Genomic DNA, 72,089 nt, shown 5'->3' with positions numbered 1-72,089 from the left:
ACTTCTCTGTAACCCCAATGTCTTTTTTTTCTTCTTTGTCATAATTTTTCTTATCTTTCTCTCATTGTCATTCAACTTTGTTCTTCCAATTTGCTACTTTGCGTTCTGGCTTCACCCAGCGAGAGCAAGAGGGGTGGGGGAGAGAGAGGGGGCAGAGGCAGAGAGAGAGAGAGAGAGAGAGGAAACATTTTAATGGATGACTGAACTTCAATTTGAACTCATAGAGCGGCTTTCATTTACTCTGTGGATATGGGAAAATAGTAGAGGAAAGCGCTTTATACATTTGACAACAGTTTCACCCTTTGAAGTTATCCATTACTTCAGAGGAGATCTCAACACTCTGTTACAAGGCGACTGTTACTTACTCCACCCAATTTGTTTGGTAATGTCAAATCAGGCAAACATGTTTACCGCTTTAGATTGATGATATAACAGAGAGCACTGTCACGACGCAGGCTGTTACTAATCAATGTGAATACACGATTAAACCTGACCCGTTTTTGAATACAGGTTCTTTTGTTGTTGGGGGGTTTAGGACAATTTATGAGAGCACACAGAGAACACAAAACACTTAGCCCTGTGTTCCTCAACTATTTATCATCCAACTATTGTGTATAAGCACTGACTCTTTCCCAATCCTCTCTTTTCAGTATTGCTCCTCTATGGCATCGCTAAAATGGAGATTTACGAGGTTTAGAAAAGTGGGAAAAATGTCTTTATACGGGGAGAGGGCCCATGTAACCAGCAGTGCAGCAGAGTGAAGGAAAAGCATGCGCTGACTCGACAGAGGGATTCAAATGTTAATGCATACAGGATGTGATTCCCATTTTAAGACTTACGAAATATGCATAGATTACTGTATACGGTATACAGCAAGCAAATGGCTGCCATCAGATATTTTTATGGCCTGTTAACATTCTGAATGCAGTAAGTAGGTATGGTTTTACCTTTATCCAACCCCCACTCCCCCACTTACTTTAAAAAAATACACACGGTAGGTAGCGCAATCACAATTTTGTGAATACATATTAAATTACAAGTGATCCACTCTCTAGCTTTCCCGCAGGAATGAATGAGGGGATTTTTCACCCTTGGGTAGTTCTGGAAATAGAAAAGTACTAGGGATGTGCATCTTTCCCTTTCAAGGTGATTTGACACGTATCTAGAAACATGGGTTCCGATACAATACAGGAACGATACGTTTTAGTTTGAAACGATTCGGTTTGATTAGAGAACGAGTTAATGCGATCCATTAACATTTGTTGCATAAACACATTTTCCATTCCAGAATAATGCTGCTGATGGAGCTCATGAGCTGGGCCTCTCTGAGATGGATCTGTCTGAGCTGAACTCTCTGTGTGTGTGGATGTGTAAATGATGTATGCCTATGGTGTATGCACTATGTGTGTCAGGATTTCCGTTAGCCAGTAATAGCTGGCTTTTGAACAATAAAAATATTGAAAAGCTGACAAATAAAATTGGCCCCAGCCAAATATACAAAATAAATCCCATTGAAAAAAAGCCTGTTCATTGATGGAAATTCCAGTGGATGGAAATACATTTGACCGGTCATGCTTATCGGTCTAAATGTACATTTGCATAATTTAGTGGAATTAAATTGGAGTGTGTGCACAGCATACAGATACAGAACCTTGAGCAGAAAATCTGTCAGACAACTCCTCAAACAGCTATTTTGTTGCTGCTGGAGTGAAACGTGCTTTTATAAGTCCAATCATTGCACAATAAATTCTAAATGCAATTGCGTGTTGAAGGGCACGATTAAAAATAGTTACCATTTTTATTTCTCCACTGGTAATTGAAGCATGCTTCCCACACTGTAGCACATGCGCCGAGTAGCTTTTTTGTCTTGTACCAAACCAATAACAAAACGAACCAGGTGACTCAAATAATACAAGGTCCAACCAGAGTAACACAGTCAACACAGACTCAAATTGATCTGGTGTTTACCAACAGACCTGTTAGTCCACTAACTTACTAACTGGCATATCTGACCACAATGTGACATTGGTGGTTAGAAAGCTCACTAAAAAGAGATTGAAAAACCCTATTAATGTGCAACAGCATGATAAAAAAAAATTGCGAAAAGTGAGCAGCTATAAGTCAAAATTGACTGGTCTGATCTGTTAAGCAATGAAGACCCATGGTCTGCATACAGAACATTTCTGTCAGTTATTGACAAAGTGGATACCTCTTTTACTGAGAAGCCCCTGACTGCAGTGTGCAGATCGGAGCCGGGCTCAATGTGGGAGGAGTCAAAAGTCGGGCCGGGCTCAAAGCGGGCGGAGTCAAAAAACATTTAACCCGAACCCGTCCTGTCTCCTTCAAGGTCACCGAAGTTGAAGTAAACGTCGAAGGTATCAACGTCAACGAAAGCAAATTTTAATCGAACCTAACCAACATGGATACAAATATAAACAATGGAAGTGAGACTGTCATTATGCATAATGTACTTTGTAAGATTCATGTTATACCAGTGCAGTGGTGTATTTTCATATGACCAACTACTGCACTGATGTTAGCATAGCGTTAACTTGCACCCATTGTCACGCCCTGACCATAGTAAGCTGTTTATTCTCTGTGTTGGTTGGGGCATGATAGTGACAAGGGTGGGTCATCTAGGTTTTTTGTATGTCTATGTTGGCCTGATATGGTTCTCAATCAGAGACAGCTGTTTATCGTTGTCTCTGTTTGGGGATCAAATTTAGGTAGCCATTTCCTCAGTTGTGTTTGTGGGATCTTAGTAGTCCAGAGGCAACTCTGGACTACTGGCAGCTACGGGCTGAGGGGCAGCTCCAGGCTGGGTGGCAGCTCCGGACTGGAGTGCAGCTCATGACTGGAGGGCGGCTCATGACTGGAGGGCGGCTCATGACTGGAGGGCGGCTCATGACTGGAGGGCGGCTCATGACTGGAGGGCGGCTCATGACTGGAGGGCGGCTCATGAATGGAGGGCGGCTCATGACTGGAAGGCGGCTCATGACAAGCTGGCGGCTCATGACTGGCTGGCGGCTCATGACTGGCTGGCGGCTCATAACTGGCTGGCGGCTCATAACTGGCTGGCGGCTCATAACTGGCTGGCGGCTCTGGTGGATCCTGGCTGGCTGGCGGCTCTGGCGGATCCTGGCTGGCTGGCGGCTCTGGCGGATCCTGGCTGGTTGGCGGCTCTGGCGGATCCTGGCTGGCTGGCGGCTCTGGCGGATCCTGGCTGGCTGGCGGCTCTGGCGGCTCATGGCTGGCTGGCGGCTCATGGCTGGCTGGCGGCTCTGGCGGCTCATGGCTTGCCGGCGGCTCTGGCGGCTCATGGCTGGCCGGCGGCTCTGGCGGCTCATGGCTGGCCGGCGGCTCTGGCGGCTCATGGCTGGCCGGCGGCTCTGGCGGCTCATGGCTGGAGGGCGGCTCATGACTGGAGGGCGGCTCATGAATGGAGGGCGGCTCATGACTGGAAGGCGGCTCATGACAAGCTGGCGGCTCATGACAAGCTGGCGGCTCATGACTGGCTGGCGGCTCATGACTGGCTGGCGGCTCATAACTGGCTGGCGGCTCATAACTGGCTGGCGGCTCATAACTGGCTGGCGGCTCTGGTGGATCCTGGCTGGCTGGCGGCTCTGGCGGATCCTGGCTGGCTGGCGGCTCTGGCAGATTCTGGCTGGTTGGCGGCTCTGGCGGATCCTGGCTGGCTGGCGGCTCTGGCGGATCCTGGCTGGCTGGCGGCTCTGGCGGCTCATGGCTGGCTGGCGGCTCATGGCTGGCCGGCGGCTCTGGCGGCTCATGGCTGGCCGGCGGCTCTGGCGGCTCATGGCTGGCCGGCGGCTCTGGCGGCTCATGGCTGGCCGGCGGCTCTGGCGGCTCATGGCTGGCCGGCGGCTCTGGCGGCTCATGGCTGGCCGGCGGCTCTGGCGGCTCATGGCAGGCCGGCGGCTCTGGCTGCTCATGGCTGGCCGGCGGCTCTGGCTGCTCATGGCTGGCCGGCGGCTCTGGCTGCTCATGGCTGGCCAGCGGCTCTGGCTGCTCCTGTCTGGCCGGCGGCTCTGGCTGCTCCTGTCTGGCGGACGGCTCTGGCTGCTCCTGACTGGCGGACGGCTCTGGCTGCTCCTGTCTGTCTGGCGGAAGGCTCTGGCTGCTCCTGTCTGTCTGGCGGAAGGCTCTGGCGGCTCCTGTCTGGCGGACGGCTCTAGCGGCTCATGACAGACGGGCGGCTTTGAGGGCTCAGTACAGACGGAAGGCTTTGAGGGCTCAGTACAGACGGGCGGCTTTGCGGGCTCAGTACAGACAGGCAGTTCATGCGGCGCTTGGCAGACGGACAGTTCAGACGGCGTTGGGCAGACGGGCAGTTCAGGCGCCGTTGGGCAGACGGGCAGTTCAAGCGCCGTTGGGCAGACGGGCAGTTCAAGCGCCGTTGGGCAGACGGGCAATTTCAGGCGCCGTTGGGCAGACGGGCAGTTCAGGCGCCGTTGGGCAGACGGGCAGTTCAGGCGCCGTTGGGCAGACGGCAGACTCTGGCCGGCTGAGGCGCACTGTAGGCCTGGTGCGAGGTGTCGGCACTGGTGGTAATGGGCTGGAGACACACACCACAGGGCTAGTGCGTGGAGCAGGAACAGGGCACACTGGTTTCTCAAAGCGCACTATAGGCCAGGTACATGATGCCAGAACTGGTGGTACCGGACTGTTTATGATTATTTATTCATTAGACTAGATCACTGTCCAAGATGGCGCCCGACATTTTCTGGCCAGTTTGGCTACTATTCTCATTGTATAACCACGTTTTTTTGTGGCTAAATATGCACATTTTCGAACAAACTCTATATGTATGTTGTAATATGATGTTACAGGAGTGTCATCTGAAGAATTCTGAGAAGGTTAGTGAAAAAATGTATATATTTTGGTGGTGATAATGCTATCGCTCTTTTTGCCTTGAATCAATGCTGGGGTAATGTTTGCACATGTGGTATGCTAATATAACGATTTATTGTGTTTTCGCTGTAAGACACTTAGAAAATCTGAAACATTGTCTGGATTCACAGGATCTGTGTCTTTCAATTACTGTACACTGTGTATTTTTACGAAATGTTTTATGATAAGTAATTAGGTAATACACGTTGCTCTCTGTATTTATTCTAGTCGAGTTGTGATGGTGGGTGCAATTGTAAACTATGATTTCTACCTGAAATATGCACATTTTTCTAACAAAACCTATGCTATACAATAAATATGTTATCAGACTGTCATCTGATGAGTTTTTTTCTTGGTTAGTGGCTATCAATATCTTTATTTAGTCGAATTGGTGATAGCTACTAGTGGAGAGAAAAAATGGTGGACAAGAAAAATGGTGTCTTTTGCTAACGTGGTTAGCTAATAGATTTACATATTGTGTCTTCCCTGTAAAACATTTTAAAAATCAGAAATGATTGCTGGATTCACAAGAAGTGGGTCTTTCATCTGGTGTCCTGGACTTGTGATTGAATGATATTTAGATGCTAGTATTTACTTGTGACGCTATGCTAGCTATGCTGGTCAGCTTTTTTACTGGTGGGGGTGGTGGGGGGTGCTCCCGGATCCGGGTTTCTGAGGCGGTAGAAGTTAACCCGCTGCTTGATCCTTCGTTGGTGGGTGGTTCTGTAACGCTCGACTTGTGGTGAATGAGTGGACCAAGGTGCAGCAGGGGATGAATACATAATGACTTTAACCTGTTTGGGCTGCAAGGGGCAGTATTGAGTAGCCAGATAAAATGTGCCCATTTCAAACGGCCTCGTACTCAATTCTTGATCGTACAATATGCATATTATTATTACTATTGGATAGAAAACACTCTCTAGTTTCTAAAACCGTTTGAATTATTTCTCTGAGTGAAACAGAACTCATTCTGCAGCACATTTCCTGACCAGGAAGTGGAAAGTCTGAAATCGATGCTCTGTTCTTCTTCCTGCCTATAAATGGGCACAAGACTTATTAGTATACATGCACGTCATACACCTTCCTCTGGGTGTCAAGAGGCTGTGAGAGAAGAAATGAGTTGATTATCTTGGTCTGAGATGGAACACATCATCTTGGAATGACGTGTCCACCATTTTCGGTACTCTGAAGAGCGCGAGCTGGACAGTCGGATTGCCTTTTGTTTAGCTGCCGTTATAGGCGACTACAATCTCCGGCTTTGATTTTATTTGATACATGTCACCATATCATCGTAAAGTATGTTTTTTCAATATGGTTTCATCAGATTATTGAAATTTTTTCGGGAGTTTTGCCGTGTTCCGTTCTCTTCCGTTTGTTGACATGGAGGGTTTTGTGCCACTAGACTAGCGCGCTTGCTAAATGAAGAGGGAAAGTTGCCGTTCTGAATCCAAACAGCGACTGTTCTGGACAAAGGACACCTTGTCAAACATTCTGATGGAAGATCAGCAAAAGTAAGAAACATTTTATGATGTTATTTCATATATCTGTCGTAGTCGCCGGCGCCAAAGTGTTTCTGGCTATTGTGCTAAGCTAATATAACGCTACATTTTGTTTTCGCTGTAAAACACTTAATAAATCGGAAATATTGTCTGGACTCACAAGATGCCTGTCTTTCATTTGCTGTACACTATGTATTTTTCAGAAATGTTTTATGATGAGTAATTAGGTATTTGACGTTGGTGTCTGTAAGTTTTATGGCTGCTTTCGGTGCAATTTCTGACTGTAGCTGCAATGTAAACTATGATTTATACCTGAAATATGTACATTTTTCTAACAAAACATATGCTATACAATAAATATGTTATCAGACTGTCATCTGATGAAAGTTGTTTCTTGGTTAGTGGCTATTTATATCTTTATTTGGTCGAATTTGTGATAGCTACTGATGGAGTAAAAAACTCTTGGAGTAAAAAAAGTGGTGTCTTTTGCTAACGTAGTTAGCTAATAGATTTACATATTGTGTCTTCCCTGTAAAACATTTTAAAAATCGGACATGTTGGCTGGATTCACAAGATGTGTACCTTTCATATGCTGTATTGGACTTGTATAATGTGTGAAAGTTAAATATTTAAAAAATATATATATTTCGAATTTTGCGCCCTGCACTTGAGCTGGCTGTTGTCATAAGTGTACCGGCGTCGGGCTGCAGCCATAAGAAGTTAATTAAACAAAGACGAAACACGAAGAACACTTGAAATGATACAAAATAACAAAACGAACGTAGACAGACCTGAACTATGACAACTTACATATAACACGAAGAACGCACGAACAGGAACAGACTACAACAACCAAATGTAACAAACGATCAGTCCCGTTTGGTGCACAGACACAAACACGGAAGACAACCACCCACAAACAAACAGTGAAACCAGCCTACCTTAATATGGTTCTCAATCAGAGGAAACGTCAAACACCTGCCTCTAATTGAGAACCACATCAGGCAACACATTAAACCCAACATAGAAACACAACACATAGAATGCCCACCCCAACTCACGCCCTGACCAACTAAACACATACAAAACAACAGAAAACAGGTCAGGAACGTGACATGAATAACACATATTTTGGTGCGAAAAGTGCAAATGAATCCCAGAACAGTAGTAAAGGACCTTGTGAAGATGATGGAGGAAACAGGTACAAAAGTATCTATAGCCACAGTCAAACAAGTCCTATGTTGACATAACCTGAGAGGCCGCTCAGCAAGGAAGAAGCCACTGCTCTAAAACCGTCATACAAAAGCCAGACTACGGTTTGCAAATGCACATGGGGACAAAGATTGTACTTTTTGGAGGAATGTCCTCTGTTCTGATGAAACAAAAATAGAGCTGTTTGGCCATAATGACCATCATTATGTTTGGAGGAAAAAGGGGGACGCTTGCAAGCTGAAGAACACCATCCCAACCCTGAAGCATGGGGGTGGCGGCATCATGTTGTGGGGTTGCTTTGCTGCAGGAGGGACTGGTGCACCTCACAAAATAGATGTTATCATGAGGCAGGAAAATTATGTTCATATATTGAAGCAACATCTCAAGACATCAGTCAGGAAGTTAAAGCTTGGTCGCAAATGGGTCTTCCAAATGGACAATGACCCCAAGCATACTTCCAAAGTTGTGGCAAAATGGCTTAAGGACAACACAGTCAAGGTATTGGAGTGGCCATCACAAAGCCCTGACCTCAATCCAGTAGAAAATTTGTGGGCAGAACCGAAAATGCATGTGCGAGCAAGGCGGCCTACCAACCTGACTCTGTCACACCAGCACTGTCAGGAGGAATGGACCAAAAGTCACCCAACATATTGTGAGAAGCTTATGGAAGGCTACCCAAAATGTTTGACCCAAGTTAAACAATTTGAAGACAATGCTGCCAAATACTAATTGAGTGTATGTAAACTTCTGACCCACTGGGAATGTGATGAAAGAAATAAAAGCTGAAATAAATCATTATCTCTTCTATTATTCTGACATTTCACATTCTTAAAATAAAGTGGTGATCCTAAATGACCTAAAACAGGTAATTTTTACTTGGATTAAATGTCAGGAATTGTGAAAAACTGAGTTTAAATGTATTTGGCTAAGTTGTATGTAAACTTCCGACTTCAAATGTACATGGTCTACACATACTGAGACAGAGGGGTGCTATTTTGCTCACTCAAATGCTTTAAATGAGATTGATGCGTCTTTCGTTTGATTTGCATCGAACTCAAATAAATGCTCAATATTTCAAAATGTTATTTGGACGGCAAGGAGGATAGGTACGGCAGGCCAGGCCCCCTAAGACCTTGCTCATAATGCCTATAAAACACATGTGTGTGTGGAGGAGGGATTAGTTGTATATCATGGAGCTGTGTGGCTTCTTTCAAGATTATTACAACATAATCATCCAAATATAGATTGTATTCATAAATTACACTACCATATCAATCAGTCAACCTTAAGCATGGGTAGCCATAAAAGCTGAAGCCTTGAATATATAGGTGTGAATGTTGTAGGGACATTTCCCGATACAGACTTGATCTCAGGGGTTTTCTCTCTGCTTTACAGGAGTTTACAGGAAATTGAGGAGGACATATTATAGTTAGACAGGAACTACAGACAGACAGCTAAGCCCGGTCCATCGTCACTCAACCCCATCGAATCCTACAGAAGTAGCCCAATATGATAAACCGTGGCATTGGGTGCCTCAAAAAAGTTTCATATTTTAATATAAATGTAATAAAATTATGATTTAAATATTAACTCCAAAAATGGAACTCATTATGAGGGGCCGCTGTGGCTCGTTGGTCTGCAAACGCTCATTCATACACCCCCACCCCTACATGATTCCATATGTGTTATTTCATAGTTTTGATGTCTTCACTATTATTCTACAATGTAGAAAATAGTACAAATAAAGAATAACACTTGAATGAGTAGGTGTGTCAACTTTTTACCGGTACTGTATATATTATTATTTTTCATTGGTTCCGGCATGTGACCCACCGGTTGCCCATCCCTGCCCTAAACCCACTCCAATGTGCATACCACCCCAACAGAACCATAGACGAATCAATCTCAATTGCACTCCACACCGCCCTCACCCACCTACATAACAGGAATACCTATGTGAGAATGCTGTTCATTGACTACAGCTCATCGGTCAACCCCATTGTCTCCTCCAAGTGTGTCACCTAGCTTAGGACCCTGGGACTGAACACCTCCCTCTGCAACCTGATCCTGGACTTCCTGATGGGCCGACCCCAGGTGAAGACGGTAGGGAAAATCACCTCCGCCACGTTGACTCTCAACATGGGAACCCCACAGGGATGTGTGCTTAGGAACCTCCTGTACTCTCTGTTCACCATCATCAAATTTGGTGACGACACAACGGCGGTAGGTCTGATCACCTGTGACAATGACACAGCCTACATGAAGGAGGTCAGTGATCTGGCAGTGTGGGACTGGAACAACAATCTCTCCCTCAACGTCAGTAAAACCAAGGAGCTGATCGAGAACTACAGGAAACGGGGGTGAACCACTCCACTACAACCCCACATTGATGGGACTGGAGTGGAGTGGGTTGAGAGCTTCAAGTGTTTCAGTGTCCAAATCACTAAGAGCTTAAAATGGTCCACACACACGTGCACAGTCGTGAAGAAAGAGCGACTGTGCTTCATCCCCCTCAGGAGGTTGAAAAGGTTTTAGCATGGGCCCTCAAATCCTCAAAAAGGTCTACAGTTGTACCATTAAGAGCATCTTGACTGGCTGCGTCACTGCTTGGTATGGCAATAGCATCGCTCTCAATCACATGGCGCTACAGAGGGTGGTGCGGACAACAAAAAATAATTCTTAAGTGGTTCTTCCTCAGCTTTTAAGGTTCCTTGGAGAACTCTTGCCAGATAAAGAACCTTTGAGTTAAGTATGGGGTTCTTGATGTGGCATTTACGTAGCATAGCGGTTAGAGGGTTGGGCCAGCAATCAAAAGGTTGATGGTTTGATTCCCCAAGCAGACTAGGTGAAAAATCTGCTGACGTGACTTTGAGCAAGGCATTTAACACTAATTGCTCCTGTAAAACACTCTAGATGAGAGCGTCTGCTAAATTACTTAAATGTACCGTAAAAGGTTCTTGGAAGCCTGTGGATGTGTCCAATTCATGGTTGGGTTCAATTTAAGTGTAAAAGAAAATCATCCCTGAAATGGAATTTAATTATAATTTAGACTGTCAGAATTTGAATTGAAGAAGAACCATCATTGGCGTGGATTTGGAATTTAATTTTAATTGGAAATTAAAAACATCCTTGGAATGGAATTAGAATTGAGTCAATATCATGTTTTTTTATGAAATTGGATGATAATTGGATAAAACCAGATTGAAGGGATTATTAAGGGAATAGATTGGCATTATCCTATATGCCATTTTAATACACAAATGGTAACTGGCTATTCTCTTACCTAATTTGTTAAATTGGCCTGAGGTGGTGTATAAATTCAAAAGATAATTTGTCTGTACTAATAAATTTACAGTCAAAAACAGACCTTCTGGTATTGAACACACATCACATTTGACATAGCTAGCACTAGTTATTGGATATGCACGTGAATGCAATCACTAACTCTCTTTCATTGACAAACAATGTCATGGGTGTTAAACTTCTCTGGGGCAGGTGGGACGCAAACGTCCCACCGGCCAATAGCCAGGGAAAATACAGCGCGCCATATTCAAATAGCATGATATAAAAATCTACCTTTCATTAAATCACACATGTAAGATACCAAATTAAAGCTACACTCGTTGTGAATCCAGCCAACATGTCAGATTTCAAAAAAGCTTTTCGGCGAAAGCATAAGATGCTATTATCTGATGATAGCACAAAAGTAAACAAAGAGAGAAGCATATTTCATCACTGCAAGCACGACACAAAACGCAGAAATAAAATATAAATCATGCCTTACCTTTGACGAGCTTCTTTTGTTGGCACTCCAATATGTTCCATAAACATCACAAATGGTCCTTTTGTTCGATTAATTCCGTCTATATATCCAAAATGTCAATTTATTTGGACCGTTTCATCCAGAAAAACACAGCTTCCAACTTTCGCCAAGTCACTACAAAATACATCAAAAGTTACATGTAAACTTTACCAAAACATTTCAAACTACTTCGGTAATACAACGTTAGGTATTTTTAAACGTTAATAATCGATCAAATTGAAGACGGGATGATCTGTGTTCAATACAAAAAGAAAACAAACTGACGCAACTTTTTTCGTAAAGTGACTCTCTCAAAATATTTACTTCATGTGACCCTCATTTACGATAGCCCTACTTCTTCACTATACAAAGGAATAACCTCAACCGATTTCCAAGGACTGGTGACATCTAGTGGAAGCGGTACGAACTGCAAGCAAGTCCATTAGAAATCTGGTCTCTCTAAAAAACTAATTGAAAAGACACTGACATAAAAAAAATACAAATTCTGAATGGTTTGTCCTCAGTGTTTTGCCTGCTACATAAGTTCTGTTATTCTCACAGACATGATTCAAACAGTTTTAGAAACTTCAGAGTGTTTTCTATCCAAATATACTAATAATATGCATATCTTATATTCTGGGGATGAGTAGCAAGCAGTTGAATTTTGGCATGCTATTTTTCCCGAAAGTGAAAATGCTGCCCCCTGCCCTCAAGAAGTTTTAATAGCAATGTTCATTCTAATGGCACACAGGGATCTATGCAAATTCAAGCGACGATCTGCATATATCCCAGGGTGCCTTTAGTGAATGCAGGAATTATCACCATGATTGTGTTTGCTAGTGACAGAGAACTCATTATTGCATTCAATACTTATTGATCCTGTAGCCTTCAACAATATAAATGTTTAGGGATCATAAAATCATTCAAATGTAATGTCCTGTGACAAAATCATATGGTCATGTACATCAACAGTTTAGTTTTCAGTTAACACATTGGTCTAAAACTACTGGTTTGCAGGCCACATCAGGCATGTCAATTATGGAAGTCACATTATGCTGGCTTGTGTAATGGTATAGATTTGTATTGGAATCCATCTAGAGTTAGGACAGCCAACAATTGGAAGGTTTAATCACCCACAATCTGCATTTAGAGTGACTGCCAAATTAGGGAGAATTAGGACAAAGGAAACTACATTAACCATTTAAATTGGAGAAACCCTCTCAGTAAAGGGGGCCATAAATCCAACTACTTGGAAGTTTAGAAATATGTATGTTATTTATCTTTGTACCGCACAAGATCAATCTGCATGTAAAAACACATCTATGAATATAAACAATTCTAAACATAAATCTGCAATAAAGGTTATTTTTTTAATTTTTTAAACAACAAACTATGCATTCAATAAAAAAACAGGCAACAATTATCTGTTCATCAATAAATTAGTGAGTCAGTCAGTCATGGTTGGTTTAGTGGAGTGGTTGATGGTGTGTTTCTGTCTTTGTGTTGGGGGATGGGAAGGGGTGGGGTCTAAGTTGCAACCTGTAATAAAACATGCTGCGAGATATGATCATGATTCGCATGGTTTTAAGTGTCTGAGTGTCTTACTTTGCACAAAGTCAAAATTAAGATCAAACTCAAGTTAATTTACAAGAGAGACTCCTGATTTAATAAACCTCTCATTGACTTTATGGAATTCCACTCTACCTTCAGTATTTTTGCTTTATTTAGACCAGAAATGTAACCTGGTCTCCAGATGGGGAAGCACATACTATGTGTTCAATTCCCATCAATGCCTATTTGCTTGATGCTGGGAGTGTTGCCCACAAGACCACGGCACTGGATGATCCGTTCATTTCTATCATGAATCTTGTTTCGAACTATGCATTTAAGCAATTTACAACGTGTGTAGATGTTACATAAAGGGTTTTGTTTGAATATTAAAAATGTGTAGCAAATGTGTTTTAGGTGTTTCTAAATCTCATAAAAAAGGTTTGGGGATTATTGTAATTGTTGTTAGAGAATGGAGCTTTGCTCCCCACAATGTGCGAACGTGCATAAAGATAGCCGAAAAATAGAGAGTTGACGTCACTGTTTTAGCACTTTCCACTGACTGTCGTATTTTTTTAATTGTTGGCGTCTTGAAGCTAAAATTGGGATCATGTATAATCTGCTAATGACCATAAAAAGTGAGGGGTGAGGGGATTGTCAAGTCTACAGAAAGGTACATGACTGCAAGTCATATCCTAAATTGATAGAATAATGTTTCTCTACTGTTTATCTGCATTATAGCCATCTACAAGGTACTATAATAAACAGGAAACATGGTGTTTAAGGATTACAGCATTTCACTGACTAGCTTTTGAAGTCTATTATCTATTTATTGAGCATGAAACAGTCTGTATGTCCAACACAATCTCGTTCACATACAATTGCAGAAACACACACACACACACACACACACACACACACACACACACACACACACACACACACACACACACACACACACACACACACACACACACACACACACACACACACACACACACACACACACACACACACACACACACACAATTCAATTTGCGACGATTGTACATCCGCTAAGAAAGTCTGCAAAAAATGTAAAACAACATCAATGGAGACGTCAACATACAAGTGTAAGTAAAAATGTTTTTGTTTGGTTGGTGATCTTTTGGTGATCTTTTGGAAATTGTAGAAATAAAACATTTCCCTTCTTCAGAGGTTCCAGCTAGGCAGGCTAACGTTAGTTAATTAATTTGCTAGCTATCATACAGTACGAATATATTAATAATTATATATTTAATATAAGTAATTGAATATAGCACATATAAAGCACCCACAAGCCACTGGTGGCTGAAAACACAATCATTGACGTAGATGAAGGAGTGACGAATTTCCGGCCAAGAGTGGTCCATTTAAAAAATAATTCCTTCCTCCCTCGCCCCTTGCCCTGCAAGTGCATACTCGTCAGACGTCATGATACGTCATCAGAAGTGTCCACTTAATTTGAGGGCTGAGGGGATAGGGTGTGTCTTTTAAGTGGACCGCAGGCAGTGAGTGCCTCTATTGAGGGAAGAGAGCCAGCAGGCAGGTGCATTATTTCCTCATCGTTAGTCATGGTTCACTGTGTACATTTTCTCCCCGATTCTCCTTCAACAGTTTGCCTTGTGCTAAGGACGCATTCAAAACGCAGTCGGAACTCGGAAAAGAACGAGCTCCGACTGGGAAAAATGTATTTGAACGTTAATGACTGAAATAAAGTATTGTTATTGTAATGTTCCTAATGCAACATGAGGAACCTTGTCAGGAGATGCAGACTTCTTTGTGTAATGGCAAAAAATCCTGTATGAGGTGTTAATGAGTAACATCATTGGTGCAAGCTATATGCACTTCCTAGTTTTAGAGATGCTACACTGAACAAAAATGTAAAAACAAGACGTAATAATTTCAAAGAGTTTGCTGAGTTACAGTTCATATAAGGAAATCAGATCCTAATCTTTGGATTTCACATGACTGGGAATACAGATATGCATCTGTTGGTCACAGAAACCTTAAAGGTCATGCACAGTAAAAAAAAATGTGATGATATTTGAAGAAAATCTGATCGAAGCATGAAAAAGGACTGTTGCTTCTACATAAAGTTTGATCATAAAGTTACTGGTCGCCTCCCCCATGTCAAACAATTAAGTGGACAAGGCGACGTCACCTTCACTCTCATTTTAAAACACCAATGGTAACATGATATTATTTTACCTAATTTAAATAAGTACCAACTTCGTACAAGGCATGTTTGCAGAGGGAGGTGGTTTATCTAGCTAGATAGCTAATCTAATGTTGCCAACATTTGACTGTAGGGTGTCAGCAAATATAATTAAAAGTTTACCCTATTAATCTATGGAAAAGATACTGATAATGTTCCCCTTTCATTTGTGGCTGGTATTACCTAGATACTGGCTATCTAGGTCTTCAGCCAGCATGGAACAAAAGTCAACAAATGTGTCAGTGTTAACCTGTTTGGGCTGCAGGGGCAGTATTGAGTAGCCAGATAAAATGTGCCCATTTCAAACGGCCTCGTACTCAATTCTTGCTCGTACAATATGCATATTATTATTACTATTGGATAGAAAACACTCTCTAGTTTCTTCATATTAGGCATCTTGTGATTCCAGACAATATTTCCGATTTATTAAGTGTTTTACAGCGGAAAAAAAATGTAGCGTTATATTAGCTTAGCACAATAGCCAGAAACACAAGCCATTTCCCAGCAGCAAAAGTTAGTGATCGTAACAAACCAGTAAAAAATATATAATTTTTGACTAACCTTGATATTCTTCATCAGATGACAGTCCTATAACATCAGGTTATACATACACTTATGTTTTGTTCGAAAATGTGCATATTTAGAGCTGAAATCAGTGGTTATACATTGTGCTAACGTAGCTACTATTTCCCACAACATCCGGATATTTTTCTGACACTTTTTCTGACACACATATTCTGACCAAATAGCTATTCATAAACATAACTAAAAAATACATGTTGTATAGGAAATGATAGATCCATTAGTTATTAATGAAATCGTCGTGTTAGAATTCTAAAAATAACTTCATTACGACATCCAGCTTCGGTATAGCTAGAGTACCCAAAAGCTGGGCGCTGACGACTAGTTCACATGTACGACAGATATATGAAATAGCATCATAAAATGTTTCCTACTTTTGCTGATCTTTCATCAGAATTTTGGACAAGGGGTCCTTTGTCAAGAACAATCGTTGTTTGGATTTAGAACGGCCTCTTTCCCTCTCGATTTAGCAAGCACACTAGCCAAGTGGCACGAATCTCTCCATCGTCAACAAACTCAGAGAACGGAACACGGCAAAACTCCCGAAAAAATGTCAATAATCTGATTAAACTATATTGAAAAAACATACTTTACGATGATATGGTCACATGTATCAAATAAAATCAAAGCCGGAGATATTAGTCGTCCATAACGGCAGCTAAACAGAAGGCAAATCCAGGTTCCTTCTCGCGCCTTCCTGAAAACAGGAAATGGGTGACACGTCATACAAAGAGCTTTTATTCCACTTCAGACCAAGATAAAAACTCAATTTCTTCTCTCACCGCCTCTTGACATCCAGGGGAAGGTGTATGAGGTGCATGTATACTAATACGTATCATGCCCATTTATAGGCAGGACCCAGAACAGAGCCTCGATTTCAGACTTTCCACTTCCTGGTCAGGAAGTTTGTGCCAAATGAGTTCTGTTTTACTCACAGATATAATTCAAACGGTTTTAGAAACTAGAGAGTGTTTTCTATCCAATAGTAATAATAATATGCATATTGTACGAGCAAGAATTGAGTACGAGGCCGTTTGAAATGGGCACCTTTTATCTGGCTACTCAATACTGCCCCTGCAGCCCAAACAGGTTAACCATAAATGGTTCTCGAAAAACGTTGTCCTTGTCAGCCAAATAGTTCATATTAGTGGGAATCTATTTACATGGAGAGAATTTATGGAAAGATACAACTTTGAGGTTTCAAGCAAGGAATATGACACTGCTTATTAAAGCTATAATTAGTGGGATAAAAACTTTACTTCAGAATAATGCATATTTTGGAATATCTCCGATTGTAAGCGATATCCAGGTGAATGGCATTGGTCTACTAGATACGAAATTCAACAATCGTTTATTAAGGGATATTTTCTACAGGAAGTCTATTCCCTCTGCAATATTTTGTTGGGCTTCATCGTTTGATGTAAACTGGCGCCATGCTTGGCTCAGTCCACACAAATGTATGATGAATAATAAAGTAAAGGAGATCTCCTTTAAGATTATCCATAGATTCTATCCGTGTAATAGCTTGATTTCTAAATATATACCTGATGTTACCAGTGAATGCAGTTTTTGTGAACTAGAAACTGAATCTATTGAACACTTATTCTGTCATTGTTTATATAGTGAAGTGTTCTGGACTGATGTAAAACTATATCTTGGCCTCAAATTGCATACAACCATTGAAATTTTCTAAGTTTGACATATTATTTTACTACACTGATTCCACAATTGAACGTGAGTATTTCATAAATCTCTTTATTTTATTAGGAAAACATGTTCATACACAAATCAAAATGTATCAAGAAAAAACCCCTTTCCTAATTTGTATATCTGATTTGGAAAACTATTTAGAGTCTTTAAAACGTATACAAAACAAAATGTCCAAAAAATGTATTCGCTATATGTCTGTATTTGATTTGATATAATGTGGATTAGTTTACTTTTTTTCTCATTTCTTTGTGGAATCCCTCTGGCTGTTCTGTTTATGTTTTGCATGTTACTGTTAATAAAAAAATACAAAATAAATAAAAAAAGGTTTAAGTCTGGGCTTTGGCTGGGCCACTCAAGGACCTTCAGAAACTTGTCCCGAAGCCACTCCTGCGTTGTCTTGGCTTTGTGCTTAGGGTTGTTGTCCAGATTGAGGTCCTGAGAGCTCTGAAGCAGTCCCTGCCGCTGAAAAACATCCCCACTGCATGATTCTGCCACCACCATGCTTCACCGTAGAGATGGTGCCAGGTTTCCTCCAGACGTGACGCTAACATTCAGGCCAAAGAGTTCAAGCCTGGTTTCATCAGACCAGAGAATCTTATTTTTCATGGTCTTTGAGTCTTTTGGTGCCTTTTACTGAAGAGGGGCTTCCGTCTGGCCACTCTACCATAAATACCTGATTGGTGGAGTGCTGCAGAGATGGTTCTCCTTCTGGAAGGTTCTCCCATCTCCACAAAGGAACTCTAGCACTCTGTCAGAGTGACCATCAGGTTCTTGGTCACCTCCCTAATCAAGGCGCTTTTCCCCTGGTTTCTCCCTTGGCTTGGTTTTTGCTCTGACATGCACTGTCAGCTGTGGGACCTTATATAGACAGGTGTGTGTCTTTCCAAATCATGTACAATCAATTGAATTTACCGCAGGTGGACATCTCAAGGATGATCAATGGCAACAGGATGAACCTGAGCTCAATTTCGAGTGTCATAGCAAAGGGTCTGAATACTTATGTAAATAAGGTATTTCTGTATAAAAAATATATACATTAGCAGAAAATAAACTGTTTCCACTTTGTCATTATGGGCTATTGTGTGTAGATTGCTGAGGATAAAAAAAAAATCTATTTTAGAATAAGGCTGAAACGTAACAAAATATGGAAAAAGTAATGTGGTCTGAATGCTTTCCCGAAGGCACTGTTTATGTAAAAAATACACACAAAATGTATTATGTTAAAATGCAATGGTTCGTGAAGGCACGTTGAAAACAAGTCCTCCATATGCTAATTAAGTATTGTACATGTTCCCTAATCTCTCCTTGACTTCAAAATACCTCTGTGACTTGTCTGCTACCATAATACCAACAGCCCATTCAAACGCCTCTACATCAGTCACTCTAAACATGTAATTTTCCCACAGTTCCACCGAAACCAACCTACTGCCACTACCCTGTTTCTCTCAGTTTCCCTCTCACTCGCACACACACGTACGCACACACATCCTCACCTGCAGCACGGCGCTCTGGTCAAAGTTATATGCGCTGGGTCGTCCCTCCAAAGTAGAGAAGGCCACGTTGCCCCCAGTCAAAGGGGAGATGTCACTGAACTCGTCGGTGCACAATGCCATCCTCTCGTCGTCCCCCGGGCGGATATATCCCTTGGCGTTCTTCCCGTAGGTCTTGCTACAGGAGGCGCTGTAGTACTGGTAAGGCATCCATGGTCCATCCTGATTTGTCCGCTTGTAGATGGCAAAGCTCTCCGGTCGGCTGGTGTAGAACTTGAGCCGCACGTAGGTGATCTCAAAGGCCTTACCTGCGGAGATACAGGAGTTAGTATACTACAGTGTGAAGGGATGCAGGGATTAGTAGGTGCACTACAGTATGTAAATACAAATGCATTTCAGCAGCAAACTTTCTGTCCCCCTCCATTTCTCCCCACAGAAACAGACTTGGTCTAATTGTTTGCCACACACATTGCTTGCTAGCCCTGCTGTCGTTAGTCCCATCAAGTATTGCATTTTATAACTTTATAACATGTAAAAGGACAAATGCCAGAGTCTGTTTATCATTATGATTTATGTAAGTTTCTTATTCTACTCTCCACTCCGCTGTAAACTCTGCACTCGCCTTTCAGTTCAAGATTTTAGGCACAGATTATGCACCTCTCATTTTTTGGTTTCTCTCGTTTTGGGAGTGTTTTTGATGTTTATTAGAAATGTTCATGTTTATTTTAATGAGGTCTTTTTTCAGTAACATGTGAAGTATTGGCCATTAGAATTTATCGTGTGCAATAGCAGGCCAATTGCCTCCAAGCTCATCATTAAGTTTGAGGCCCTGGGTCTCAACCACGCCCTGTGCAATTGGGTCCTGGACTTCCTGACGGGCCGCCCCCAGGTGGTGAAGGTAGGAAACAACATCTCCACTTCGTTGATCCTCAACACTGGGGCCTCACAAGGGTGCATGCTCAGCCCCCTCCTGTGCTCCCTGTTCACCCATTACTGCGCGGCAATGCACGCCTCGAACTCAATCGTCAAGTTTGCAGACGACACAACAGTAGTAGGCTTGATTACCAACAACGACGAGACGGCCTACAGGGAGGAGGTGAGGGCCCTCGGAATGTGGTGTCAGGAAAACAACCTCTCACTCAACGTCTACAAAACAAAGGAGATTATCGTGGACCTCAGGAAACAGCAGAGGGAGCACCCGCCCATCCACATCGACGGGACAGTAGTGGAGAAGGAGGAACGTTTTAAGTTCCTCGGCATACACATCACAGACAAACTGAAATGGTCCACCCACACAGACAATGTGGTGAAGAAGGCACAACAGCGCTTCTTCAACCTCAGGAGGCTGAAGAAATTTGGCTTGTCACCTAAAACCTTTCACAAACTTTTACAGACGCACAATTGAAAGCATCCTGTCGGGCTGTATCACCGCCTGGTACGACAACTGCACCGCCCACAACTGCAAGGCTCTCCAGAGGGTGAACAACGCATCCCCGGGGGCAAACTACCTGTCCTCCAGGACACCTACATCACCCGATGTCACAGGAAGATCATCAAGGACAACAACCACACCAGCCACTGCCTGTTCACCCCGCTACCATCCAGAAGGTGAGGTTAGTACAGGTGCATCAAAGCTGGGACTGAGAGACTTAAAAATAGCTTATATCTCAAGGCCATCAGACTGTTAAACAGCCATCACTAACACGGAGAGGCTGCTGCCTACATAGACTTGAAATCACTGGCCACTTTAATAAATGGATCACTGGTCACTTTAATAATGGCACTCTAATAATGTTTACATATCTTGCAGTACTCATCTCATATGAATATATAGTATTTTATACCTTCTATTGCATCTTGCCTATGCTGCTCTGTCATAGCTCATCCATATATTTATATGTATATATTCTTATTCCAACCCTTTACTCCAAATTTGTGTGTATTAGGTAGTTGTGGAATTGTTAGATTACATGTTAGATATTGCTGCACTGTCGGAACTAAACTCAGCAAAAAAAGAAACGTCCCTTTTTCAGGACCCTGTCTTTCAAAGATCATTTGTAAAAATCCAAATAACTTCACAGATCTTCACTGTAAAGGGTTTAAACACTGTTTCCCATGTTTGTTCAATGAACCATGAACAATTAATGAACGGTCGATAAGGCACTAACATCTTACAGACGGTAGGCAATTAAGGTCACAGTTATGAAAACTTAGGACACTAAAGAGGCCTTTCTACTGGCTCTGAAAAACACCAAAAGAAAGATGCCCAGGGTCCTTGCTCATCTGCGTGAAGGTGCCTTAGACATGCTGCAAAGAGGCATGAGGCCTGCAGACATGGCCAGAGCAATAAATTGCAATGTCCGTACTGTGAGACGCCTAAGACATCACTACAGGGAGACAGGACAGACATCTGATCGTCCTCGCAATGGCAGACCAAGTGTAACAAAACCTGCACAGGATCGGTACATCCGAACATCACACCTGCAGGACAGGTACAGGATGGCAACAACAACTGCCCGAGTTACACCAGGGACGCACAATCTCTCCGTCAGTACTTACACTGTCATCAATAGGCTGAGAGAAGCTGGACTGATGGCTTGTAGGCCTGTTGTAAGGCAGGTCCTCACCACACATCACCGGCAACGTCGCCTATGGGCACAAACCCACCGTCGCTGGACCAGACAGGACTGGCAAAACGTGCTCTTCACTGACGAGTCGTGGTTTTGTTTCTCCAGGGATGACGGTCGGATTCTCGTTTATCGTCGAAAGAATGAGCGTTAAACCGAGGCCTGTATGCTGGAGCGGGATCGATTTGGAGGTGAAGGGTCCGTCATGGTCTGGGGGGGTGTGTCACAGCATCATCGGACTGAGCTTGTTGTCATTCCAGGCAATCTCAAAGCTGTGCGTTACAGGGAAGACATCCTCCTCCCTCATGTGGTACCCTATATGAAAAACTATTCTAATTTAGAAGGCTAAAATCACATTGCTATCTTTTCACAAATGCTTTCGTGTTTTACAACATTTAGATGTAAATCGGGTAACTCGGAAGTCTCTACTGTCAGATGATTATTGTTTCTCCACCAACATTTTCCCACATTCTTTATGTTAGATATATTGATATATTGTTTCAATGTCCAATCTTTAGATGTTAAAGTTTTGGCAAGTCTCTCTCTGTTGTAACACTCAGCCATTCCATTCTCAATACTGCAAAGGCAAGAGAGAGAACGTTTACGACCGGTCGTTAAGTAGCAAGACCGCCACAACTTCCCCCTTCCTCTCTGGTGGGAGAGAGGAGGGGGGGTGGCTATCTTTGAAACAACATGTGAAGCAACATGTGATAACATAAAACTACACATGACAACATGTGAAAACACAATCTCATGAAATAAATGTCACAACCTGGGGAAGAACAATTTCAACATGTGGTACCATGATACTACACGTGACAACATTTGAGTGCATGTGAAAACCCAGGTGTCAAATGTAATTTGAGAATGTTTTACATTGAAAGGCATAATTGACATGAATTGCGTTTAAACATAGATGCTTCTGCAGTGCAACCAGGTTCATACTTATACATAATATATTTTATAAAATGAGGGTATGGTTTAGGAACAGTGTTTTTACCTAAAAAAGGTACACATCAAATCAAATCCATTTTTATTGGTTACATACACGTGTTTAGCAGATGTTAATGTGGGTGCAGCAAAATGCATATGAACTCACATGGTACAGTTGGGTACCTTGTGGGTGTAATGGGAAATTTTTCTAGACATTTCAAATATAAGGTGCGATCGTCACTGCGCTTTGATAGGTGGGACAATGTACTGATGGGGCTCATTAGCATATTTGGGGGCACAGTCAAATACATGTGTATTTTATGCCAACCTTCAGTGAAATTGTATCAGTTTATGTGTTTGAGGGTTATGCCAATGCAAGTAGAGCACCTCATTTGACACAGTCTGTTGTAGACACATAGGCACTAGTAGTTCTCAACTGGTGCTACAAAATTGTGAGTGCTAAACCTTAATATTTGTTGACAATACAACAGAACCAATCAACTGGAATGACAATTTATCTCAAGGGTGGCCAAACATAAACATCTGAAATCCCCAGCCCTACTAAGCCATGCCTCCAGTCTCTGATCTGATCCGGTGGATCATAGCTCAACTACCCAACTAAGTGATCTAAATGGCTGGATTAAAAATAACCCAATGTGTGTTCTGTCCACTAAAGTGTCATGACTCTCCTGGTTGAGGATTCAAGGCCTCAGATCAGCTTGGTAAATAGCTGACAACAATCAGACCCTCTTACCCACAGAAGAGGGGAAGGGGGGGTGGGCCGGTTTTGACACCTTAACACTCTGTCTTAAATTCGAAGGCCGGAGGGGAATCTCCGGTGGTCGCAGTATCATGCTGTGGGGATGTTTTTCATCCGCAGGGACTGGGAAACTGGTCAGAATTGAAGGAATGATGGAATGGCGCTAAATACAGGGAACTTCTTGAGGGAAACCTGTTTCAGTCTTCTAGAGATTTGAGACTAGGACAGAGGTTCACCTTCCAGCAGGACAATGACCCTAAGCATACTGCTAAAGCAACACTCAACTGGTTTAAGGGGAAACATTTATATGTCTTGGAATGGCCTAGTCAAAGCCCGGACCTCAATCCAATTGAGAATCTGTGGTATGATTTAAAGATTGCTGTACACCAGTGGAACCCATCCAACTTGAAGGAGCTGGCGTAGTTTTGCCTTGAAGAATGGAAAAAATCCTAGTGGCTAGATGTGCCAAGCTTATAGAGACATATCCCAAGAGACTTGCAGCTCTAATTGCTGCAAAAGGTGGCTCTACAAAGTTTCGACTTTGGGGGGGTGAAAAATTATGCACGCTCAAGTTTTCAGTTTTATTGTTTTATTTCTTGTTTGTTTCACAATAAAAAATATTTTGCATCTTCAAAGTGGTAGGCATGTTGTGTAAATCAAATGATACAACCCCCCCAAAAATGTAATTCCAGGTTGTAAGGCAACAAAATAGGAAAAATACCAACGGGGTAAATACTTTTACAAGCCACTGTAAGAAGGATATTGTGACCTCTGGTGGACCACCAGAGCCTTACATTCAACGAGCCATTCCCGTAGAAGGATCGATTGGTTTCAAAGAGATGACGGACAATGACATTTACACGTAAATACATTACATTCCTTAACAAACAGTCCACTAGGGACTTTTGTCTCATTTAAGTGTGTATGTGTATTCTGTGTAATTAACTTCAAGAAGTTTGTGACGGTCAGAATGAGAGTGATATGAGATAATGATAAAAAAGTGACTGTTATCGATACATATATATACAGTTGAAGTCGGAACTTTACATACACCTCAGCCAAATACATTTAAACTAAATTCACAATTCCTGACATTTTATCCAAGAAAAATTCCCTGTCTTAGGTCAGTTAGGATCACCACTTTATTTTAAGAATGTGAAATGTCAGAATAATAGTAGAGAGAGATTTATTTCAGCTTTTATTTCTTTCATCACATTCCCAGTGGGTCAGAAGTTTACATAAGCTCAATTATTATTTGGTAGCATTGCCTTTAAATTGTTTAACTTGGGTCAAACGTTTCGGGTAGCCTTCACACAAGTTTCCCACAATAAGTTGGGTGAATTTTGGCCCATTCCTCCTGACAGAGCTGGTGTACCTGAGTCAGGTTTGTAGGCCTCCTTGCTCGCACATGCTTTTTCAGTTCTGCCCACAAATGTTCTATAGGATTGAGGTCAGGGCTTTGTGATACTACTCCAATACCTTGACTTTGTTGTCCTTAAAACCTCACTAGGGTATGTGGGACTAGCTCGTCAACAGCCAGTGAAACTGCAGGGCGCCAAATTCAAAACAACAGAAATCCCATAATTAAAATACCTCAAACATACAAGTATGTTAAACCATTTTAAAGATACACTTGTTGTAAATCCAGCCACAGTGTCAGATTTCAAAAAGGTTTTACGACGAAAGCACACCAAACGATTATGTTAGGTCAGAGCCAAGTCACAGAAAAACACAGCCATATTTCCAGCCAAAGAGAGGAGTCACAAAAAGCAGAAATAGAGATAAAATGAATCACTAACCTTTGATGATCTTCATCAGATGACACTCATAGGACTTCATGTTACACAATACATGCATGTTTTGTTCGGTAAAGTTCATATTTTTATCCAAAAATCTGAGTTTACATTGGCGCGTTATGTTCAGTAGTTCCAAAACATCCGGTGATTTTGCAGAGAGCCACATCAATTTACAGAAATACTCATAATAAACATTGCTAAAAGATACAACTATGATGCATGGTATTTTAGATCCACTTCTCCGTCATACAACCGCTGTGTCAGATTTCAAAAAAACTTTACGGAAAAAGCACACAATGCAATAATCTGAGTACAGCGCTCAGAGACGAAAACATTCCAAACAGATATCCGCCATGTTGTGTAGTCAACAGAAGTCAGAAATAGCATTATAAATATTCACTTACCTTTGATGATCTTCTTCAGGATGCACTCCCAGGAATCCCAGTTCCACAATAAATGTTTGTTTTGTTCGATCAAGTCCATAATTTATGTCCAAATACCTCCTACTTGTTCGCGCGTTTAGCCCAATAATCAAAATTCATTTGGTGCGATCACTAGGTGCAGACGAAAATTCAAAAATGTCCGTTACAGTCTGTAGAAACATGTCAAACGATGTATAGAATCAATCTTTAGGATGTTTTTAACATAAATCTTCAATAACGTTCCAACTGGAGAATTCCTTTGTCTGTAGAATTGCAATGGAACGCAAGCTAACTATCACGTCAATGCGCGTGGTCAGCTCATGCCTCTCTGGCAGACCTCGGACTCAATCCCCTCTCATTCGCCCCCACTTCACAGTAGAATCCCCAAACAAGGTTCTAAAGACTGTTGACATCTAGCGGAAATATTAGGAAGTGCAATATGACCCCATAGACACTGTGTATTCGATAGGCAAAGAGTTGAAAAACGACAAACCTCAGATTTCCCACTTCCTGTTTGGATTTTTTCTCAGTTTTGCCTGCCATATGAGTTCTGTTATACTCAGACAGTGTTTTCTATCCAAATATACTAATTATATGCATATCCTAGCTTTTATGGCTGAGTAGCAGGCAGTTTAATTTGGGCACGCTTTTCATCCAAAATTACCAATGCTGCCCCCTACCCTAGTGAAGTTAAGCCATTTTGACACAACTTTGGAAGTATGCTTGGGGTCATTGTCCATTAGGAAGACCCATTTGCAACCAAGCTTTAACTTTCTAACTGATGTCTTGAGACGTTGCTTCAAAATATCCCCGTAATTTTCCAACCCCTTTTTCCTCCAAACATATCGATGGTCATTATGGCCAAACATCTATTTTTGTTTCATCAGACCAGAGGACATTAATCCAAAAAGTACGATCTTTGTTCCCATGTGCAGTTGCAAACCATAGTCTGGCTTCTTTATGGCGGTTTTGGAGCAGTGTCTTCTTCCTTGCTGAGCGTCCTTTCAGGTTATGTCGATATAGAACTCTTTTTACTGTGGATATAGATACTTTTGTACCCGTTTCCTCCAGCATCTTCACAAGTTCCTTTGCTGATGTCCTGGGATTGATTTGCACTTTTCGCACCAAAGTACGTTTATCTCTAGGAGACATAACGCGTTTCCTTCCTGAGCAGTATGACGGCTGCGTGGTCCCATGGTGTTTATGCTTGGGTACTATTGTTTGTACAGATGGACGTGGTACCTTCAGGCGTTTGTAAATTTCTCCCAAGGATGAACCAGACTTGTGGAGGTCTGCATTTTTTTTCTGAGGTCTTGGCTGATTTCTTTTAATTTTCCCATGATGTCAAGCAAAGAGGCACTGAGTTTGAAGGTAGGCCTTGAAATACATCCACAGGTACACCTCCAATTTACTCAAATGATGTCAATTAGCAGAAGCTTCTAAAGCCATTTTCTGGAATTTTACAAGCTTTTAAAAGGCACAGTCAACTAAGTGTATGTAAACCTCTGACCCACTGGAATTGTGATACAGTGAATAATAAGGGAAATAATCTGTCTGTAAACAATTGTTGGAAAAATTACTTGTGTCATGCACAAAGTAGATGTCCTAACCTAAGACTTTGGAAAGCAGACTGCCAGACATCATTGCAGAGCATGCATGTGTTTCCTGTGGAACTTATTTAGCAAAACCTAACATCTGAGTGGCGGCATGATTTTCAGATAGGCAAGAAAGCAGACACCTCAACAGGGCCCTGATTAGTGGGTATGCTGAGCACACCACGGTGGGCATCAAAGGTAAAATAACCAGCCAGCCAGCCAGCCAGCCAGCCAGCCAGCCAGCCAGCCAGCCAGCCAGCCAGCCAGCCAGCCAGCCAGCCAGCCAGCCAGCCAGCCAGCCAGCCAGCCAGCCAGCCAGCCAGCCAGCCAGCCAGCCAGCCAGCCAGCCAGCCAGCCAGCCAGCCAGCCAGCCAGCCAGCCAGCCAGCCAGCCAGCCAGCCAGCCAGCCAGCCAGCCAGCCAGCCAGCCAGCCAACCAAACAAAAAATAAACAATCACAACATCAGACACCTTTAAGGGTGGACTGTGCATGTGACAGAATTAAAGATGTCATTGATTTGTTGATCTACCTCTAGTGCCTTATTAACCATCTATCGGGCTGCATAGGAAGGAATACAGGGATAAATGGATAGAAAAATTGAGAGAAAGAGGGCTAGAGAGAGAGGGAGAGAGTTGGGGAGATTAAACGAGAGAGTGCGTGCGTGTGTGAGAGAGATAGAGAGAGGGGAGACATGAATAGAGAAAGAGATACAGATGTGGGAAGGCAGAGGCAAGGGAGGGATGAAGACCTTCCACTTTTATCTCAGGGATTTTCAACTCAACCAAATTATTTCATTATTTGATTGTAACACTCCTTATAAAATGGAAAAGCCAAAGCTGAGAAAAATAGGCATCTAAATTAGCCCCGTCTGCTGGATCCCCGGCAAAGAAGAAAGTTCCTCTGAATTTCTTATGTGGGGGCGTCTGAGAGGGATTTGGCAGGCTCTGCAAACATCTAGCTATAATTGATGTTATAGTCTAATTGAGGCACTGGGGGTGAGCATACATTTTTTGTTGTTTTGTTTGAGTGGAGAGTGGAGTCTCACAAGCCGGGTTCAATTAAACCTTGAAGGCACTATATTTCCGCATATTGCAGAATCTTCATGCTTGCATGGCCACTTGTGGATGATTCTGCTGCTGCATGGGCTCTCAACCGTGAGGAGATGAGTATGCTGAGAATAAGTATGTGTTTCCATCCTAAATATGTCTTGATAAGTGAACTGTAAAAATGTCTGATTATTGAACTGGATGTCGGTTATGTGTGTGAATCAGAGCACACATTATCTTTTGCATCAACCACCCTAATAAATGCATCCAAATAGAGCAGTGAATCCAAACCACTGGCTAGGAACACTAGCTTCCTTTGATTTGGTATTGTTTTTCTATACCACTCAGCATAATACCACCCTCATCCACTTTTGGTGATCTAGTAGGCAACAACAAGCAACAACAACCAAACTTCACTCTTTAGAGGGCCATACATTAATGTTGGTTCAAATCAATAAGGGTGACCTGAACTCTAGCTTTAACTGTATCCAGTAAGCATAACATAATTCACACAGTTTCCTATTCTACGGGCATAGTGGGAATGTATACTGTACAAGCGTATCATAATCATCATAGCATCTTGTTTGTGCTCCTCTTTTATATTTAGCTATGTGCTGAATGCCATTCACCTATTTAACTTTTTAGCCTATGAGCACGGCACAATAACGCACATTCCTCACGCTTGCTGTTTATTAACCTATTGGTACATACGTACAATCATCACCTTTCTCTCCCTCAACCAATGGGCGTAAATCTCGGGATGTATTTACATTTCAAACCTTATCTATGTTCTCTCACTTGCGTGTTACAGAAAAAGTTACTGACAACCTTCCACCTCCGCACAATCACCAGCTATAATGACCTAAAGGCCTGTCATAAGACATCCTTTCTCCCTGCGGGGGAGATTCGATGCCAGCAGTCCAGCAAACAGCTACCTGTCATCAGCATCTGGATACGAGGATCATTCCCAAAATATGTCATTTTAGATTCCGTATTTGTTGTTAACGCAGTTAAGCCTGTACTAAAAGGATTGAAGTATTCTTGGGCCTTATATATTGTTTGTTAAAAAACAATGTGTATGAGGCCTTAAGCCTTAAGCATCTATCAGTCCAAAACGTGTATGCCGTGTTGGTTGGGATTTTGGGGGAGGTTCGTGTTTGGGCTGTGCGTTGACCGCGAATGGTGTTCTCAAAGCCGCATCAAAATGGTACGCGGGACTATCCCTTCTCTGCGTCTGTAGACTGTGAATTAGGCTTAAATTGAAACCTTTTAGTAAAATAGCCGTCACCCTGATAGGAATATACAGCCTAATGACATCTGTCTACTCCTCTCTGCCAAAACATTAGCCATCTTCACAGTTAGACTTCCTCTCTTGGCTTTCCCTACTCAGCAACGCTATCTTTCACCACTCAAATAATTTAATTTACTCTCCGCATGCGGGGAGTTTAGTTCTGCTGGCACAGATAAAAAAGAGAAAGAAAAGGAAGAGGAGAATAAAATGTGTGAAAAGTTTGTGCGTCCCCTGTGATGATATTCAGTCTAATTGAGAAGGACATTAGTGTGTTTTTCTCTGTTACTGGTTGATGATGAGTCAGCTTTGTCAAACTTTCATCAAAAAGACCTGCATGTTTTCTGCAAGTATTTTAAAATCTGTATTTCCAGTTGACCCATTTAACCCATGGATCCCAATTTTTTTTACACTGAATATCAAATAATAATAAAATATATTTTTTGTGTTCAATGTTTATTCTGTGCTCTCAGAGAAGTAAACACAGCAACAGAGAACCACTTGAACTGAGTAGCTGAATCAAAATGACTGTGTTGAATAGGTTTTACCTTGGACCCCTCTCCAGCCCAGCCATCCGGTCATCACACAGCTGTGTGCTCCACCACGCTTGGGCCCTGATGTGTCCTGAGTGACCCAGACCTAGACTAAACTACATCTGAACAGTAGACTCAATATTTACCAAGCTACTCTGGATATTTACAGGATTCTCATATATGTCTGTTCGCTTTGAAAGTTTGGGGACAGTTAAAAATGTTTGGGTAGATTATCATTACTAAACCTGACAGGAATAACGTCACTGAATTATCTGTGGTTGAAAAAGAAAGTGTTTGACCCTGATATATGGTCTTTGGTCTGACTAACGTGCGATTCTGCCCTAGAAACACTTTAGCTTAATCTAGTTTTTTAGTATTGAAAGTATCTTGAAACCAGTTACATTTGTGAATGTAAACAGTAGTAGTTTGTTCATAGTTGTGTATATAGTATATAGCATAGTGCATATATATCCAGTAGGTTACTGTAAATGTACAGTAAAATATTGGCTGCACAGAAGCCATTAAATGACTGTAGATTTACAGAACCTTTACTGTAACACAAATGTACAGTGCATTACTGGAAGCACAGTAGTTAGTAAACTGTTGCAGAATTATAGTGCAAGTAGCTAGTGCCAACGTCAAGGTGTATTTCTGTTACATGTATTTGATTTAGGTATTTCCATACTTTTGATACCTAATATTTTGTCATTTGTATTTCACTGGCCGGCACTACAATTAATGAACCTATTTTTTGAGTTTAGCTAAAATATATGTATATCATATTTTTTTCCAATGCAAATATATACAGTACTTGGAAGTTACAGCATTCTCTGAAATGGTAACATAATATGTTTACTTGCTATGACTGTGGTATATTATTGTTAACCTTAGTTTAATACACTGACTGTAAGTCACTCTGGATAAGAATGTCTTCTAAATGACCAAAATGTAAAACATTTAGCTGGCAAAGAACCCTGCTGGGTATTATTCTAAAGACCTCCTCCCCAAACAAGGACAAATTTGATCAAAATACAAATAGTTTAGGGCGGAGCTCATTAGAATAATACCCAGCAGTGTGCTTTACAATTGATCATTTTTTACTTTTTAGGGCTAGGGGGCAGTATTCGGAAATTTGGATGAATGAACTGCCCAAAGTAAACTGCCTGACACTCAGGCCCAGAAGCTGTCACGGCCGTCGTAGGGAGGAGACCAAGGTGCAGCGTGGTAAGCGTACATTCTTCTTTATTTGAAAACAAACACTGAACAAAACGAACAAAATAACAAAACGAACCGTGAAGCTAATATGGATAGTGCAGACAGGCAACTAAACATAGATCAAGAACCCACAAAACCAAAAGGGAAAATGGCAACCTAAATATGATCCCCAATCAGAGACAACGATAAACAGCTGCCTCTGATTGGGAACCAATTCAGGCCACCATAGACATACATATACCTAGACTTAACAAAACCCCTAGACATACAAAAACCCTAGACAATACAAAACAAGCATACCCACCCTCGTCACACCCTGGCCTAACCAAAATAATAAAGAAAACAAAGATAACTAAGGTCAGGGCGTGACAGTACCCACACCAAAGGTGCGGACTCCCGACCGTAAACGTGAACTTATAGGGGAGGGCCCGGGTGGGGCCATGTATCGTGAGATTTTGAGTGAAAACCTCCTTCCATCAGCAAGGGCATTGAAGATGAAACCTGGCTGGGTCTTTCAGCATGACACTGATCCCAAACACACCGCCCGGGCAACGAAGGAGTGGCTTCGTAAGAAGCATTTCAAGGTCCTGGAGTGGCCTAGCCAGTCTCCAGATCTCAACCCCATAGAAAATCTTTGGAGGGAGTTGAAAGTCCGTCTTGCCCAGCAACAGCCCCAAAACATCACTGCTCTAGAGGAGATCTACATGGAGGAATGGGCCAAAATACCAGCAACAGTGTGTGAAAACCTTGTGAAGACTTACAGAAAACATTTGACCTCTGTCATTGCCAACAAAGGGTATATAACAAAGTATTGAGATAAACTTTTGGTATTGACCAAATACTTATTTTCCACCATAATCTGCAAATAAATGTATTAAAAATCCTACAATGTGATTTTCTGGATTTTTTTTCTCATTTTGTCTGTCATAGTTGAAGTGTACCTATGATGACAATTACAGGCCTCTCTCATCTTTTTAAGTGGGAGAACTTGCGCAATTGGTGGCTGACTAAATACTTTTTTGCCCCACTGTACATGTACTTAGACTTACCAAAACCCCTAGACATACAAAAAACCCTAGACAATACAAAACAAGCATACCCACCCTCGTCACACCCTGACCTAACCAAAATAATAAAGAAAACATAGATAACTAAGATCAGGGCGTGACAGAACCTAGGATAGGCATATGGTAGTATTGGATTGAAAACCCTCTGAAGTTTCTAAAACTGCTAAAATAATGTCTGTGAGTATAACAGAACTGATATGGCAGGCAAAAACCTGAGTAGAATGTATCTGGATTTTTTTTTTTAGGTCACAGCCCATTCAAATGCTTGTTTATGGGAGTTTCAAATGAATACCTCCCAGATTGCAGTTCCTATGGCTTCCACTAGATGTCAACATTCTTTAGAAAGTGTTTCAGGCTTGTTTTTGAAAAATGTTTAGTTTTTCAAGGTGGCTCTCATTTTGGACTGTAGTCTTGCGGCGTGTGTGGATGAGGGCGCGCACTTCATTATTTATCTCCGGTATTGAACATACTACATACTACAAGATGTAAGACACTTGTATGTTCATGAATGTTTAATATTACAATTTTGGTATTTTGAATTTCGCGCTCTGCAAATTCACCGGATGTTGTTGACGCTAGCGCCCCACCTATCCCAAAGAAGGTCATTTACATTTTGGTCATTTAGCATACATACATACATACATATAGTTGCCACTGCTAGAGAGAGACTGTCAACGAATACAGCAAAGAGCTGCTGTTTTTATGAGTGAGTTCATGTATATGTTTTTACTCAGCACTGTCAACACTTTGTATTCAACACTATTGTAAGCCATAAAATGTGTGTTCTTCCTATTTCCACTCAGCGCTACAACAAGCACTGCAGCAGTAATGAATGAGTTGGAAAGTGTATCTATAGACTTGCGTTGTTGTTGTTATTATTAGCGGCTTTGGTCTTTTTTAATTTCAAGGAATATTTCACTTTCTCTGTTCATAGGAGTAACAACATGAGTTTGTGCAAGAGGCGGAAATAATGCGGTGCGACTCGAGTTTCGCCATCAGCTGGAAGACGGTGTCCCTTCAGTCTGCTGCTCTCCTCCGCTGAGACTGACCATCAGATGCAGGCCCCATCAGCCCAGTAAAATAAAAAGCAAATTATTTAAATGTATGCTCACTCAGCTGTGCCTCACAAGTAATAGAACAATGGATCTATTACCAGCGTGATCGTATAGCCTACCTCAAATTTGGAAAAATCATTAAAAAAAAATCCCGAACAACAACACATTGGCAGGTAATTTCAAGCAAAGCCAGTATGTGGTGATAATGTATAGGACCTATAGCTTACTGCACAAACCTCACTGCTACTGTTGCATAGGCATACATTTCTTCAGTCATGTTAATTAAAAATCAGATCTATAGATCTCAGCATGCATTTTGACTCAGAAAGTGACCTTGACTCAGAAACGGTTTATGACCACTATCCTAAAGCAATGGAACTCCCTAAATCTTTCTCAGATTATTACCAATCCCACAAGGTATGACTCAAACACCCAGAAAAGACAACTTTTCTTGATGTTATCCTCACAAATAATCCTGATAGGTATCAATCTGGTGTTTTCTGTAATGACCTTAGTGATCACTGTTTCTCAGCCTGTGTTCGTAATGGTTGCTCAGTGAAACGACCTGTCCTAATTTTTCATAGACGCTTGCTAAAAGCCTTCCTTCATGACCTGGCCTCTGTAAATTTGTATAGAGTCAGCTTGATCCTCTCTGTTAAGACAAACACGCCCCCATAAAGAAAATGTGAATTAAAAACAGGTTCAGACCCTGGTTCGACTGTGATCTTGCAGAGTTACTCCACCTCAAGAACTGCATTTAGCGAAAGGCTCGGCACACGCATACTCAGACTGACTGGCTCTCATTCAGGCAAATGAGAAATACGTGCACTCAGGTTATCCGGAAGACCAAAGTTATTTACTTTACGGATCAGTTCTCTTTCTGAAGGGTAACCCCAAGAAGTTCTGGAAAACGGTTAAAGACTTGGAGAATAAACCCTCCTCCTCACAGCTGCCCATGTCCCTTAAAGTTGAAGACGGGGTTGTTACTGACAAGAAGCACATGGTTGAGCTTTTTAAATCACCACTTCATTCAGTCAGGATTCCTCTTTGACTCAGCCATGCTTCCTTGCCCATCCAACATTTCCTAATTTCCCATCCCTTATAATACGATTAGCCCCGATGCTCCTCCCTCTTTTTTCCTCTGCCCCGCTACAAAGTTTCTCCCTGCAGGCGGTCACTGAGTCCAAGGTGCTAAAAGAGCTCCTTAAACTTGACCCCCAAAAAGCATCTGGGTCAGATGGTTTAGACCCTTTCTTCTTTAAGGTTGCTGCCCCTATAATCACCAAGCCTGTCTCTGATCTTTTTAACCTGTCTCTCCTCTCTGGGGAGGTTCCCATTGCTTGGAAGGCAGCCACAGTTCGTCCTTTATTTAAAGATGGAGATCAAGCTGGTCCTAACTGTTATAGGCCTATTTCTATTTTGCTCTGTTTATCAAAAGTGTTGGAAAAACACGTCACTAATCAACTGACTGGCTTTCTTGATGTCAAAAGTATTCTCTCTGTTATGCAATCTGGTTTCCGCTCAGGTTATGGATGTGTCACTGCAACCTTAAAGGTCCTCAATGATGTCACCATTGCCCTTGATTCTACGCAATGTTGTGCTTCTATTTTTATTGACTTGGCCAAAGCTTTTGATACGGTAGACCATTCCATTCTTTTGGGCCGGCTAAGGAGTATTGGTGTCTCTGAGGGGTATTTGGCCTGGTTTACCAACTACCTTTCTCAAGGAGTGCAGTGTATTAAGTCAGAACATCTGCTGTCTCAGCCACTGCCTGTCACCAAGGGTGTACCCCAAGGCTTGATTCTAGGCACAACAATCTTCTCAATTTACATCAACAACATAGCTCAGGCAGTAGGAAGCTCTCTCATCCATTTATATACAGATGATACATGATACATATACTCAGCTGGCTCTCCCCGGATTTTCTGTTAAATTCTCTACAACAAAGCTTTCTTAGTGTCCAACAACCTTTCTCTAGCCCTAACCTTGTTCTGAACACTTCCAAAACAAATGTCATGTGGTTTGTTAAGAAGAAAGCCCCTTTCCCCACAGGTGTGATTACTACCTCTGAGGGTTTAGATCTTGAGGTAGTCACCTCATACAAGTACTTGGGAGTATGGCTAGACAGTACACTGTCCTCCTCTCAGCACATATCAAAGCTGCAGGCTAAAGTTAAATCTAGACTTGGTTTACTCTATCGTAATCGTTCCTCTTTCCCCCCAGCTGCCAAACTAACCCTGATTCAGATGACCATCTAGATTATGGAGACGAAATTTATAGATTGGCAGGTAAGGGTGCTCTTGAGCAGCTAGATGTTCTTTACCATTCGGCCATCAAATTTGCCACCAATGTTCCTTATAGGACACATTACTGCACTCTACACTCTTCTGTAAACTGGTCATCTCTGTATACCCGTCGCAAGATCGACTGGTTGATGCTTATTTATAAAACCCTCTTAGGCCTCACTCCCCCCTATCTGAGATATCTACTGCAACTCTCATCCTCCAAATACAACACCTGTTCTGCCAGTCACATTCTGTTAAAGGTCCCTAAAGCACACACATCCCTGGGTCACTTGTCTATTCAGTTCTCTGTAGCTAGCGATTGGAACGAGCTGCAACAAACACTCAAACTGGACAGTTTTATCTCAATCTCTTTATTCAGAGACTCAATCATGGACACTCTTACTGACAGTTGTGCTTGCTTTGCATGATGTATTGTTGTCTCTACCTTCTTGCCCTTTGTGCTGTTTTCTGTGCTCAATAATGTTTGAACCCTGTTTTGTGCTGCTACCATGTTGTGCTGCTGCCATTTTGTGTTGCTACCATGTTGTTGTCATGTTGTGTTGGTGGCATGCTATGTTGTTTTCTTAGGTCTCTCTTTATGTCGTGTTGTCTCTCTTGTCGTGATGTGTTTTGTCCAATATTTTTATTTAATGTATTTTTATTTTTAATCACAGCCCCCTTTCTCCTTTTGCCTTTTTGTAGGCCGGCATTGTAACTTGGAATTTGTTCTTAAACTGACTTGCCTAGTTTATTAAAGGTTAAATATTTTTTTTTTTTATAAATAATGTTTTCGATTTGACATTTGGTTTCAAAAGCAGCACAAAAAAAGAGCAAGTAAGAATGAACAGTTGTGGAAAAAGTACCCAATTGTCATACTTGAGTAAAAGTAAAGATACCTTAATTGAAAATGACTCAAGTAAAAGTGAGTCACCCAGTAAATACTACTTGATTAAAAGTCTAAAAGTATTTGATTGAAAATATACTTAAGAATCAAAAGTAATGCTCATTTCAAGTATCAAAAGTAAAATTATAAATAATTTTAAATTCCTTATTTTGGGCAAACCAGACTGCACAATTTTCTTGTTTTATTTCATGGATAGTCAGGGGCACGCTCCAACAACATAATTTACAATGAAGCGTTTGTGTTTAGTGAATCCACCAGATCATAGACAGTAGTGATGACCAGGGATGTTCTCTTGATATGTGCGGGAATTGGAAAAATGTCCTGTCCTGTTAAGCATTCAAAACGTAAGTACTTTTGTGTGTCAGGGAAAATGTATGGAATAAAAAGCACATTATATTCTTTAGGAATGTAGTGAAGTAAAAGTAAAAGTTGTGAAAAATATAAATAGTAAAGTACAGATACCAAAAAAACAACTTAAGTAGTACTTTCAAGTATTTTTACTTAAGTTCTTTACACCACCGAGAATGAACTATAACCTTTTAATTCTACCATGCAAATATACCGTACGTTATAGGGAAATAATGCACGCTCTAGAATGCCCTTCAAGCCAATCAGAAACAAATATTCAACAATGCCATGGTATAATTAAGTGAAAATGCCAGAGAAGCCGGTATTTGGAAGATATATTGGCACGGGTGTTTTTGCTTGGATGGCATTATTCAAATAATGATTGACATATTTCCCTTAACATTAATTGATGAATTTATTCATACTATTTCATCCATCACAAGATATAGTCCCGACACAAATCTAGGGTTGCTACCCAAGCTGGCTGGTAGTTCGTTCTATCGGTTCGGGTGATAGAGACGCAACCCATTTGTTCAGTCTTTTTGTTCTGTATCTATGGACATGACCCAGTCGTTCGTTCTAAATGTTCCATTTGCTATACTGGTTGGCAACGTTCTTATACCTTGCTTGCTAGCTAGCCGACCTCGGCTAACTTACGGTCATATCAAAAAGTGCAGCCAGAATAACAGCAAAGTAGCTGCATTTGTTTAAGCTGTTTTCTAGTGACATTTATTTGGATACTTCCATAACAACGAGCTAATGAGGCGCGATTTCGCCTGGCATAGAAAATGTGTTCTCTCGTCAGGACACTGTTGTTCAGAGGAGCTTGCCATCACCATAGCAACACAATCACTTCAAACTGAAGCTGGAAAGACTGCAAACTAGCTGCACATCGTTTCGTTTGACCTTTTTTTAATTGACATTTCTAAAAATGATGCCAGCTGATTCATGATTTCGACTGGCTGAGAAACGCTGCCTGCCTGTCTGTCTCGTCCCGACTCCCAACACGTCCATTACTATGGGACAGCTGGAGATTGAATTTGAATATTGAAACAATGTTGCAAATGTCGGACACACAGCAAAGCAAGGCTTATACAAATCTCCAGTGTAAAAAAAATTATAGTCTAAAAGAAACGTGAGATAATGTCTAGATGCTTTTCATAGTGGAGATCAAGTTTATAAAGTACCTGCCTGGGCTGATGGGACAGTGGATTGCGCAGTCAGATGGAACAGAGTAAATAGCCATTTTATCTTCATGGATTTAGCCAGTGGTAAACTTCTGGAACAGACACCTGCTGCAATGCGGTTTTAACAAATCAGCATTCAGGATTAGACCCACCCATTGTATGAGGTACTTTATTTTTTAAATTGTATTGTAATACAATTACAGCAATTGCTAAAAGTGAATATGTAATTATATATTACAGCGTACCAATGAATATTTGTTTTATATCACTTACACTTGTAGAGGCCTTAACAAAAGCTTTTAAACTGGCAGTGACTACAATGCAGAACACATCAAAAGAACATGGCTAAAAACAGAACCAATACATTTTTGAGAATTGCTGCAACTTTGCTCTGTTACATAGAAGGCACTCTCACTAATGGGTGCAACAAGTATAATCTCTTACAAGGCACACCTCAAAATGTGTCAATGAGCCGCAATAACACCACGCAACCACAAAATACTTTTGGCACTCCAAAATTACAGTATGGTACAGTATTCTGTGGGGGTGGTACTGAATTACAGTGAATTATTGGCAGTACAGTAGATAGTAAATGACTGTAGATTGACAGGAAAATGTTTTTAGAGTTACAAATTGTACCATTGTACCATAGTCTGTGGTACTGAATTAGAGTAAATTACTGGCAGAACAGTAGCAACTAAATTACTGCAGATTTACATGACAAATACAACAACAACAAAAAGTATGATACTGTATTCTGTTAGATACAGCATTCTCAGTAATGGGTGCAACAAATATAGCCTACTACAAGGCACGCCTCAAAATATGTTAATGCTACAGAGATTATTTTGCCACCCACATTTTCCCACAGTGCACCATAATTCACACTATGCTGCTGTAAATATACAGCAAAACAGCTAATACAGTACTTTACTGTAAATTTGTATTGTAAAATGACAACAATCGAGCCCCCATAATGCATTGCTCTTTTCAGCACTGTACTGTAATCTAGAATAACAGTAGCTAACTGTGAAAGTCTTGCTATAAATCTACAGCAATTTGTTACAGGGTAGTTTTCTCTTAGACTCTAATAAAACAATGCAGTACTATCTGTGAGTATTACTGTGCCAACTAAGGCAGACTTTTATCCTCTAACATCTGAGACAATGTTTCTTTCTTTTAACATCAGTTAATGGGAAACAGCCGCAGACAGAAAGCTGTGTTTGCTTGTGTGTGTGTGTGTGTGTGTGTGTGTGTGTGTGTGTGTGTGTGTGTGTGTGTGTGTGTGTGTGTGTGTGTGTGTGTGTGTGCAACAATCTGACTCGATTAAGTATCACCAGAAAGCCAAGCACTCTTCTTATTTCTCTTCTTCATGTTTTGTTTACTCTCCCCCTCCCCCTGCTATTCCAACCCCACTCCCATCCTCCCCCTACCTCTACACAGACACATTTCTGACCTGGCAGCACTGTGTCCCTGCGTCCTACTGGTGTGTTTCTCTGTGTGTATCGTCCTGGCGACCCTTCGGAGACGGAGGGGTCTTGTTTTGTTTGGAGGGCCAAAGGAAAACAGACAAACAGGCATGTGGAAGGCTAGCCCAGGCATGCCCCCCTTGCGGACCACAGATGGGACACGGTTGGGGTGTAATCAATATGGAGGAAGAAGAAACACTGTGACCCTGGTTTTGTGAGAAACACAGGATTGGGGGACTTCGACTTGAATAAAGGAAAAATGTTTTTACACAAACAACAGAAACCTCTCTCCAGTCCAGGCAGAGACAATTCAGAATAATAGAAACAGAGAGACAGAGTACCCAGAGGCTAAAGATTGAACAACGTGACCTTACAGTGTAATGTAGTATGGTCTTCCTGGACAAAGGCTCACATATTCAAACAGATACAAGACCAGGGGCTGTTGCGTTAGAATAACATATTACCACACATTCCCCAGCCTATTTCTCTGTCTGAAAGAACTAAACAGAGATTATGACCAACAAAGCCACAGAGCACTGCTCTCCTCCTTCCTCCTAGTAAAAATCCATACTTTCCTGCTCCCAGACCATATGATTTAAACGCTTCCTCCCTCCAGAGACAGTCAGTAATACTCTCTGACATTTCAAAGACCTGTCATCGGTTTCTCTATTGAAGCAAAACTCGTTTTTTTTTCATTCTCCGATTGGAATTTGTGTTACATCTACAATGGATAGGAAGTTAGTAATACTCAGGTGTCAGGAGAAATGATTCCCTGGCTGGTCTCTCTGCTGGATCTATCCTGTTTGACTGATGGGAGGAAAAGCTAGTCTTTAAGTGTATGTACTGGATGAATGCATCCCAAATTGCACTGTATTTTCCTATAGTGCACTACTTTTGACCAGAGCCCAATGGGCCCTGGTCAAAAGTAGTGTACTACAGAAGGAATAGGGTGCATTTGGCCTTAGAGCTCTTGAGGGACAAAGGTAGAGGTGATCATGTAACTTGCTTCCTCAGCAGTCACAATGTACTCTGACATGATTGATGGACACATAATCTCTGTCCTCTTATGTTAAACCCCATTATTATGTAAAAACATACATTTTGTGTTTAATGAGGATCCCCATTAGCTGCTTTTGCCAAGGCACCAGCTAGGTGCCTTGGCACCTGGGGTCCAAACAATATTAAGGCAATTACATCACAAAAAAATGAACAGAACAGTATTACACCACTATGCTACTACATATCTACATTTTTAATACCGTATTACAATGATATTACAACAATTCAACAATATTACAACATTATAACAAATGTATAATGTCATAATGTGATTATGTATATTGCCACTCCTATTTGCCAGCTATTCAATCAAAGCCGACAGGAAAGTGTGTGCCCTCAGGCATGGAGGAAAGCAAAAGAAATTCCACTTCCCAAGAATAGCGAAGCACCCTTTACTGGCTCAAACAACCGACCAATCACCCTGTTCCAACCCTTAGTAAACTTTTGTAAACAATTTTGTTTGACCAGATACAATGCTATTTCACAGTAAACAAATTAACAACTTAGCTAGCTAGCTTGTTCCAGTTTTCTTGTCATGAATGAAGCCGGTAGAGTACCTACCTTGTGGTATGGTTATGTGAAATGACAATATTTTCTTGCAATAACTACACATGTTTTATTCATGATTTATGCATACACAGTTTGGAGTGGATCACAGACCAACACTACCACCACGTTTGGTCTGTACTGCGAGGGACCACCGCTGATGACCCAATCTGCATCCATCATTCCTAACAAACAGCGCAGGCAGGGGTATTGAGGATGTGCAGCTTGTGTTTTCTGTTAAATAAATGTTGAGCAAAGATTGTCCTGCATTTGCATCTTTACAGAAAACATGATTGGAGCTCAGGATTTTTTTACTGAAATAGCAGAGATGTGCTTTGGAAATAGAAACTTGGATTAAATATGACGATGTTTGCCTTTAAATACCTTGTATAGCCTACTACTGAATATGGTGTGTATGTATACTTAGATATGTCACGTTGATGTGAAAGACAATGATTTTCGTCACCTGAACAGATGAAATAATTTGGGCGCTGGACATTTCATGATTTGGATTTAGCCCATTTTCGATCAGACATACTAGGATGATTCTTACATATCATGTAAACATATTGTAACAGCTGTCTAATGCTGTCTAATGAGTTCAGCGTTGAATGTAGACATAATAAATTTATTATGAATTTATTTGACAAGACGAACACTGACACGAACTAACAAAATAACAAACCAACGACGTAGACTGACCTGAACATAAGAACTTACATATAGACACGAAGAACGCACGAATAGGAAAGTCTAGCCAAACGAATGAACAAACGAAACAGTCCCGTGTGGTGCAACGAACACAGACACAGGAACAATCACCCACAAACAAACAGTGAGAACAGCCTACCTTAATATGGTTCTCAATCAGAGGAAACGTCAAACACCTGCCTCTAATTGAGAACCATATCAGGCAACACATTTAACCCAACATAGAAACACATAACATAGAATGCCCACCCCAACTCACGCCCTGACCAACTAAACACATATAAAAACAAGGAAAACAGGTCAGGAACGTGACACATATCTATCGATTTGATGATTTTTTTGGGGGAAACAAAGATACATAAATGATCAGGTAATGACTACAAATATAATACATTGTTGAAAATATGTGGATTTGTTCATGCCTAAACATAAAGGCTTCGACATGTCAGCATGTTGACACCCTTTCCGGAGTTAGAATATTCTAGAAAAATGTAAGCAGGTGCACATTCATCAAGTGTGTGTCTTGAATGTATCTCACCCAACTGTCTCCCTGGATACGGTAGCAGGGAGATTTCTGAAAACTGGATTTGATGCATGTAGAAACTGTTCCAATATGGGGAATATCCTATATCCAGATATGGAATTTTGCTAGGACTGTCTGGGAGTCGTCTGAATAGGGAGGGGAAAACGGAAAACTCGATGTTATCGACAGAGAAGTTTCGAACTCTCTTTCTTATTGGTCTACAAACTAATTTACCGCCTGGTGATGCAAAAACTCCATCCCACCAAACAGGCAGAAATTTCAGGCGGTCTTTCGCTAAAAGGGCATTATCATAATTTTCACAATGTCACAGAATTATTGAAACCTCATATTGGAAATATACAGTACCAGTCAAAAGTTTGGACACCTACTCATTCCAGGGTTTTTCTTTATTTTTTACTATTTTCTACATTGTAGAATAATATTGTAGACATCAAAACTATGAACTAATACATATGGAATCATGTAGTAAACACAAAAGTGTTTAACACATCAAAATAGATTTTATATTTGAGGATCTTCAAAGTAGCCACCCTTTGCCTTGATGACAGCTTTGCACACTCTTCGCAGTCTCTCAACCAGCTTCATGAGGTAGTCACCTGAAATGCATTTCAATAAACAGGAGTGCCTTGTTAAAAGTTATTTTGTGGAATTTCTTTTCTTCTTTATGTGTTTGAGCCAAACAGTTGTTTTGTGACAAGGTGGGATTGGTATACAGAAGATAGCCCTATTTGGTAAAAGACCAAGTCCATATTCTGGCAAGAACAACTCAAATAAGCAAAGAGAAACGACTGTCCATCATTACTTTAAGACATGAATGTCAGTCAATCTGGAACATTTCAAGAACTTCAAGTGCAGTCGCAAAAACCATCCAGCGCTATAATGAAACTGTCCCGCATGAGGACCGCCACAGGAAAGGAAGACCCAGAGCTACTTCTGCTGTAGAGGATAAATTATTTAGAGTTACCAGCCTCAGAAATTACAACCCAATTAAAGGTTTCACAGAATTCAAGTAACAGACACATCTCAACATCAACTGTTCAGTGGAGACGACGTGAATCAGTCCTTCATGATTGAATTTCTGCAAAGAAACCACTACTAAAGGACATAAATAATAAGAAGGGACTTGCTTGGGCCAAGAAACACGAGAAATGGACATTAGACTGGTGGAAATCTGTCCTTTGGTCTGATGAGTCCAAATTTGAGATTTTTGTATCCAGCCGCAATGTCTTTGTGAGACGCAGAGAAGGTGAACGGATGATCTCTGCATGTGTGGTTCCCACTGTGAAGCATGGAGGAGGTGTGATTGTGTGGGGGTGCTTTGCTGGTGACATTGCCAGTGATTTATTTAGAATTCAAGGCAACCTTAACCAGCATGGCTACCACAGCACTGCAGTAAAATGCCATCTCATCTGATTTATGCTTAGTGGGACTATCATTTGTTTTTCAAAAGGACAATGACCCAACACACATCCAGTCTGTGTAAGGACTACTTGACCAAGAATGAGAGTGATGGAGTGCTGCATCAGATGACCTGGCCTCCACAATCACCCGACCTCAACATAATTCAGATGGTTTGTGATGAGTTGGACCACAGAGTGAAGGAAAAGCAGCCAACAAGTGCTCAGCATATGTGGGAACTCCTTCAGGTGCATTCCAGGTGAAGCTGGTTGAGAGAATGCCAAGAGTGTGCAAATCTGTCATCAAGGCAAAGGGTGGCTACTTTGAAGAATCTAAAATCTAAAATATATTTAGATTTGTTTCATAATTTTGTTTATTACATGATTCCATATGTGTTATTTCATAGTTTTGTAGAAAACAGTAAGAATAAAGAAAAACCCTTGCATGGGTAGGTGTGTCCAAACTTTTTACCTGTACTGTATATAAAACACAGAAAAGTCATGTTTTGACTGCACTAGGCCTTTAAATATGAATATAGTGTTCTCTATTTTGTGTTCTAGGATGTGTTCTATTGGATGCATCTGTGTGTTCTCATGGTGGATTCCTCCCTGGACCACTTAATTAAAAGGTTCCCAGACAGAGCCTGAGCCTCACGGCTGTATGCTTGCAATTACTCCAACAATGTAACTTTAAGCCATGTCTGAGTGTGACAGTTGATTGGGGGGATGGCGGTTTCTGAAGAGAAGCTTTGAGTCATTATCGGAGGAAAATAAGTGTGCGTGTCTGTGTGTGTGTGTGTGTCATTAGTGGAAGAAGACAAAATGTTGAGATTTTGAGGGACAAATGTTCTGATTTTGATTTATTTCCCCCAGGGTGATTGGCACTTCATAGGATTATGTTTTACAGTTGGTGATTTGACTCGTGAAGTTATGAAGTCCTCTCTGTGAATTGTTAACCCTTAGCCTACAATTTCCGAGATCTAGCAGCAATCTAATTAACGTAATACAAAAATCCCCATAAAAGCTGTCTGTTTAAGCTAAAGATATATTTTGTTGCATGGGCTGTGTCTCAATCTACTCCATCCACTGATATCCCCCTTCCGCATCTGCAGTGAAAGGTGACAGAGCTAGAGTGGTGTTTGTCAGACCATGAGATATCCCGAAAATCGGTCTTCTCACAAAAACTTCGGTAGAACCCAAACATTTGTTTGGTCTACAAAAGTATTATTACCAGTCTACTGAAAGTTCTCTGTTTTGCTCTAGGATGCCCAGAAGCCTCATCTGACGGTCCGTGGTATCAGTGAAAAAATGTATGAAAGTATACAGTACTGTATAATGAGATAGTTTAGTGCCAAAATGAAGGGGTAAATACATGTAAAAAAAAGATCAAATGTTTCCTGTTCTCCCTTGTATACTTTTTTTGTAATTTAACTAGGCAAGTCAGTTAATTAAAGAACAAATTCTTATTTACAATGACAGCCTAGAAACAGTGGGTTATCTGCCTTGTTCAGGGGCAGAACAACAGATTTGTACCTTGTCACCTCGGGGATTCAATCTAGCAACCTCTAAATTACTGGCCCAATGCTCTAACCACTAGACTACCTATATATCTCAGACACAGAACAGACACTTCAGAACAAATTTCCTTTAGATAGATTTTTTATCTGTTGTTACATGTCGTGAATCTGTTATGCAGTGCATTTGTATGAGCTAACAGCAGTAAGGACAAAAATATATTATCATCTGCCAAAAATGTCTTTAATTAAGGGGTCTTAAAATTCAAAATCAAATACCTAAATGATCCTTGGTATGATCTTCCGTATAGCTTAGTAGAACCCCCCTCTTTCCCTGGCTTAACATATTTACTTAGGATTTCATTTGGTGAAGTCGACAGAACTGAAAATGGATAAATGCAACAAACATGTCTCTGTCGTTGGCAAATACAGTAATTTTCTGATAACTTAAACATTTATGACTCATTTCAGGAAACTAGGCGTATGTCGCGCATCACTACTTCAAAAGAGAGCCATTTGAACGTAAAATGTTTGGGCAGAAATGCCTTCTGGAACATGTGAACTTTCATGTGCCTTAATAACAAACTTGTATGCCATCTGTAAATACGAATAACATTGTTCGATAACAAGCCTAGTTGGTTTGCCACATAAAAAAAACAGCATCCTAGCCACGATTTGCTGAGATAATGAGTGGACTCGGCATGCCGAGGGATGAGTTCGGATTGGTCTGGCATGTAGCACGCTTTTTTGAAAGATAGCATGTAGTAGAACTGCATAAGTGTTGCTCGCCACCTTCTGAAGGACCGAGTTTTGAAATCAGTGGAATTAGAGTATGATAGCTAAGGAGATAGAGACAATTCTGCCGTTTGATTGCAAATATCCAGATGGAGTCGAAAAGAGAACACACAGAAGACTGTTGTATAAAACACCTGTCTCCGGATTACATCTTCAAACAAAGGGCAACCATGACATCCGTGACAGAGGGAGAAGCGTTCATCCATGTATATGGGTAAGATAGTCTAGCTAGCTACATTTTCAGATGTTGCACATTTCTAATTTTGTCAGGAAGTTGTTTTCATTTCATGTTAAAGTGTACTGTTAGCTAGCTAGCCAGCTCTGCTAGGGTGAGTAAAATTGTCAGAGTGAGCTGTTCTCTCATTTTCTTTCTATTGTGTTATTGACTGTACGCTTGTTTATTCCATGTGTAACTCTGTGTTGTTTGTGTCGCACTGCTTTGCTTTATCTTGGCCAGGTCGCAGTTGTAAGTGGGAACTTGTTCTCAACTAGCTTAAATAAAGGTGAATAAAATAAAAATAAAACATTTGTGTCTGGAAGTAGCTAGCAAGCTAGCCAATGTTTGCCAGTTAGCTTGGGTGCTTGACTGCTGTTGTTATGATCAGGCTTTCTTTTTTTATCAACTTTCAAAGCAGAATTACTTTCCCATTGTTCCTCAACTGTAGTGTATGATATACCATTTTCTAGCCCTGAGTTTCTACTTTTGTCCAATATGAAAAACACTTATTCAAATTGCTACATAAGACCGAATCGAGCCGATCGGTCACATTTACTCGAAAGGCACTCTGGGAAATATTTGTTGAAGGCTTTACACTAAGCAGTGTGTTCATTTAACACTTTTCCAGTGTCTATATGTGTCCACAGACTCCACACATTCAGTGTTGATTTAACACTCTGTGTTAATTATCACAAATATATATATATTTTTTTTTACAAAAAGTCAATTTTGATGCCCTGCTGTTCATCAAATGCAATTGCCATCTTAAATGATTAACCAAGATCTAACATGACCATTAAAGAACAATAGGTTATGACAATGACGTAAAGAGTAGTTTAATGCATGATGTAAAAACAAAAATCGGGAAAAAAAATCTTAAACAATAAAACAACATCTGTTTGGTTTATATTTTATTACTTTCCATTATTTAGATCGATAGATGTTAATGTTTAGCATGCTAAAAAATGGTCTTCAATCACTAAGTATTTCATTCTAGGCTAAATTGATATTAATGTATGAAAGCCCTCCAAACAATATGCAAATGATAATATATTTTGACTAATTAAATGCACTGTTATGTTTTTGGTTCTTCATCAAATATATAGCAGGCATCAAATAAATATTTCAAATAACTTGCATATATTCAAATACCTTCAAATATGATTTGCTTTTCTGAGACCTATATTTGAACATCAAAGGTAATTGTTGCCAGATTTTGACTTTAGCTGTTTCTCTATATTCAACTACTTTGAGTATTTGAAAAGTTGGTCTTTTCAAAGAAACTACACAATACCCCAAAATTCTGTCCAGATCTGTTGCAGGGTGAGGTTGCATAGTCACAGCTGGAGCTGGACTCATCAAACTCAACTAATTGTGAACATAACCTTATGAAACTGAATGCTGTTCTTCTTACCAAGGTGCAGGGTGAGGTTAACAGAGGAGGGGGTGAGAGAGTGAATGTGGGTCTTCCCAAGGTGCAGAGCGAGAGAGTGAGTTGTTCTTACCGAGGCGCAGGGTGAGATTCACAGAGTTAGGGTGCTGGACTCTGTAGAACATGGACTGGCTCTGCCACCAGGTGGGTTCCTCGTCCGTGTGGAAGTCCGTCAGTAGGCTGGCGTTGTGGCTGAGGCCCATGGCCGACACACTACAGTGGTGGCAGGAGCGCGTCGAGCTCGTCTGCATGCAGTAATCCTCTGGCGGTGAACCGCACACATTGGAAGCCATGATCGTGCGGTTAAAGGCTGCGTTCTCGAACTTGGGCATGCAGCGGCTAGGGACGCCCTCGTCGTCATCGTAGCAGGAGTCCATGGCCCCGTGAACGAAGGAGAGGGAGCAGAGAAGGAGGGCGAGGAGGAGTGGGGTGGTCAGTGGTATATCCATGACCAGGGAAAGTCACATAGAGAGACACACACACACACAAGGTCAGTTAAAATGTAACACTCACACACTCCTAAACACACTGGTAGAGTAATGCCGCAGATGTCTCAGAGAGGTCTATGTTCTTCTGTTTTCCCCCTCTCTTCATCTATGTCCTTCTCTCTCTTGTTCTCGCTTTCTTCTCCAACATATGTTCTCCCTCTGGGAACTAAGTGAAGTTACTGGGGGAACCCCTCTCACCAGGGATAGGAGGAGAGAGACATGGGAGGGAGGGACAGACAGAGGGATAAGAAAGAGAGGGAAGAGGGGGCATGTACACTCCCCCTCCTGCTGGCCACAGCAAGTACTACGGTCCCCAGTATAAAGATGCAGATTCACAGTAAAACCATGGTGATGTTCATTATGACACACTGTGGCAAAACGTATTTCTGCTTTAATTGGAATATTTCTGGCTCTTCCCTCCCTGTTTGACTCCATTTCTAAAAGTTGTCCACCGACATAGCCCAGGTGGTAGAAACTGCCTACCATTACACGTTTGAATAATGTCACAGCCGTGATTGAGACTGTTAAAAACCTTTCCATCGCACACTCTGTATTATACTAGAGAGTCTATGAGTACACAGGGTGCCTATACCACTGATGGAGAAATGCAGTATGATGATTATGGTGATGAATGTGTTGGTGGTTAGCATCCCAATGGGGATTCTGGTAAGTGCTGACTACAGTGAGCCTCTTCAGAAGGACTACAGAACCTACCTGTAACATAGAGACAGAAATACAGAAGACAGAGTGGAATGTGTGCAACCTGTTACGTTGCTTGAGGCTTATGGCGGCTCTGGAAAAAAAAATACATATTGTTAATGGCTTGGATATACTTTAAAATGCAGTGGGAGGAGAAGTGTATATCATCGGCAAAACTTACACAGATTGTCGTGTTGGACAATGTAAGTCAGGGGAAGTGACGGCATGAGCAGGTTGTGAATCAGGCAGGTGTACAGGTGGGTGATGCAGAAGTCAGGCGGAAACTGTGAGGACAGTGGAGTGATGACAATCTAACAGTGAATGTGTTGGCAATGTTGTGTGGTTGACTGTTGAAGTATTTAAACTAACAATAGGCTTGCACTGATGTCATGGTCAGAAGACAAAACATTTGAGGATATACATGTGCCTAAAGGAGAATTAGAGAGGGCATAAGAAAGTGAATGAGAAATGAGTGAACAGGTGAGCAGAGTGAGATACAGAGAGGAAGAGAAAAGACAGAAAGACGGAGGGGAAGAAAAGGAGAGCGTAAAAGAGGTAGGTAGGTAGAGAAGGATTTAGTGTGTGTGTGTGTGTGTGTGTGTGTGTGTGTGTGTGTGTGTGTGTGTGTGTGTGTGTGTGTGTGTGTGTGTGTGTGTGTGTGTGTGTATGTGTGTGTGTGTGGATGAAGGAGAGAGAGCGAAAGAAAGACGGACAGGGAGATAGAGAGGTGAAGGGGGAGTCAGGGTAGGAGTTGTGGACAGAGGGAGGTGTTTGGAGTGTGTTGTAGATTTATGATCCTTGGGGATTTACTGCTTCGCCTCTACCATATCTCCTTGTGATTGATCTGATTTATTACAGCTCTTGCACCACTCAGCTAGGGACCTTGTAAAGGGGACCACATCCATTTGCAGTGAAATCCTCTGCTGACTGCCGGCTGAGAGGGGGAGAAGGAGGAAGAGGGAGGGAGAGAGATGGAAGTAGAAGGATTGGGAAAGGGAGAGAGGGAGCTGGAAAGAGAGACCGAGGTGGAGCGTGAGGGTCAGGGAAAAACGGAACGATGAGAGAGAGTAGTGCTTCTTCAAGCAGGCTTTACATTCAACAGGGGTTACATATGGTGTGTGTGTGTGTGTGCGTGCCAGTGTGTGTGCCTGTGTGAGTGCGTGACTGTGTGTGGAGCCGTGTGTTTATGTCAGTGGAGGCTGGAGGGAGGAGCTATAGGAGGACCAGCTCATTGTAATGGTTGGAATGAAATAAATGTAATAGGGTCAAATGTGGTTTCCATATATTTTTTCCATTCCATCCATTACAATGAGCCCATCCTCCTATTTCTCACCCAACCAACCTCCACTGGTGTATGTGTGTAGTTTACACATCTGGGTGTAGATGATTATTAACTGAAGTGAATTGATTAGAAGGTTGACCATGTGTTTAGATATATTCCGCTTACTGTATGTGCATAGTGCACATCATTACTTGCATCTGTGTTTGAGTAAAGGCTTACCTGTCCATACATACTGAATCAGACCTGTGTGTGTGTGTGTGTGTGTGTGTGTGTGTGTGTGTGTGTGTGTGTGTGTGTGTGTGTGTGTGTGTGTGTGTGTGTGTGTGTGTGTGTGTGTGTGTGTGTGTGTGTGTGTTAGATCTGGCTTTGTAAGTAAACATTTCACAGAAAGGTCTGCACCTGTTTTAATCGGTGCATGTGACAAATCCATTTCGACGATTTCTACTTTCACTTTTGATACTTAAGTATATTTTAGCAATTGTATTTTCTTTTGATACTTAAGTATATTGAGAACCAAACACTTTTTGACTTAAACTCGAGTAGTATTTTACTGGCTGACTTTCACTTAAGTAACGTTCTATTAAGGTATCTACACTTTTACTCAACTATGACAAGTCTGTTCATGTATGTGTGTGTGTGGGAATTTGTGCCTGTATGTGTGTCCGTACTTGCACGTGTATGTTCTAATTGAATACAGCATGCAAACAGCATGCAATAGAGGTAAGAGTAAAAGAAAGCACTTGAGAGGCCTGCAGGGTAGTACTGCTGCCACCTACTGCTCTGGAAGCACTACTCTCATATTCCATAAAACAGCACACTCAAAAAAATGATGGGCTAGAAACAACTCAATTTCAGTTATTTGTTAACCCAGTGCTGGTTAAATAGTGGATATTTTTTTTTTTTTTTTTTTTTTACCGTTATTTTACCAGGTAAGTTGACTGAGAACACGTTCTCATTTGCAGCAACGACCTGGGGAGTAGTTACAGGGGAGAGGAGGGGGATGAATGAGCCAATTGTAAACTGGGGATTATTAGGTGACCATGATGGTTTGAGGGCCAGATTGGGAATTTAGCCAGGACACCGGGACACCCCTACAATAAGTGCCATGGGATCTTAGATGACCTCAGAGAGTCAGGACACCCGTTTAACGTCCCATCCGAAAGACGGCACCCTACACAAGGCAGTGTCCCCAATCACTGCCTTGGGGCATTGGGATGACCAGGACTGACCAGGACCAACCCTGCTTAGCTTCAGAAGCAAGCCAGTAGTGGTATGCAGGGTGGTATGCTGCTGGCTCAATATAACACACACTGGGTTATTTTGACCCTATTGGGTTGCTTGGGTTATTGGGGATTACTGTAACGGCATTCGTCTTCCTCCTCGTTAGAGGAGGAGAAGTTTGAAGGATCGGAGGACCAATGCGCAGCGTGGTAATTGTCCATAATGTTTAATTAAAGAAAATAAACGTGAACACGACAAAATAAAAAAATAAAAAATGTGAAAAAAACGAAACAGTTCTGTCTGGTGCAGACACACGAAGACTGAAGACAACCACCCACAAACCCCAACACAAAACAGGCTACCTAAATATGGTTCCCAATCAGAGACAAGACAAAACACCTGCCTCTGATTGAGAACCATATCAGTCCAAACACAGAAATAGGAAAACATAGAAAATACAAAACATAGAGTGCCCACCCCAACTCACGCCCTGACCATTCTAAAATAAAGACAAAACAAAGGAAATAAAGGTCAGAACGTGACAATTACGCAAACATGAGTAAATTGAATCATCACTTGTATTTTTTTACATCGGTTGGGTTGAACCAGCAGCTGAGTCTTTTTTTTAATGTAATGTATAGGTTATTTTAAGGAGGTGTGGCCTATTAGGAGCGTGTCTTTCATGTAGTTATTTTTGGCAACCCATTACAGTAAATGCCATTCCTGTTCATCATGTTAAGTTTGTAATCTACAAACCAAAAATGTATTTTAATATGTTTGCACATTACACAAACAAATATCAAATTCAGAACATTATTTTGTACATACCCCAACATTAAGATACAGCGCCTTGCAAAAGTAATCATCCCCATGGTGTTTTTCCTTTTTTGTATTTTACATTACAGTCTGTAATTTAAATATATGTTTATTTGGACCTCATTTAATGGACATACACAAAATAGCCCAAATTGGTGAAGAGAAATTTAAAAAACAACTTGTTTAAAAAAAAATGTAAAGAAGAAAACGGAAAAGTGGTGGTGAATATGTAATCACCCCATTTGCTATGAAGCCCCTAAAGAAGATCTGGTGCAACCAATTACATTCAGAAGTCACATAAATAGTTAAATAAAGTCCACCTGTGTGCAATCTAAGTGTCACATGATCCATCACATGATCTCAGTATATATACACCTGTTCTGAAATGCCCCAGAGACTGCAACACCACTAACAAAGGGGCACCATCAAGCAAGTGGAACTATGAAGACCAATGAGCTCTCCAAACAGATCAGGGACAAAGTTGTGGAGAAGTACAGATCATGGTTGGGTTATAAAAAAATATCTGAAACTTTGAACATCCCACGGAGCACCATTAAATCCATTATTAAAAAATGGAAAGAATATGGCACCACAACAAACCTGCCAATAGAGGGCCGCCCACAAAACTCACAGACCAGGCAAGGAGGGAATTAATCAGAGAAGCAACAAAGAGACCAAAGACAACCCTGAAGGAGCTGCAAAGCTCAACAGCAGAGATTGGAGTATCTGTCCATAAGACCACTTTAAGACATACACTCCACAGAGCTGGGCTTTATGGAAGAGTGGCCAGAAAAATGCCATTGCTTAAAGAAAAAAAAAAGAAAACAAGTTTGGTGTTCGCCAAAAGGCATGTGGGAGACTCCCCAAACATATGGAAGAAGGTACTCTGGTCAGATGAGACTAAAATGTAGCTTTTTGGCCATCAAGGAAAATGCTGCTTCTGGTGCAAACCCAACACCTCTCATCACCCCGAGAACACCACCAACACCATGTTTTTCACCGGCAGGGACTGGGAAACTATACAGAATGAAGGAATGATGGATGGCGCTAAATACAGAGAAATCCTTGCGGGAAACCTGTTTCAGTCTTCCAGATTTATGAGACTGGGATTGAGGTTCACCTTCCAGCAGGACAATGACCCTAAGCATACTGATAAAGCAACACTCGAATGGTTTAAGGGGAACCATTTAAATGTCTTGGAATGGCCTAGTCAAAGCCCAGACCTCAATCCAATTGAAAATCTGTGGTATGACTGAAATATTGCTGTACACCAGCGGAACCTTTGCAATTTGAAGGAGCTGGAGCAGTTTTGCCTTGAAAATGGGCAAAAATCCCAGTGGCTAGATGTGCCAAGCTTATAGAGACATACCCCAAGAGACTTGCAGCTGTAATTGCTGCAAAATGTGTCTCTACAAAGTATTGACTTTGGGGGGTGAATAGTTATACACACAAGATTTCATTTTTTTTGGTCTTATTTCTTGTTTGTTTACCAAGAAAAAATATTTTGCATCTTCAAAGTGGTAGGCATGTTGTGTAAATCAATTTTATTTCCAGGTTGTAAGGCAACAAAATAGGAAAAATGCCAAGGGGGGTGAATACTTTTGCAAGCAACTGTACACTGTTGGGATATGCATTATTAATTCCAACATTGAGATAGACTGTTGGGATGTGCAAGTCTTCTGGTCTGACCTACTGGGTTAGATCTCAAAAACCCAGCATCCGTAACCCAGCAGTTTTTAAAGAAAAAACCCCAGCTAAGTGACCCAATGCCTGCGACACAGCAGCTTTTAAAGAAAACAACCCAGCTAAGTGACCCAATGCCTGCGACACAGCAGTTGGGTCATCCAAACAACCCGTACTCTTTTTTCATGATGATGGGGGAAGACAGACTTTGTAGAACAGCACACCAGCACACCTGAGACAGAGAAACTCATGCTGATGATGACGATGAAGAGGCAGACACTGAAGGCACTAGACACTGCTACTGTTCCATCTCACAGCTCATACTGTAGAGACACATTCACAATGAAGTAGGTTCATGAAAGATGACTCACTGCATTACTTGCAATGATCGTGATAGTGTATGTGGGTCTTTAATATACACATGTGCATTATTTGAATGTGCTTATTTAAATGTGTTTTGGATAAGAGCATCTGCTAAATGACTCAAATGTAAATGTGAAATAACCTCAATAGGCCATCTCTCATTATTCCTCTCACCCTCTCTGTCTCTCTCTCTCTCTCCCTACCTCTATCTATCCCCTTCCTCCTCTCTCTATCTCCCGTCTCTTCTCTCTCTATTTCTCCTGTCTGGTGATGCTCTCGTAGTTCCTACAGACTCGCAGGCAGGGAGGTCTACTGGGCGGTGGCTTGGCTTGGTATTTGATGTCATGCTGCTGCTGCCACCTCCCCCACAGGGAATACATTAGGCTAGATATCCAACAAACTAATGAGCGTCACACAAGTCTAAAACTACATCCACCCACAAAAAAACTATACTCCACTATCACACAAGTCTACACCGACCCATGCAAAGCTATACAACACTATCATACATGTCTAATACACCGACCGACACAACTTTGTCACAATGTACCATTACACAATCCTCTACCACACCATCTCACACTCTACAGACAGAAAACTATACTACACTGTCACAATGTGTTCTACACCTTCACAACACTGTACTATGCACAAGTGCTCACTAAATGCAGTTACTGCAGAGATAGGGCTTTACTTTGTTTTGTATTGAAGTGTCATGCCGTTTCCCAATGTGGCAGTGTGTGACGATGTGTGACTATAACCAGGTTTCTATCCAACCTTTTATTGTGATTAACCTCTCTGGGATTTGTGGGACGCTAGCAGCCAGTGAAATTGCAGCTAACAGCCAGTGAAATTGCAGCTAACAGCCAGTGAAATTGCAGGGCGCCAAATTCAAACAACAGAAATCTCATAATTAAAATTCCTCAAACATACAAGTATTACACACCATTTTAAAGATAAACTTCTTGTTAATCCAACCACAGTGTCCCATTTCAAAAAGGCTTTACTGCGAAAGCATACCATGCGATTATGTTAGGTCAGCGCCTAGTCACAAAAAACATACAGCTATTTTCCAGCCAAAGAGAGGAGTCACAAAAAGCAGAAATATAGATAAAATGAATCACAAACCTTTGATGATCTACAACAGATGGCACTCATAGGACATATGTTACACAATACATGTATGTTTTGTTCGATAAAGTTCATATTTATATCCAAACATATCAGTTTATATTGGCGCGTTATGTCATGTTTTACCTCCAAACATCCGGTGATTTTGCAGAGAGCCATATCAATTTACAGAAATACTCATAAACTTCAATTAAAGATACAAGTGTTATACATAGATTTAAAGATATACTTCTCCTTAATGCAACCGCTGTGTCAGATTTCAAAAAAGCTTTACAGCGAAAGCACACCATGCAATAATCTGAGTACAGCGCTCAGCCACCAAAACAAGCCATACAGATACCCGCCATGTTGTGGAGTCAACAAAAGTCAGAAATAGCATTATAAATATTCACTTACCTTTGATGATCTTCATCGGAATGCACTCCCAGGAATCCCAGTTCCACAATAAATGTTTGTTTTGTTCGATAAAGTTCATCCTTATGTCCAAATACCTCCTTTTTGTTTGCGCGTTTAGTTCACTAATCCAAAAGTCCAAATGAAAAGTCAAAAAAGTTCCATTACAGTTCGTAGAAACATGTCAAACGATGTATAGAATCAATCTTTAGGATGTTTTTATCATAAATCTTCAAGAATATTCCAACCGGACAATTCCTTTGTCTTCAGAAAGAAAAGGGAACGGAGCTCGTGCTCACAACCGCACGCGATCAACAACTAGAGGCTTTCAGCTGAGCCATCTACTGTGACTGGTCTTATTCGCTCCCTTTTCACAATAGAAGCCTGAAACAACGTTCTAAATACTGTTGACATCCAGTGGAAGCCTTAGGAAGTGCAATCTGACCCCATTTACACTGTATATTGGATAGGCAATCACTTGAAAAACTACAAACCTCAGATTTCCCACTTCCTGGTTGGATATATCTCAGGTTTTTGCCTGCCATACGAGTTCTGTTATACTCACAGATATCATTCAAACAGTTTCAGAAACTTCAGAGTGTTTTCTATCCAATTCTACTAATAATATGCATATCCTAGCTTCTGGGCCTGAGTAGCAGGCAGTTTACTCTGGGCAAGCTTTTCATCCGGATGTGAAAATACTGCCCCCATCACAAAGAAGTACTTTGGATGAAACATTTCACGGCAGGCCTGATGGAAACAGGACATTTCTGTGTCAACTTTCCAAATGTCGGCAAAACTAAATACGCTAGACAAAGTGGGATCATTTTGTGTCTGTACAATGAATAATGCGAAAAATGGAGGTGGAAATGCATGAATATGCAAATATTGATATAACCATCATATCGACGTAAACTTGCAGTCACGCGATGCCATGTTGTGCTGTCCTCCTGCTACAACTCGGGAAAGCATGCAGTTTATTAGGCTACAGATGAAATAATTTATGATGAACTTCACAGGGTGGTGAAAGTGCAAGGTGATGAACTTGATACTCCTTTCCAATAAATATGCAGGGTCTTATTCTGGTGACATGATGATCGATGCTTGGCTCCCGTTCGCTCTTTTGTCAATAATAATGTCATCATTTAGCACTCCACACAGCTCTGATTCAGACACATTTTTAGTTGAATGTATTCAGTTGTGCAACTGACTAGGTATCCCATTTCCCTTTCCCTCGTAGGCTACCTGCACTGGATCTGCGAGCTGTTGCCTAGAGATCACATGCCAAGACCATTATATAGCACAACATTTTTTGTGACAAAACAATCATTAGAGTTGAAACTGGGATGGAAACCCATTTAACTTCTGTATATGGGAATTTAAACGCAAAAGTGATTTTTATGTGCACTGCGCAACAAGTCTGCAACAAGTCAATTTGACTGAAACACATCTCTGGTGGGAAAATGCGCATATTGTTTTACAATATACAATACACTGAGGATTTTACAATATTTGCGTGAAAATCTGTTGCCAACTGCATGGAAACCTAGCTAGCGTTACTCTCACATGCTGTGTGTGTGCGCGTCTGCGTGCAGAGATGGGCAATATGCTGCTAACAGTTTGGTAATTTTGGTAGTCGGCTCTCTGGACTGGAAGCTCATGAGTCTGTAAACACACACAAAATACCATGAAGATCAATGTATCTAAATCAACTACTAAATATTTGTATAGTTATATTTCGCAATGTATGTAATTAAAATACATGTATCAGCTATTTTAAAATTGTAACGGGTGTCCTCCTCCTCTTCAGACGAAGTGGAGGAGTAGGGATTTGACCAAAACGCAGCGTTGTGATACGACATGAATATTTATTAAACAAGACGAAGACGAAACACAAAAAACACTTGAATAAACTACAAAACAAATAAACGATGTAGACAGACCTGACTTGAGAACTTACAATAGACGAAGAACGCACGAACAGGAAACAGACTACATACATGAACGAACAAACCGAAACAGTCCCATGTGGTGCAACATACACAGACACGGAAGACAATCACCCACAAACAAACAGTGTGAACAGCCAACCTTTATATGGTTCTCAATTAGAGGAAAAGTCAAACACCTGTCTCTGATTGAGAACCATATAAGGCTAATTACAAACCACCTAAACATAGAAACACAAAACATAGAATGCCCACCCCAACTCACGCCCTGACCAACTAAACACATACAAAAATAACAGAAAACAGGTCAGGAACGTGACAAAAATACAAAAATTAATTTGCAAGTAGCTAGCCCAAACAGCAACAATAACATTTTCAGTAACGATTACAAAATAGTTTTTATTGCTATGACTGTGATATGTTGTTGTTTATCTAACTTGGTTGAAGAAGTCACTCTGGATAAGAGTGTCTGCTAAATGACCTAAATGTAAATGTATATGTGAAAACGAACATACCAGCATGAACTGCAAAGCACACTGAGTATTATTATTGTCCTTGTTTCAGGATGGAGCTCATTAGAAGAATACTCAGCATGCTTTGCAATTGTTCATTTCTACATTTACATTTTAGTCATTTAGCAGATGCTCTTATCCAGAGCAACCTATAATTAGTGCATTCATTTTAAGATAGGTAAGTGAGACAACAACATATCACAATTGTATCAAGTAAATTTCCCTCAACAAAGTATTTATCAACATGTTTTTATATTTAGTTCATTTAGCAGATGCTTTTAAAAAAATATATAAAATAGATTGGTGTGGTTCACCAAGTTAAGTGTAATTCAAATGACAAAATACTCAGAAGTAATTAAAATGCTAATTTCAAATACATGTACAAGAAATACTGCCCATCTCTGCACACGCAGACGCATGCACGCATAAACAACAAATAGGTGTAAATTACCATAAAAACAATGCACTAGAGGTTAATTAATCAAGTACACTGTTCCAGAAGAGTTCGAAGGTAAACCTTATTTTCATAGAAAACATCCCTCTGTTGCTCTGAAATACATTGTTGGACTTGTTCTAAGATAGGGTCTGTATTACTAAACTGGGTATCAAGTGAATGTTTGAGCGTGGCCACTCACCAGTGGTTCTAACCTTACATTGGTTGCTTCACTAAAAGTTTTGCGATTATGCTGCAGTACTTAGAGGTAATTTGTGGTTTAGTACGGTACCCTGCGTCACCAATTAATTGCTCCAGACCTCCACAAGGGGGAATCAGAGCACTGATTATGCTTTTGGGTCCTACTGTGTCTCTATCTGACAATGAATGGGTGAAATAAATCTAAATAGAAACTGATAATTGTGCACGACTTCAGTATTACTTGCTAAAACTGTTGTTACACTAAGGTTTTAATGATTTTATTTTGTTAGAATTATTTTGCTCTTACTGTAGTAGTGTAGCCCACTCCCGACCAGTCATGTTGTACAGCGCCTGAGTGGCACAACGCTCTAAGACACTGCATAGCAGTGCAAGCTGTGTTGCCTATGATGCTGGTTCAGTAACTGTGCTGGCCTCGACTAGGAGACCCATGAAATGACTGTAGGTTTTTGGTTTCCCTCCCTCTAAAAACAGAAATAAATTATTCTAAATAACAAACTGGATTTATTAACAAATGAGTAACAATGTCTCACCTTCACCCAATGTCTCACCCTTTAAGACTGGCCTTTTTCCTCGCTCATTTTACGTTATTTGAAAACGAAATCATCTCCAAAATACTATAATTTTTTTTATAGAAAGTGATTATTATTATTATTAATAATTTTGAATTATATAAAAGCCTCTTGGATATTCTCACAGATATATTATTAACCTAAACTGTTCTCTGTGTAAATTACTACCCTTACTGCATATTCTAATTCTAATTCCAGCTTTAACACAATGGAGGTCTCTTTCTCTCTCTGTCTCTTGCTCTCTCTCTCCATATCCCTCTCTTTTCCCTCCGTCTCTTGCTTTAGTAATTAGCTGACTGTTGATTAAAAAAGAGTGTGGAGGAGAAATAAGAGGTCCTGTAATTACCAAGCGTAGTAATCCTCTGGAATGGCTTCCTTAGAATGCTCCATGCTTCCCTGGCTGCCGCAACAAACATTTCAATTTAACTCTGAGATTTCAACACTGCAATGTACACCCTGACAAATTTGGGCATGGTCTGCAGGAAGGCACTGAGCCGGTTTGGGAAAGTGGAATGGATGTTAACACTCTTTCGCGCGATGGTTCCCTCGTAGACTCACTGGCTTGTTCATCCGCTTCAGTGCTTTCCGGCTCTAGGGCTGGGAGGAATAGACATGTAAGTTTAACTTAACGCACCTCCTGCATTGTCTTGGCTGTGTGCTTGGGGTTGTTGTACTGTTGGAAGGTGAACCTTCGCCCCAGTCTGAGGTTCTGAGCGCTCTGGAGCAGGTTTTCATCAAGGATCTCTCTGTACTTTGCTCCTTTCGTCTTTCCCTCGATGCTTAATAGTCTCCCAGTCCCTGACGCTTAAAAACATCCCCAGAGCATGATGCTGCCACCACCATGCTTCACTGTAGAGAGGGTGCCAGGTTTCCTCCAGACGTAACACTTGGCATTCAGGCCAAAGAGTTCAATCTTGGTTTTATCAGACCAGAGAATCTTGTTTCCCATGGTCTGATAGTCCTTTATGTGCATTTTGGCAAACTCCAATCGGGCTGTCATGTGCCTTTTACTGAGGAACGGCTTCCGTCTGGCCACTCTGCCATAAAAGCCTGATTGGTGGAGTGCTGCAGAGATGGTTGTACTTCTGGAAGGTTCTCCCATCTCGACAGAGGACTCTGGAGCTCTGTCAGAGTGACCATTGGGTTCTTGGCCACCTCCATGACAAAGGCTCTTCTCCCCCAGGTGGCCAGCTCTAGGAAGAGTCTTGGTGGTTCCAAACTTCTTTAATTTAAGAATGATGGAAGCAACTGTGTTCTTGGGGACATTCAATGATGCAGAAATGTTTTCGTACCCTTCCCCAGATCTGTGGCTTGACACAATCCTGTCTCGGAGCTCTACGGACAATTCCTTTGACCTTTTTGCTATGACATGCACTGTCAACTGTGGGACTTTATTTAGACAGGTATGTGCCTTTCCAAATCCAATCAAATCCAATGTACAATCAATTGAATTTACCACAGGTGGACTCCAAGTTGTAGAAACATCTCAAGGATCAATGGAAACAGGATGCACCAGACCTCAACGAATCTCATGGCAAAGGGTCTGAATACTTATGTAAATAAGTAATTTTTAAAATTGTATATTTTATAAATTAGCAAACATTTATATAAACCTCTTTTTGATTTGTCATTATGGGGTATTGTGTGTAGATGGATGAAGAAAACACTTAATTTAATCAATTTTAGAATAAGGCTGTAACGTAACAAAATGTGGAAAAAGTCAAGGAGTCTGAATACTTTCCGAATGCACTCCCTTCAAAGAAAGTGTTGCCATTGCCTTTTGCTTGGGCCCTAGGGCCCATAGAGGTGGAGTGTTGTGGCTTTTTATGGACACTGGTTTTGGTTTATTTTGGTCTTTTTCATACAACTGAATATGTGAATTATGCATTTCTCTCCTTTCATCTATCTTTTTTCACTTTCTTATTCCTTTTCCAATTCTAGCTATCATCACCTCTTTTTTGTGTGAGGGGTGTAGATTATGTACAGGGGTTTCCATCTCTCTCTCTCTCTCTCTCTCTCTCTCTCTCTCTCTCTCTCTCTCTCTCTCTCTCTCTAAATCACACTGTGTAACCTGTACTGACGAGCATTCATGCACCACTCCGCCTCACTCCTTTCCCCCTCCTCACACTCTCTCGCTCCAAAAACATTTGAGAGGAATAGGAGCATGTGAGGTAATTCACTTAATGGCCAGGCCCCATTCATCCATCCAGAAATGGATGGCAAAAGTAAACATGTGATCTTAAAATCTAAATCTTCCGAACATTAGGGTGCAGTGAACTGTGTCTGTGATCCACCCACGCCCTATTCTGCCCTTGCCCACCCCGCTCTCCCTCACTCTGGGGCTAATGGTGTGTGTGTGTGCATGCATATTCTTTATAGTACCTTAGGAAAGGGTTCTCTACAGCACCATACAGGTTCCATTTAGAACCTTGTAAGCATGGTTCTTTATTAAACATTCAAAAAAGTATTCTATATAGCACCAAAAAGGGTTCCGCAAAGAACCCCTATTTGGTCCTATTTAGATTGTTTTTTGATGTGTGTGTAATGGGCTCTGTTTAATGAAGCCAGTGATATATCTATGAACCGCTCTGGCTATTTAAGAGGCACTGGAGGAAGGCGGTGTAGAGACAGGAGATGGTGGTATGCTGAATCTTCATGAGTATGCCAAGAACATACCATACAGAAAGAGAAAAGAGTATGGGTCTGTGGCCTCATTTACAAACATTGTGTAAATTGAAAGCGAAATATCTGCATGTGCCATTTCTGAACAAAATGCGCACGCACAAAAATATTGAGACTTAGGAACATGGAGTGCGCCATACATGTTTCCCGTTATGAATCAAATCTGTCTTAAAACTGTGCACGCATGAACAAGCCTTATAACGCCACCTGAAAAACGCCCATCATTCAACTTTCATGGTTACAATAACGGCCTTATTTCATGTATAGTTTGGAAGTATTGGAATTAGGCCAAGACATTACCTAAAGGAAATAACAATGGCGAACTTGATCAAATGTCTTTGGAGAATGTTTTCTGTTGCAGTGATATTTGCTGTATCTGACCATTTCGGAAACACAAAAACAATTGCAAATTGTTGTGGACCTGCAAACAGATAGTTTGGATGCAATAATGTTTTACATTCACTTTTTCCCGTAACGTAAATATGCCACAGCCCACGAATTCTGAAACATTGTCTACTCTGAAAAAAATATAAACTACTATATTCCTACTTACAGTGGTAGCAAACACACGCCAATGCAAAATATCAACTGTCTGTTCACATGTCAAATTCTACTGTATGTTATAAACCGTGGACCCTGTCGGATGCATTGAGCAAAAACCTTAAATTATAATAGCCTATCCCAATTTAAATAAGTGAAGCACGTTGTAATTTGGTGTACGGCTACTCCGGGAATATAAACTTGTCATGTCCAGAAAAGGTGAGGAACTTATTCTGCAATGGTTATGATATATGTATTATGTATTATCCCAGTGGGCATACGACGTGTTACAGACGTCTTTTACTGGTTGAAATCTGGTAACCAGATCACGGCCAGCTTGAGACGTCCTTTTGATTTGATATCTGCTTGATATCTGTTTTTTGTTTGAAATCTGTACAAAAATGCACTGCTGTTAAAATACAGTAAAACTGCAGTACAATGAAATAAGGGTTGTTTTCTAATGGTCCTCTTTTATCTCTGTTAGCTAATTGCACTGTTTATTGTGGTGCACATTTTCTTCTGTTCCAATGAATGATGTTTTGAAGTTATATTATGACGAAGTACATTGGTTTTCACAGTTTAACAAATAATATAGGCCTATGTATTTTATTTCAATGTAATACTACAATCCACAAGGGTTGACAAAACCCTAAGTTTTTTGCATTTATTTCCATAAATAATTAGTTTTATTGTAAATACAACCCATATTTATGTTTATTTATTTTCCTTTTTGTACTTTAAATATTTGCACATTGTTACAACACTGGTTATAGATATTATATGATATTTGAAATGTCTCTATTGCTCTGGAACTTTTGTGCGTAATGTTTACTGTTCATTTTTTATTATCTATTTCACTCGCTTTGGCAATGTAAACATATGTTTTCCATGCAAATAAAGCCATTTGAAATGAATTGAGAGAGAGAGAGAGAAGGGGGAGAGAGATGATGATTATGAGCACAATAATTTATAGAAAAGATTGTCATGTCAACATTGTTGAAGCTATTTTGTAAGTGACATCGCCGAAGTCAAGGATCGGTAGGATAGTCCGTTTTACGAGGGTATGTTTAGCAGCATGAGTGAAGGAGACTTTGTTGCAAAATAGGAAGCCAATTCTAGATTTAATTTTGGATTGGAGATGCTTAATGTGTTAGTTGCTTTGGGGGGGTGCAGAGCTGTTGGCCGGGGTAGGGGTAGCCAGGTGGAAAGCATGGCCAGTCTTAGAAAAATGCTTATTGAAATTCTCGATTATCGTGGTTTTATTGGTGGTGACAGTGTTTCCTAGCCTCAATGCAGCTGGGAGAAGGTGCCCTTGTTCTCCATGGACTTTACAGTGTCCTAAAACTCTATGGAATTTGTGCTAAAGGATGCAAATTTCTGTTTGAAAAAGCTAGCCTTTGCTTTCCTAACTGCCCGTCTATATTGGTTCCTATCTTCCCTGAAAAGTTGCATATCGCGGGCAATTCGATGCTAATGCAGTACGCCACAGGAGGTTTTTGTGCTGGTCAAGGCCAGTCAAGTCTGGAGTGACTTATTTAAGATGGTGAGAAAAGCACCTTTAAAGAATAATCAGGCATCCTCTACTGATGGGATAAGGTCAATATCCTTCCAGGATACCCGGGCCAGGTCGATTAGAAAGGCCTGCTCGCTGAAGTGTTTTAGGGAGCGTTTGACAGTGATGAGGGGTGGTCGTTTGACCGCGGACCCATTACGGATGCAGGCAATGAGGCAGTGATCGCTGAGATCTTGGTTGAAGTCAGCGGAGTTGTATTTAGAGGGCAGGTTGGTCAGGATGATATCTATGAGGGTGCCCGTTCTTACGGATTTTAGGGTTGTACCTGGTAGGTTCCTTGATAATTTGTGTGAGATTGAGGGCATCTAGCTTAGATTGTAGGATGCCTGGGTTGTTAAGCATATCCCAGTTTAGGTCACCGAACAGTACAAACTCTGAAGATAAATGAGGGCATTCAATTCACATATGGAGTCCAGGGCACAGCTGGGGGCTGAGGGGGGTCTATAACAAGCGGCAACCGTGAGAAACGTATTTCTGGAAAGGTGGATTTTTAAAAGTAGAAGCTCAAACTGTTTGGGCATAGACCTGGATAGCATGACAGAACTCTGCAGACTATCTCTGCAGTAGATTGCGACTCCGCCCCCTTTGGCAGTTCTATCTTGTTGGAAAATGTTGTATTTGGGGATGGACATTTCTGGGTTTTTGGTGGCCTTCCTAAGCCAGGATTCAGACACGGATAGGACATAAGGGTTGGCGGGGAGTGCTAAAGTAGTGAATAAAACAACGTTAGGTTAGAGACATTTGATGTTAACATGCATGAATCGCATGGAGAAATAGGTGTGGGACAGGTGTCTACAGGGTCTGGGTTAACCTCTACATCAACAGAGGAGTAGTAGGATAAGGGTATGGCTAAAGGCTATAAGAACTGGTCGTCTAGTACGTTGGGAACAGAGAAAAAAAAGGAGCAGATTTCTGGGCGTGGTAGAATAGATTCAGGGCATAATGTACAGACAAGGGTTTGGTAGGATGTGAGTACAGTGGAGGTAAACCTAGGCGTTGAGTGATGATGAGAGAGGTTTTGTCTCTGGTGGCACCAGTTAAGCCAGGTGAGGTCTCCGCATTTGTGGGGGGTGGGACAAAAGAGCTATCTAAGGCAAGGTGAGCTGGACTGAGGGCTCTACAGTGAAATAAAACAATAAGAACTAGCCAGGAATGTAGTAGACAAGAATATGGACATTAGAAAGAGGCATATTGACATTAGAGGCATAAAGCAGTCACAGGTGTGATCGGGAGAGCTATGACAACAACGGGTAAATGGCGATGAATGGGCTCAGTGGGTCAGTGGGGCCGACAAACAAAATGAGGTACCGTGTTATTGAAACAGTCCATGAGGCATCAGCTGTTTAGACGAGTGATCATAGGGTCCAAAAAGCAGCAATAGGTGAGTCAGGGAGTCGTTCTCTAGTCACTACTACGCTAGGCGAGTGGGAGACACAGCGTTTAGAAAGTTAAGGGGCTGGGGCAAGAAGAAGGGTCTTCGGCGACATCGCAACGGAAAAGCCTGTTGAGACCACATCGGGCGACTACGTCGGCAGACCAGTCGTGATGACTCGACGAGGCTCTGTGTCGACAATACAGGGTCCAGGCAAATTGGCAAAAGAGGTATGGTAGCCCTAGAATTAGCTGGTATATGGGCCTAGCTCGAGGCTAGCTCAAGGCTAACTGGTGCTTGCTTCGGGACAGATGCGTCAGCTAACAGTAGCCACTAGGTAGCAACTAGCTAGCTGCGATGAGCCGGTGTAATGATCCAGAGCGACAGGAATCCGGTGATGTGGTAGAGAGAAGCAGTCCAATATGCTCTGGGTTGATATTGGCATGTATTGTCCGAGCTTAAGTTGGCGGTGTCCAAGCTAACTAGCTAAACATCAAGTGATGTACTGTTGAGTAGGTTCTTGACGCAATGAAGCGGATCTCTTCTCTCCATCTCTCTCTCTCCCTCTCTCTCTTTCTGTCTATTTCTTTCTTTCTGTCCCTCTCTCAATGAAACGTAATTGTATGTGGTAGACCACAGACGGCTCAGGGCATTCTCCATATTGTCAATCTGCTCTTCTCCATTCCTCCCCCTTTTATCTCAAAATGTTCCTCTCCATGTTGAGGATAATGCAGGGAAAGGCAGGGAAATACTTTGTCTTGTGATTGTGTGTTTTTCTTGTGTGTGTGTGTGTGTGTGTGTGCATGTGTGTGTGTGTGTGTGTGTGTGCGCGTGTGTGCGCGTGTGTGTGTGTGTGCCCCCAGTGTGATGATGAATCACCTCCTAGGTGTTAATGCATGCAGATGTTCCCAAGTTATTTTAACAATCTGCTGTAATCACACAACACACATCAGTCTTTTAATTCCTGCATTTCTATAAGCGGAGGTGGCGTGTGTGTGTGTACATGAGAATTGGGTTGCTTATGTGGGAGATTATTTTCTCAAACAGGCCCTGGCGCCAACGTTATCTCAGATCTGAAGACATACAGCTCTGAATGTATCAGATTATACCTAGCTTTTCAGTTCCTTTCTCTCTTTTGTTTGTAAACAGAATTTACACCCTCTGAATGCATGTCATTTTTGAAGAGAGAGGGAGGATAGAGGGAGGAAAAACAACTGGTGAAAGGGGAGGCAGTCTCATTTCAAGCTGTATGGGGTATGTACCCTTTGATATTCACAAGCACCTGCGGCATCGTTTGAACAATCTTAACCATTAAAAAGCTTTTAAATGCCTGATGTGGCATTTTGTATATGTTGTTAAAGTGTAAAATAGGACATTTAAAGTTATGATGATGTAAGCACATCTCATGTTAGGATCATTAAGCAGGCAGATTTCTCAACATTGACTTCGTAATTGGAACTTCTGTCTGGGTTGGTGCCCCCCCTTGGGTTTTGCCGTGGCGGAGATCTTTGTGGGCTATACTCAGCCTTGTCTCAGGATGGTAAGTTGGTGGTTGAAGTTATCCCTCTAGTGGTGTGGGGGCTGTGCTTTGGCAAAGTGGGTGGGGTTATATCCTGCTTGTTTGGCCCTGTCTGGGGGTATCATCGGATGGTGCCACAGTGTCTCTCGACACCTCCTGTTTCAGCCTCCAGTATTTATGCTGCAGTAGTTTATGTGTCGAGGGACTAGGGTCAGTCTGTTATATCTGGAGTATTTCTCCTGTCTTATCCAGTGTCCTGTGTGAATTTAAGTATACTCTCTAATTCTCTCTCTCAATTCTCTATTTCTTTCTTTCTTCCTTTCTTCCTTTCTTTCTTTCTTTCTCTCTGTCTCCCTCTCTCTCGGGGGCCCTGAGCACTAGGACCATGCCTCAGGACTACCTGGCCTGATGACTCCTTGCTGTCCCCAGTTTACCTTGCCGTGCTGCTACTCCAGTTTCAACTGTTCTGCCTGCGGCTATGGAACCCTGACCTGTTCACCGGACGTGCTACCTGCTGTTTTCAACTCTCTAGAGACAGAGATACTCTGAATGATCGGCTATGAAAAGCCAACTGACATTTACTCCTGAGGTGCTGTGTTTGTGTCGTGTCGATCTGTGTGTGTGTGTGTGTGTGTGCGTGCGCGCGCGTGCATATGTAGTGTATATGAATGTGTGTGGGTTTTGTGTGGGAGTGTCAATGTAGTGTGTGTGAGTGTTTATATGGTTTGTAGATATAGTCTAGTGAGTGCGTGTTTGGTCAGCGCAAGGTAGAGTCAGTGCACAAATTTAGGACACCATTAACTGACTATTTAGCAGTCTGGCTATTTAGCAGTCTTATGGCTTGGGGTTAGAAGCTTTCTCGGAGCCTGTTGGTCCGAGAGCCGATACTCTAGTACCATTTGCCAGATTGTAGCAGAGCGAACAGTCTATGGCTTGGGTGGTAGGAGTCTTTAGCAATTCTTTGGGCCTTTCTCTGGCACTGCCTGATATAGACGTCTTGGACGGCGGGAAGCTCATCCCCAGTGATATACCGGGCTTTCCGCACCACCCTCTGTAGCACTTTGCGGTTAAAGGCGGTGCATTTGTCATACCAAGTGGTAATGCAGCCAGTCAAGATGCTCTCGAAAGTGCAGCTGTAGATCTTTTCTGCCTCCTGAGTGGGAAGAAGCGCTCGTCCCGTTCCTTGTAAGCGGTACCTCTAGCATTTAGCCCAGGGCAGATATTGCCTGTAATCCATGGTTCTTATAGTCACTGTGGGGACAACATCGTCTATGCACTTACTGATGAAGCCCGGGAGTATTGTGGTAAACTCCTCAACGCTATCGGATGAATCCCGGAACGTATCCCAGTCTGAACTAGCAAAACAGTCTTTTAGCCTCACGTCTGCTTCATCCGACCACTTCCATATTGAGAGCATCACTGGTATTTCCTGTTTGAGCTTTTGTTTGTAAACAGGAAGCAGGAGAATGGACTCATGGTCAGATTTGACAAAGGGAGGACGAAGGAGGGCCTTGTAAGCTTTTTTGTGGGTAGAAATAAAGTGATCTTTAGTGGCGCCCCTAGTGGCGCAGGAAACGTGTTGGTAGAGGTGTGATCTCTCTCTCTCTCTGTCTCCCTTTCTCTCTCCCAGGATTAAGCACAGCACCAGGTAATCCTGTCTAACATTATTACCTCTTTCTCCTCTCCTCATACCTTTCTCTCTCACTGTACCATGTTATTTCCTTTCCCATAATTCTCCCCCTCTCTCGCTCTTCCTCCCCTCCCTCCCTCCCTCCCTCCACCGACCCCTTATGGCCTACCTCCCTCTGCTCCTCTTCGTCTCAGGTTGTCAGATGATAAAGGTGGAGACTTTCTTTTGGGCTTCGGTTTCTTTTTCCTATTCTTTCTCCTCCATTCTTCCACTCTTTTTCCAAACTATAGAGTTCAGTCTTTGATTCCAGCTTGGAAGTGGCATTTCTGATTCAACGAGAAGACTGAGGAGACAGAGGAGGCAGAGCTTTGCAGTGGTGACCTTTGTGGATTTCTAAAGCTCATTATTCCTCATTGGGTCTGGGTAGAACTCTGTGGGGAGTAGGAAGGGCCCGGCCGGGGGTAGAGGGCCAGAGGGGGTACGAGTTGAATCACTTCCTCTCCTTTCTTTTTTCCACTCTTTCTTTTTCATTCTTTATGTCTGAATTTGGTTCGATCTCGATCTCACACTGTCACTCTCTCTCTCACTCGTCTCTGACTCTGACCCTTTCTCTTTTCCACTCTCTTTTTATCTCGGCGTTCACTTTTTTTTTATCTCCTTTATCTCCTTGAAAGACTCAAATGAGAGGAGATTGAGAGAGAGAAAGTGAGACAAGCGAGAGAGAGAAATAGATCACGAGAGAGAGAGAGAAATTGAGAAAGACAGAAAGAGAGAAAGATGATTTAATTGAATTGAGAGAGGTAGAAAGGTAGAGAGAGAATGTGAGAGAACCTCAGACATACAGTATGTATTTCTACCTAATTACACAGTGAACATTTGTCATGTCAGTTCCATGCGTGCCGCGCTGCGTGAGTGATACAGTACAGCAGCACCCCATGCCATGCTATTTCCACGTAGAGCTGTCTTCCTGCTATGTAGAACAGGATAGAGGCATTTCATATTAATCAGGCGGCTGAATGTGTTTTCATGCTCTTACAGGGTGTAATGAATGACAACTGGAGATTAAATATGCATGTACTTGTGCTGTTATTCTGATCGTTTCCTTTTAAACACAGTTCACTAATTGCCTCCCACTACTCTAATAACGAACGGGACTATGTATGGCGTTGTAATTAAACCTCAGAAGACAAGGGAGAAGGAAGTGTGCGTGTGTGGGTAGGTACTGTATATTTAAGCAGATATATTATTTGTGTGAGTGCAATCAAAACCATGGCATTTTCATCCTTAATAATGTGTGTCTATGCACAGGAGAACTCCAGAGTGAAATATTGATTTGTACGCCACTGCTGTCAGCCAACTTAGAAATGCACAGTAACCAAGTTAGTGACTGACTCTACACCACCATGCATAGCTTACTGAGAAAGGATGAAAACTGAACCGACACAGATGTCGAATGGATATAAAACCAAACATCGACTTTGAATAGTGCAGGTACCTTACTACATGACCATGACACCAACCACACATGCAGCATTAATCATTAAGTCACAACAGAAGATCTAAAATAGATTTAAAAGCACAACCTCATACAGCTAGTGTTGACAATCACAGGTTTTTGAGCAACATACCAGGCAGATAAAACAAGTAGGGCAGCTAACTGAAGTGTTGCCAGTTAGAATCCTATTAGCTAAGTTAATGAGGAATGCTCATAACGGAGCGTAGTTATCAATGTTGCCTAGCTTGGGCTGGATGAGGAGAGCATTCAGCAGCATCTCAGGTGGAAGTCCACTGGGAAATGCATGATCTAAACTAATGTCCATCATTTACACTCCCGCAGGGATAAAAAAATAAATAGAATTTTAGTTATCTGATCGCGTGCTGGTTCTGTTGCTCTCTTATTTTATACTCTTTCATCCTCTCTCCTCTTATTTTTCTATTTTCTCAGCTCCTCCCCCTCTTCTGTCTTCTCTTTCTGAACGCCAAGGCTAAATCGCCTGCGGCGTCCCCTGATCGGCCCGGCTCGCTCCATCTCTGTGTGTCTCTGTGTCCTCTGTCCCTTGTTATGCTGTCAGAACAGGAGATTAGTAATTGAATCAGTCTGAAGAGGAGCGTTCCTCCAGATAAGGCCCTGCTGAAGGAGCTCCTTCTATGCCGCTCCAACACTGCAGCACTCCACATGTCTGTCGCAGCTGAGATTGGCTCCCCCAGAATCTTTTTTTATGTGTCTATTTTTCAAAGGATAAAGCTAACATGAATAATTTCCTAGTTAAGACCACAGTAACAATATGGAGGAAAATGAAACGTATTCTACAATAATCCACGTAGAGCTCCCTCAAAACACAACCCTATGGAACAATCCTTTGATATATTTTCAGAATTCACAGATAAATTGGTCCATGTAAAACTAAAGGCATGGAAACCGTTAATTACTTGGTAATATGAAATGCATTCCATGGCAGCTTTAAAAAGCCATTTCAGATTGACCAATGTGGATATGTTCAAAGACACGCAACTTCAAAATGTTATATGACAAAATGTCAATTTGAACTCTTTTGGACATCAGAGCAATCTTGAGGGAATCCTATTTGAGTCAGAAAAGGATGTTCATATGATAGGTAAGATATACAAAACCTTCAGAGAGCCTATCCAACTGATAATCTCTTAGAAAAAAATATGAACTATTGAAATGTTGGAACATAACTAACGAGATTACAGTTGACTGAAATGTCTGATTAATCCTGTATAAATGAATGCATAGAATGTATTATACAAGAGATAAAATTCACAAAGTCTACTGCACAACAGCAGAGTCATGTCTGAAGTGTAAAATGAATACCGACTCAATAATCCATGCCTTCTGGGAATGCTATAAAGTACAAAAGTTATGGGCAGAGTTCGAAAGTTGACTGTCAGAAGTATTCAAATGTAAATGTACTTTTCATCCGTCGGACTGTATTTTTCAAGACATGGCATATGAGGGTGCAGTGAGACACCCGATGGGTTGGACGATATTTCAATCATCTTAAAACAAAACATATACTTAAAAACTGGAAATCAACCAATCCTCCGTCGTTAACACAATGGAAAGGTCAAGTGCTTTATTATCTAAAATGATAAAATGGGTGGGTCTAATCCTGAATGCTGATTGGTTAAAAGCGCATTCCAGCCGGTGTCCATTCCACAAGTTACCACCATCTAAATCTATGATATTAAAATGCCGATTTACTCTGATCCATCTGACCCACTGTCTCATCAGCCCAGACAGAGAAGTTAGAAACTT

The 72,089-nt window shown here is 41.5% G+C and overlaps 1 protein-coding gene across 1 annotated transcript; it reads right to left on the bottom strand.

Annotated features, from left to right (window-relative positions):
• Positions 1-18,954: 18,954 nt before the first annotated feature.
• Positions 18,955-48,377, bottom strand: LOC129863329 (laminin subunit gamma-1-like). The gene is made up of 2 exons (XM_055935220.1): positions 47,806-48,377; positions 18,955-19,295 (listed from the first exon to the last, which is right to left on the bottom strand). The coding sequence occupies exons 1-2, from the start codon at positions 48,179-48,181 to the stop codon at positions 18,955-18,957; spliced, it is 717 nt and encodes a 238-aa protein (XP_055791195.1). The 5' UTR covers positions 48,182-48,377.
• Between the last annotated feature and the right edge of the window lie 23,712 nt (positions 48,378-72,089).

The sequence above is a fragment of the Salvelinus fontinalis genome, chromosome 10 (genome assembly GCF_029448725.1).
Source record: "Salvelinus fontinalis isolate EN_2023a chromosome 10, ASM2944872v1, whole genome shotgun sequence".
NCBI lineage: Eukaryota > Metazoa > Chordata > Actinopteri > Salmoniformes > Salmonidae > Salvelinus > Salvelinus fontinalis.
Note: the sequence above shows the minus strand (reverse complement) of the source record. Positions and strands in the feature narration are given on the sequence as shown.

Bases quoted from the DNA above. Each gene is read 5' to 3' on its own strand.
- LOC129863329 (XM_055935220.1), bottom strand. From the start codon at position 48,181: ATGGATATACCACTGACCACCCCACTCCTCCTCGCCCTCCTTCTCTGC. The intron at 19,296-47,805 runs GTAAGAACAACT...GTATCTCCGCAG, and splicing joins GAATCTCACCCTGCGCCTCG to GTAAGGCCTTTGAGATCACC.